Here is a 63,317-nt window from a genome sequence, read left to right on the forward strand (position 1 = left end):
GCCCCTCCAGCCCCGGCCGCTTCCAGACCCTGGAGGAGCGGCCGCCGGCTCCGCACTCCGGGGGCCGCGTTCATCCCCGAGCGCCGCTCGCCCTGGGGTGGTGGCCGGCCGGCCGGGCTGGGGTTCATAAATCCAACCGACGGCAGAGTCTGGGGCCGCCGGGCCGCCGGCAGAACGTGCCGCAGCCGCTGAGGGTAAGGGCTCCGCAGGCCGTGACTCGTGCGTTTCGGGCCTGAATAACCAACTTCCCACAAATCTGCCGGGGCTTTGAGTCGGGCTTACCTGTAAGAATGACCAAATCTCATCCATATTCCAAGGCCTCTTATTGGGGATGCTCAGCTCCCGTGAGCCGCGTGGGGTTGACAGGCAGCCGGGGCCCGGGGGCTCACGGGAGCCGGGGGAGGAAGGCTGTCACGGGTCGCGATCCCTTGTAGGGGGGCACCGTGCGGCCCCCAGGCAGCTCAAACACTAGCCCTTCCTGGCATGCCTCTGTGTCTCGGGGGGCCTGGGTCCCATCACCACTAGCAGGAGAGAAGTGGGTCCCCAGGGGTCAGTGTGCTGTGCTTGGGGGAGGGACTGGGGCAGAGGATGGCTTCTGCCACGCAGGTGGGCAGGGGGCTTGGGCTCCCGCCGGCACCTGTGTTTTGGGGAAGAGGGTCTAGGACCAAGGGGGCTGCTGCTTGTGGGTGTCTCCCTACCTCCTGCCATGCCCTCCCTGTCCCCAACACCCTCCACTCTGCTTATCGAAATTGACTGGTTTTTCAATGTCAGGCTCAAGGTCACCTCTGGGATGCTCTCCGGGCTGAATGGCCGCCTCTTGGTCTCCGGAAGCCCGTTCTGCTGCCGCTGCTTTGGCTGGCGGCTCAGCCTGGCTCTCGGGGGCTGGGAGTCTGCACATCGCCTTCCCCACACACAGCTGGGAGTCGGGCTCTGCTGGTGGAAAGGTGACCTCGGACTTAGCCTGTGCTTGTGGTCAGCTCCCTGCATCCTCGCTGTGGCTCCAGCTGGGTGGGGCTGGCGTCCCCAAGCCGCAGACGGAGCTGGAGGCCCGGAGAGGTGGGGCCGTGTGGGAGATGGAGCTGGGGTTCGAACCCGCCTCTGGGTCCAGCACAGGGGGCCCACAATGTCAGGAGCCTGAGGCAGGGGCCCTGGTCTGCTGAGCTTGGAGAAAGCATCTGGGGGACGGAGCGGGCAGAGGGGCGTGGTTTCTGCAGAGACAACGGCTGGGTATTGTGGGCCCTGTCCTCAGCATCCCACGCCCCTCACTCTATCCCAGCACACACGGTGGGACAGGCTCCCCCTGACATCCCCATATCACAGACGGAGAGAGAGACCAAGGGGACGTGATCCCCCGTGCAGGGTGGGACTCATGGGGTTTGAGTCGGGCCCCTCCATCAGCACCTGGCCTTAAAGGGATCTGCCTCCGGGGGGCCGGCTGCACGGGGTGGGGTGCTGCGCGGGTCTGATGGTTGACATCTACCATCCGTGCTGGGAACAGGGGCCCTGGTGCTAATGGGTGGGCTGTAGGGAGCTCTGATGCCCACCTGAGTCCAGGGCATCAGAGCTGGTGGGGCCCCAAGTGCGCCAGCCTGGGGGCCCGTCCGAGGGAGGTTTTGCCACTTATGACCCAATGCCTGGGCTGGCTGGTTGGGTGTGGACACGGCTGGAACTCGGACCCTGGACAGCACCTGCCCCTCCCTATGGCACGGGGTTGGGGACCCCATCTGGGACTCACCCATTACCCCGTCTGCACCCGCGGTCTTCCTCCTAGAGCCTGCGCTCCTGCTTTTGCAGCTTGAGGCCCTGGGGAGGCCAGCAGGCCCCTCCTCCTGACCTTTGTCCCCCTCTTAGCTGCTCTGTTCAAGGAACTCTGACTCCCTGGCCAGAAGGGAGCTTTCCCTGAAGAGCTTTCTGCTCCCTGAGGACAGCCAGATGAGTGTGCTTCTATGAAACAGCAGCAGTCCGGGCAGCAGCTGAGCTCGGAGACTCCCTGGGAGCAGCGGCGGGTAGGCTGGGGGTGACGAGGGCCCGGGATGGCAGACCCTGAAGCGGGACTCTCCCTCTGGGCACGCTGCGGTCCCGACCCCTGCACTAGACCCTCAGGGGCTGTTCCACGTCTGCCCAGAGTCCCCTCACCTGGCCTTCCTGGCAGCCTGAGGCCCAAGGAAGGAGGGAGTCCTTCCCCGCACCCCAGGGACGCTGCCCATCCCGGGACAAGCCCTGTCCTGAGGGCCTCAAGCTGGGAACTCCTGGCCCTCTCGGCACACAGACCCTCTCCTTGCAGAAGGGACCGGGACTGTCCTGGCAGGGGCCTGAGGGTGCACCAGGACCCTTCTCTCGGCAGACCTGGTGCCGACGGTTTACAGGGACCCAGAAACACTGGTCGTGGGGATTCTGCAGTAAACCAGCAGGAACGACAAGTGCAGAGAAGTCCTAAACCGAGTCTGGGAGCGCCAAGGCTGACGGGCCTGCGGCGCAGGGGACCCGGACCCCAACTCCCACTCGGTCAGGGCCTTTGCACCCACGTGCACACACGGGGAGTCAGAGGGCAATGGACCCCACGTGTGCAAGTGTTGCAGTGTGACACGCACACTCACAAGGCACGCGCACACTCACACGGGCACACGCACCCCACACATGTGTGCACGCACACTCACACACATGCACACGCCCCAGAGCAATCCTGCGACAGCCCTTTCCACGCCCCTGGGAAATACTCTGTGAGGAAACGAGCGAGGCCGTCGGCAGCCCGGCCACCGGCGTCTCGCAGGACGTCTTCATCCCTTGCTTCGGGGACGGTGGCGATCGGGGGTCAGCACAGTGGCTGGCTGGAGCCCGGGTTTACAAACACCACGTCTGATCTCGTGGGCCAGTGCGTGTGGCCCTCGCTCTCCAAAGCCAGCCTGCAAGCAGGGAGCCGGGAGGGGCGGCCTCGGGTAGGGAGAGGCGGCCTGGCGGCGGGGCCGGGCCGTGGGGCTGTCGGAGGCGGCCCGGACTGTGGTTCCATTAACAGAACGGCTGGAGCCAGAGATGAGTCAGAGCCTTGGAGGGTCGGGATGCGGTCCAGGAGCCGCTCCCCCTGCCCGTCCTGCCAGGGCCTGCCCCGCGCCGGCTGAATAATTCAGCAGCCTGACCCAGACAGGAAGCAGGCAGGGTGGGCTCCGACGGGAGGGGCGCACCTGCTCCGTGCACCCCGGCAAGCTGTGATTGCTTTAGAGCCGGGGAAACTGAGGCCGAGAGAGCCCCTGCAGAGCTCCCAGGCTAAGCCTCTTGGGATTTGGCTTCCTTCCTCTGAGGCCACAGCCAGGAGCCTGGCCCCACGGGGAGCCCCGCCCCTCGGGAGCTGCCACACCCCCAGGCACGGGGGTCACCAGGCCAGTAGCTCTATCTGCGGGCTCGCCACCCCTGCCTGGGAGGGGGTTCTGGGGCCGGGCTTGGGTGCAGCTGGGCCAGCCCGGGACCTCTGCTCCAGCCCCTTTCCTGGGGGGCCCTGCCCTGCCCTGCAGGAGCCTTGTCAGCCCCAGCAGCTGCCCGGAGCCTTCACAGGCCAGGCGTGGACCCCGCAGCCGCAGCCCGGTCTGTGTTGTGCAGGGAGCGTGGCGGGAGCCGGGAGCCAGCCCCCCTTGTGCCCGAGATAGGTAGGGCCACGAACTCCCCCGGGCCAGGTTCTGATCCCGCTCCCTCCATCCGCGGTGTGTGCCAGCAGGTCTCTCTGTAGCATGGTGTGCAGCAGGGCTCAGTGAACAAGCCCGAGGAGCTTGCTGCCTCCACGGGTCACCACCTAGAGGAGGGGTCAGGGGGCCGTCGTGTCAATGAGCAGCTGAGGGACGGTCAGGTGTCTCGGGAGCAGACGGGATGGGCTGGACGGTCAAGGAAGACTGCTCCAAGGAAGAACTATCTGAACTGGTGCCTGCGCCAAGGGAAGGAGCAGCTACACAGCCTTGTGGGGGAAAACATTGCAGAGACAGGAGCAGCAGGTGCAAAGGCCCTGGGGTGGGTGTTGGGACGGGATGGATGGTCCATGCCCTGAAGGGAGGCCCTCCTGGCCAGGGCCCAGGCTGACGGAGCCAGCGGTCACTCTCAGGGGCCTCTTGGGTCCCACTATGGAGCCAGGGCTTATTCTGAGTGCAGGGGGAGGCCGGGAGGCTGGACCTGAACCCCGTGCTCGTGAGACCCCTTTGGTTTGCTCTGGGAAGGGGCGTGGGTGTGTGGCGCCTGAGGGCAGGGGGTAGGCTGGGTTTCAAGTTGATCCCTTGGGTCATGCGGTGGCACAAGAAGGCGAATTTCAGATTTATTTTGAAGGTGAGGCCAGGGGCTGCTGAGTGGGTGGTCGCGGGGGAGGAGTCTCTATGGGGGACACCCAGACTCTGAGGCGCCAGTGGCAGAGCCTGGGGCGACCTGAGCCTGGGGGCAGCTGTGGACAGTGCTGCCTCGCCTCACAGAGCCTGGGCAGCCTGCTGGGCCTTCATGGAGCTGAGCAGGTGACCGAGTGCTCCAACAAGCTCAGGGAAAGTTCTGGAACCTTGGTGTGAATTTGGGGTCATCAATGGGTGATCTTTGAGGTGTGGGTGGGGAGGAGGGGCTGAGCCCTGTGTCCTCGGACAACTATGACCCGCGAGAAGAAGGGGGGCCGGGGTAGGGGTGGGAGGAGAGCCTTGAGGGGATAAAGGTGAGGTCAGCAAGACGTCACGGCTTGGCACTGGGGTCGGGGACAGCGGTGCTCAGCCGCCTGGTTGGAGCTGGCGGCCAGCTTGTGCGTCACTCACGGTGGCCCCGCCGCTCATTCCTGCACCATCTCCCTGGCCGCGTCCTGCTGTCGGCAAGGGAAACTGAGGCTCGGGTCTCCAACTGCAGCATCCGACGGGACCTCCGCCCGTGGCCAGTGCTCTCCCCCAGGCGCCCCGGGCGTGACCCAGTGTGCCAACCTGGTGGTGGGCGGGGGGTCCAGAGTCCCGTCTCTCGTCCACGGCGAGAAGCTCGGACTCCTGCGGCTTCCAAACTCCCCTTCCCACCAGGGGACCCCAAACCTACAGAGCCCCTTGTCGCGAGAAGGTGAGGAGTGCGTCGCTGGTCTGTGTGCAGCGGTGGGCGAGCGGCGGTCTGAAACCTCCAGCATGCCCCGCCCCCCCGCACCCCTGCATGCACCCCCGCACCCTCGCACCCCCGCACCCCTGCCTGCACCCCAGCACCCCTGCACCCCCGCACCCTCACACCCCTGCCCCCTGCACCCCTGCATGCACCCCCGCACCCTCGCACTCCCGCACCCCCGCCTGCACCCCCACACCCTCGCACCCCTGCCCCCCGCACCCCTGCCTGCACCCCCCCCCCCCCGCACCCCCGCACCCCCCTCCTCCCAGCCAGTCTGCTAACATGGCTGTCTTCCGAGGCAGCGCCTTCAGCACGGCCCCAGCCCTGATGGGCGCAAGGGAACGAGAGCAACAGGACCACCGGGCGCCTCCCGCCTGCAGAATGTGGGCTGTACGGATGAGTGCAGCCTGGGACCCCCAGGACCCTGAGTCTGCCGAGGCCCGGCTGGCCCCTGCAGCCCCGCTGGCCCGGAGAGGGAAGGGGTGGACCGGGCAGCGGTTCTCACTCCCGGCGGGTGCGTCCAGAGGGCTGGTCAAAGCCAGAGCTCGGCGGGTCCGGGGCACTGAGAATACGCATTTCTGTGACGTGGCCGGTCTGGGACCCTGGTTTGAGAACCACTGACTCGAAGGTTCCTCCCTGGCCTGCGTATTAAATCACCGGCTGTCCCCTCGCCGACCCACTGCGTCAGTCTGGGGAAGGCGGGGGAGGGCACCAGGGGTAGCGAGACAACCTTCCTGAGTTCTGTTCTCTGGTGGGTCCAGCCTGGTGAGGACCGCAGAGGGGGAGCCGGTCAGTGCTTCTAGGTCATCTAAGAGGAGGACCCAGCAAGGGGCCGTGGTGCGAGCGGATGCCAGGGCTGCCGTCCAGAGCCCCCCGGGAAGGCCTGGGGTGGGGGCTGTGGACAGGATCGTCGGGGATCCGTGGGACAAACTGTGAGAACCGGCGAGAAGCAGGTGGCCAGACGGCACCGCACACTCAGACGGATGCACAGAACCGCCTCCAGCCTGCTGCTCGGCCGGAGAGTCCCCTGCCTGCCTGTGTGCAGGGGGAGGCCTGAGAGGGCGCTGGCCAGAGCGGGAGGCCCCACGCCTTCCCTCAGAGTCACCTCTCTGCCTTCTGTTTGGGCTTATTAGTGTCCAGACCCTCCGAAGTCCGCTCTGCCCGCACGGGGATGACCATGCCCCCTCCCCAGCCTGATACTCACCATCAGTCAAAAACCCAGCAGGAGGAGAGGCTGGGGACGTCCGTGTCCGAGGCAGCACCTGGGGCCTCCCTGGGTGGGAGGCTCAGGTCCCGACTCGCTCATCCTGGGACAATGACAACCCATCCCTCACCCTGACGTCCAGCAGACAGCGAGGGCTTGAAACCAGCCGGCACGTGGGCCTCGGCCACAAAGGCGTCTGCTGGTGCCTGTGAAGCAAAGGTTGGCAAAGGGCCGAAGCGCCGGTGACAGGCACAGTATGGTCCGCACTGAACCGGCCTTTCCTACACCAGCTCTTAGCGGTGCCCGGGAGCCAGTCCCAGCCTCCGAGAGAGCCCCAGGTGGGGCCAGGCCTTCCCAGGCTGGGCGGGGGCCGGCGCGAGGGAGGCGGGGCTCCGTCTCTCCTCTTCACCTCGTGGAGGCCCTGAGACAGATGGCACAGGTGCGGGGCAGCTGGCGGACTGCGGAGAAACAAGAGCGTGAACAGTGTCGCCCGGCTTCTCCACGCCTCCCTGACACCTGCCCGCGGCCATCGGCACCGGCTCACCTACAGAGGGGCTCTGTGGGGACGGCATGGGCCGGGGCCTTGCCAATGCCAGCGGTGGGGCCGAGGAGGGCCTCCCTGGGCACCTACCCTGGGCCATCCTCACGGCGGCCACAGGGCAGGCTCCTTGCTCAGGCGAGGACACAGAGGTCCCTACAGGCTGGGGGGGCCCAGGCAGGGGGAGGCATGAGGACAACACACGGTGGGCCTGGCGCCCGGCCCGTGCTGGCTCCCGGCACTCAGATCTGGCAGAGATGAGCTCCCTGAAGTCATCTCGGGAAGGCAATGACCTTACGCCTTCGAGAGCCAGGAGGGGAGACAGGGCCGGTGGCCACCTGGGCCAGCTACATCATCGAGCTCTGAGCCTCCCTCCCCGCCCGCCCCCCGTCGGGCTGATCTGGGGGGGGGTTCTGAAGCACATGACCCATGCCCAGACAGCCACTGGGGGCTCTGGCTGTGTCCGCCCCGCTCTGACCAGCTTGGGCGCTGGAGAGACAGTGCAGGGTGTCCCCGGGCAGGCGGAAGGGAAGGCCGGGCCACGTGAGCATCAGGCCAGCTCAGGCGGCCCTAACCGTCCGGTAGACCGGCTGCTTCGGCAACAGAAACCCGGAAGCTGGAACTCAGATCAGGGTGCCAGGGCCATCTGGCTCTGGGCGAGGGCCTTCTCCGGCTTTGCAGACCACATCCTGTCACTCTCCTCTGATGGCCCCTCCATGACGTGCCCGTGGACAGGTTGACTCATCCTATAGGGCCTGGAATCCCCCCAGGACGGCCCCATCCTCATGGCTCCATCCACCCCCAATCACTTCTGCCTCCGCACACCGTCACGCTGGAGTTAGGGTTTCAGCGTCTGAATTCCGAGATGCTTCGGGGTGGGGGGACATAAACATTCAGTCCATTACAGATACAAAATCATTCAACAAATACCGGGAAACCGAATCCGGCAAGAAGAAAAATAAACGCTCTCCTGACCCAGCGGAGTTAACCCGACGACGTGCGGCTCGTGCGGTATCGAGTCCTGCCGTCACCACATGGACAGTTCAGAGAGCAGGAGCCGTGAGAACATCTCCCACGTTGTAAGAGGATTGGAAAATACTTGACGTCTGCTCATGAAGAAAGCCCTCAACACACTCAGAATAGAAGGGGACTCCTCCACAGGGTGCCGGGCGTCTGCAAAATAAAAATGACAAACAAGAAACCCACACCCAACCTCATCGGATGGTGAAAGGCCTGGACAGCGTAATAAGACAACGAACAAGCTGGTGTATGACCTACCGGCAGGAGAGACCCGCAGAGCCGTCTCTACCCCACGATGACGCCGGTCTGCGGAGACAGCCCCAGAGAACTGACAAAACGCTGCAGGAAGAAATAAGTGAGTTTTGCAAGTTCCTCAGATACAGAATCACTACACGAAAATCAGTTCTATGTTTGTTACCAGCGGCGAACCCCTGCAAACTGAGATTAAAAACAGTTCCATCTCTGATGGCACCGAATACCTACGAAATCCTTAGAAATCTAGTGAAATGAGCGTACGTGTGGTCAGCTGAAGCCCACAAAACCCTGACTGCAGAACTCAGCTATGACGCACACAAACGGAGAGGCGAACCGTGTTCATGGATTGCTTGTGTGTGCCTTCCCCCAAACTGGCCCACAGAGCCAGCGCAAATCCAAACAGAAGAAAAAACAGCAGAATGTTCTGTAGCAGTTGGAAAACCTATTTTTTTTTTTTTAAAGACTTACGGGGAGGGTGCCTGGGTGGCTCAGTGGGTTAAGCCGCTGCCTTCGGCTCAGGTCATGATCTCAGGGTCCTGGGATCGAGTCCCACATCGGGCTCTCTGCTCGGCAGAGAAGCAGGCCTGCTTCCTCCTCTCTCTCTGCCTACTTGTGATCTCTCTCTGTCAAATAAATAAGTAAAATCTTAAAAAAAAAAAAAAAAAAGACTTACGGGGAGAGGAGAAGGAGCTAGGCTCACCAAAAGAAGAGCCAAGTGGCAGATTCACACCGATTACGGCCTGATAGACGCATAGAACAAAATAGAGACGCCAGAATTAGGCCACACATAGAGTCGACTTACTTCGGTGAAGGTTCAAAGATAATACGATGGGGGAAAGGCAGTCTTTTAAACAAACGGTGCTGGAACCGTTGGTTATTATGTGCCAAAAAAGACAGAAAGAATGGGCCACGCATTGCAGCATATTCAAAAGTTAATTCAAAATGGCTCAGAGACCTAAATCGAAAATCGGCAACCATAAAACTTCCAGATGATAGGAAAGGGAATTCTTGACACATAAAAGCATTGACCCATTAAAAAAAAAAAAAACAGTTTGTAAATTGAATTTCATGGACGTTAGGAACGTCGGCTCTTTCTGGGGCAGGTCAGAGATCGAACGAAGACAGGAGCTGCAGACTGGGAGGAACACCTGCGCGTCCTCTTACCCGACAAAGAACTTGAATTCGGAGCGTATGAAGTTCTCGAAACTCAGTAAAAAGCAGCCTACATTTTTAAAAGATTTTATTTATTTGAGAGTGAACGTGAGAGGGGGAGAATGGTTGAACTGAATACCGTGTCCCTTCGGATGACTTGATCTGCCGGTGTTGGTATGTAACGTGTGTCTCTCGTGGCTGGAGCGTCCCGGGATTGGCTTCCTTACGTCTACTGCATCAGTCTCTGCTTTTTGGGTTTTTTCTCAAGTGGGCGCCACACCCAGTGCAGAGCCCGAGGTGGGGCTCAAACTCACGACCCTGAGATCAAGGCCTGAGCGGAGACCGAGTCGGATGCGTAACCGACCCAGCCAGCCGGGGCATAGAATCATGTTTCTCAGTGTGGTTTTCTAAGTTCATCCTCTCTGGGATTCTCTGGGCTTCCTGAATGTTTGCACTTATTTTCTCTCACCAAATGGAGGGCGTTTCCGTGGTTTTTCCTTCAAACACTTGCCCGCCGTTCTCCTCTCCTCCCGGGACGCCGCGTGTGCCCGGGCTCTGCCGCCGTCCCCACCCCCGAGCCTCCGTCGCATTCCCTTCACCTTCAAGTTCACGGACTTGCTCCTGCATCTCTGGTCTGCTCGGAGTCCAACAGTGAGTTTTTTTTAAATCTCAGATACTGTATTTGGGGATTCGGAAATATTTGTTCATTTCTTCTATTTCCTACGTCTCGGCTGAGAATTCTTACATTCATTTCAAATCCTGTTCTGTCCTTTCTGTAAGAGAGACGGGGCACGGTCTCACAAACATCGTTAGGACGCCCTCTGCGAGCCGCGGGTCCGCTGCTGCTTGGCCCTCGTCCTCCTCCAGAGGGTGGGTCCTTTCCCCTGGTTTCTGGGGACTGATTCTGTTTACGTCCTGGGACGCGGTGCGGTACAGACTCCGGGTCCTGCCTCCATCCTCGGAGATGCTGTGCCGCACACGGGCCCGACTCGCCTTCCGTGGACCGGGCTTCACGTGTGCCCTGTAGGGCCGTTCTGAGGTGTGCGCAGGGCCGTGCTCACAACGAGGAGACCCTCTTGTCGGGCTCCCTCCCTTCCCGGTGTCTCTACGCGTCTAGTCTTCTGTGCGGAAGGGCCGGTTTGAGGCGGGGGCTTGCCGCCTGGGCAGAACTGCAGGAAAGACCCCGAAACGCCTTTCAGGTTGTTCCTCTGTGTCGGTGTGTCCTCAGCAGCATGCGCTGTTTGCATCTTGTCCAGATTTTAGTCATGATTAGTGGAGGGATGGGCCAGAGCCCAGTCCGCACCAGGGCCTCAAGGGTTTCCTGAGGGCGAGGCTTGGTGGTGAGATCGCCGTGAGCCCCGAGGGGGCGTGTGGCCCCTGCTGGGTGCCGGGTCCCGGGCCCGGCTGAACCCGTAGCCCAGGCAGGTGGTGAGGACTCTGTGGGGGGCTCTTTTCTGGGGTGCCGGTCGGAGCTGTCCTGCATCTGGCAGGGGCGGCTGTGGCCGGGTCAGGTGGAAGAGAATGTCATCGTTGTGGGGACACAGCAGCTTCCTTTTCTGCGTCCGAGCTCCTCAGACACAGGCAGTAGCTGGAGCTGCCGCCAGTCGACCGGCAGCCGTGGGGACAGGAGGGGCAGAGCCGGGGCCTCAGGACCATGTTCCCCACCACGCAGAGGCCCCGCCTGGCATTCTCGGAGCCGCTCCCACCGCTTGGTGCAGCAGAGCCCGTGTGGGCCCAGGTTTCCTTGGCGCCGAACCCCAGCTCTGGGGACAGATGGCTGACGGCAGAGCTGGTGAGCACTGAGCCTGGGGGAGAGGGTCAGTCTGGCTGACTCAGTGGATAGGAGGAGACGGGAGCAGAGGCTTCTCATATGCGCCCGGCCCTTCAGCACGGGGCAGGAACGGAGACACAAGACCCAAGTCTCACGACAGCTCCTTTGGCTAAAACATGTCCCGGACGCCAGCACCAGGCGAAGCTTGGGCTGAGACGCACGAGGGCCGTCCCCTGGCCAGCCAGGCTGGGAGGGGGTGTAGCACACGTTCCGGGGCCCCTGTCGCCCCCCGCCCCCCGCCCTGCTCAGTGGCACAGAGCAGGAGGATACGTGCTGGCGTGTGGACCATCTGGCCACACCCAGGTGGCCACGAACCCGGGGTCCTCCCTGCCTGCTCCGTGGGACGCCCACTAACCTGGGGGGAGCCTCTCAGGACCCACCCACAGGAGCTGAGAGGTGGGGGGCTGCAGGGGGCTGAGGGCCCCAGACCCAACCCTCGCCACCTGCGGCTGTAGTCCGGCCCACACGCTTGGGTCCCTCCAGATCTGGTGTCCCTTGTTTGGGAAGAACGATGAGGTCAGAAGGCACCTGGGCATATCCCCCAAAGAGCCTAGAGTAAGAGCAGATCAGCAGGAGAGAGAGCTCCCCTTGGGGACAGGGCGGGCCCTCTCTGCCGCTGCAACCCTGTCACTCCGCATCCGCAGGGGCCACCATCTGTCCCCGGTTCTCCCAGTCGCTCCCGCCTCTGACTCAACACCCGAGCATCCAGCTCCTACTGACCTGTCCACTAGCGACGCTAGCGGTCGCAGGGGCAGCCCTCATCCCCCGCCCCAGCCTGCCCCCTCCCGGCTCACGGAGCAGCCCCCCAGCCAGACCGGGGCTCCAGGGCTCCCTCTCGCGGCTCCCCCTCCTGTCTCTGGGATACCTGCCCACCTGGATCTCCGCAGGCAAAGGCATCCCAGTCAGCCCTGCACCCCCCTCAGGGCAGCACGGTGCCTCTCCCACGGGTAAGAGCCCCTCTCTGCCAGCCCCTAGGTGAGGGAGGGTGAGGAGGGGCCTGGGGGCAGGGTCTCAGCGCAGGCTGGGCTCCGAGGGCGGGGCCCTCACACCCTCCCCACCGCGCTGTAGGGAGCAGAGGCAGCGGCTGGTCAGGGAGGAGGAAAGCCTGTGGGTCTGTGTCCTTCGTGATACCGGCTGGAAGGGTTCCGGACAGGCAGGGTGCGGGACGTCCGGGGCGCTCCTGCACCACCTGGTCACGCCCCCTGTGCCCCTCCAGCCGGCAGGAGCCCCTCCCCCTTGCTCCCCACTCCTCCCCCTCAGCAGGCTTCTGCACACCTGACCTTGTCTCAGAGCCAAACCCGCTGCAGGACAGCGCCTCCTGCGGGACACAGACCAGGGCAGCCAGCTCCAGGCTCCGGGCACAGCCCTGTCTGCAGAAGGTAAGTGTTTGGGGAGGGGCCCGGGGTGCTGAGCTGGGGGTCAAGCGGCAGGGGAGTGGTGAGGCTGGACGGGCAGAGGCTGAGGGGGCGGGCCCGGAGAGGGAAGTTGTCACAAGGCTGCCAGGACCCTCCGCTGAGCTGCTAGTACCCTCCGCTCCAGACACCCACTGCCCGCCTCAGGCCCCACCTGGGACCCCTTTGGGGTTCCACCCCCCAGGTTCCTCTGAGTTTCAGCCTCTCTGGGGGCAGCCGGGTGTTCGCTGCTGCGGTGGGCTCGGGCCGTCGGGGCAGGGCAGGAAGGCTGTTCCGCAGGCCAGTCCCGGTCCCCGTCCTCATGGGGCGTGGGGCGGCTCCGGCCCTCATGGCCAGCGGGCCTGCGGGTCTGAGTGTCAGTGAGTGGAGTGAGCGCCGGCCGGGCCCCAGCGGCCCTCGCGGATCGAGCACACGTGCCTCTCTGAGGCCGCGCTATGGCCTGGTCAGTAATGGGGTCCAGCGTCCCAGGGAAATTTCAGTGCTGCCCCTTTGGGGAGTGGCAGGCAGGCGCCCACCTCGCCTCTCGGAGGCTCCTGCTCGCACCCCTGCAAGCAGCCCTGCGTCCTGGTTTCCTCAGTGAGGCTCACGGCGCTGCCAGGTGACGCCCCTTCTTCGACCGGACAACGGCCCCACCAGGGGAGGACGTGACCTGACGGCCACGGGGAGGGGAACACACAGCTCAGTCAGAGAGAGCTGGAGCGTGAGACTGAGCTGGGGACAGCCAGCAAGCGACAGACGGCCAGCCCTCCCGCCACAGCAAGGGGGTGGCCGTCGAGGCCTGGCTCTCCCTGCTCCCTGGGATCCTCCTGTGGACCCTGAGCCGGGAAGTGCTGGGCCGAGGCTTTGTATCCGCTGCGGTTCCCTCGCAGCCCCACACCGCTGCTTCCTCTCAGTGCTCAGGGCTCCGTCCTGGGGTGCTGCTCCCCAGGCCCGCCCACGGAAGGGCACTGTGCCCAAGTGGGCCACCAGCTCCAGCTCTCTGAGAATTTGGAGCCCCCAGGAGGGGTGGGGCCCGAGGGCGGATACCTGGGTTGGCGACAGCTGCGGGGGTCAAAGGTCCCCAGCATCCCTTGCATGTCCCCTATCACAGGGGACCATCACCCCAGCAAAGGCGCTGCGGGCTTTGGCCCCGGGACCCTCCTGTCTGCATCACCACGGGAGCAGACCCTCCGCGCGGCGTGCCCGCCCGAGGCCCAGCCCCCCTCCCGCTGAAGACGGTGAGGGCCACTGTGTCCGTCGCAGACCATGGTCATTCAGGTCTTCATAAAAATGAAGTTCCACCATAAATCCCGTTCGAGGGAACGAGCAAACTGTCGCCTCCCGAGACAAGCTCCTGATGGACGACACGGGCCTCGTCTACACTGTGCTCCAAACGAGTTTTCTCATACTGCAGACGCCTCTTCATGGCTCCGTGGCACTCGGCCCCACGTGCGGGGGCTGCTCCCAACCCAGGCAACGGTGGCCTCATTGCTCCATGGTCACTCACCCGCATATCATCGTGGGGCATCGACACCGCATCTCACACTGAGTAACGATCGGAGCCGGGGCTGAGGGCACGCTGCCGAGCCCTGATACCCCTCCACGGGGCTCCAGGGCCTGTGTCTGCTCAGGGTCTCTTCTCTGTCTCAGAAGACATTCATGGGGGACCCAGGCCCCTCTTCCTGCGGCGGTGGGCTGTTCTTGCCTGGGGCGTCTACTGCTGCTCTCTTCTAGCCCATGCATTCTCGGCACGGCCTGTCGGCTGCCGTCCACACTGGAGCGTGCGGCCCTGGGAAGATCAGTATGAGTCGGTTCCAAGAGGTGGGATTTGGGGGCCGTGTCTGTGTCGGTGAGGCGGACTCATGAGGACAGAGCCAGTGCAGGTGAGGCACAGAGAAGAGAAATCTCATCTTAGCAATACCTTTTAAAGCCTTGATCAAGCCATACCTGAAACAAACATGCTCTGAACTTCCAGGTTGTGTCTTCTGTCACCTGCCACTGAAGGAGGCCGGCCCGTGTTCAGGCTGAAGCAGTGGGCTGGGGTGGTGCGGCACTGGTCTCATGTGACCTGCATCGGGAAGCAGAGAAGACGGGAAGAGCCCACCGTGAGAAAAGCCTCAGACACATCCGAATTGAGGGGCATTCTACAAAACACTGGACCAGTTGTCCTCCCAACTGTCCGGTCACCACAAAAAGGACAGTCTGAGAGAGAGAGCATCCCAGCGGAGAGGAGCCCAGGGGGACGTGCTGACCCAGTGTCCTGCGGGTTCTGGAGTGGAAAGAGGCCATGAGGACAGTAGTGAAGCCGGTTCCCATCCTGTGTTCCTTCGGGAGCCGCCGGCTGGTGTGGGGCATGTGGTGACCCCCCACACTCTCTTTGCAATGTTTCTGTAGATCCAAAACTCTTCTGAAATTTCAATGCATCGTCAGAAAAGGAAGGAGAGAAATAAATCAGTATCTGAACGTTCCCCACAGAAGAGACGGTTTTGCAGACACAAGGCAGCCCATGCGTGTGCTCTGGATGGGAGGGGCTTGAGGGCTGTGTAGCCGCACGTGGGTCTGACGCCTTGTTGTGGGTGCGAGTGGCCCAGACAACCACAGAACCCCACAGCAGGAAGCATACAGGTGCCTGGCCCGAGGGATGGGTGGCCGCACGCCGGGTTTTAAGCAGACGTACTAGGCAGGGGCTGAGAGCCATTGGCCACAACAGAGATGGGTTTAAATTCATGGCTGCTGTGCAGAGAAGAGTAGGGGAGGAGGTGAGGTGTGAGGGTAGGTAGGAGGCAGGGGAGGTCCCAGCGTCTCCTGAGGGTTGTTCTGGAGCCCCGGGGGCAGGGGGGAGAAGCCAGCTGGGAAGGGCACCCCTCCTTGCCTGCAGCCTGGTGGTGCCTGGCAGCCTCTCCAGGCAAGCAGGAGCTCGGCCCACATGCCCTTCCCAGCTCGCTGCTCCGCTGAGCGGCCGTGGGGCCGGACCGGGCAGGCAGTACCAGGAGCTGCTGGCCTGTGTGGACCAGAGCCTGGGCCCCTGCCCCTCGTGGCTCAGGACACCGGGGAAGATCACAGGGTTGGCAGAAACTCCGGGTGAGGGGCTGTGAGGACCGTGGCCTCTCCCGCCCCATTGGAAGGAAGAGCTCGGGCAGAGCCAGCAGCCCCCTGGCTGTAGCCATGGACGCGGCTCCTGCCCCAGGGCAGGCCGGCAGGCTCACCGGTGGCCGGGGGCTGCGCGGCTCTTCCAGGAACACCATGGCTGGGAACGGACGGGGTGGGGGTGGGGGTGGGGGGCGGACAGACAGAGGCAGGAGGGGCGAGCTCCCCACGGGAGGCAGTGCGGCCCGGCCCGAGGGATGTGGACTTGGCCGCCGCGGGGGTCAGCTTCTGAGAGCGAGGGAGGGCAGTCAGTGCGCTTTGCCCTGGAGGGGGAGAGAGGAGGAAGGTGACACCTGAGTCCGTGAGACCTCCCGGCTGTCAGGCTCCGTGTCCGTCAGTCTCTGCTGCGTGACAAGCAGCCCCAGCGCAGGAGGCAAGGAGCGTTTCCTCCTCACTCCTGAGTCTGAGGTTGGTGGGGCAGGGCCGGCCCAGCCGGGTCCGGGCTGTGGGCTGGGCTCTACCCCCACGTGGCTTCCTCTCCCGGGACCGGCGGGGGCTCCGGCCAGGGGGACCGGCGGGGGCTCCGGCCAGGCCACGTCGGGGTGACGGCACACGCACGAGAACGCAAACCCGGCCCCTACACACAATTCAGGCCTTCGCTTGGGTCACTTCCGCCAATACCTCACTGGCTGGTGGACGAGGACAGAAGCGCCCCCGACACGGTGCGGGGAGCAGAGCTGCTGTCCTTCCTCGGCGGCCAAAAGGAGGACCCGCCCTGTGGCGGAGATGTCCATTAGGAAGGGCCGCTACGAGGCTCCCCGCCCCTCGGTAGGTGCAAACTGGGGCACAGTGAGCTGCTGGTGGTGAGTCCCAGCCGCCGGGGGCTGTTCCCGTGGACCATGGGGCTTCGTGGTCGTGAGGGTCCAGCCAAGACACCTCAGCGTCGGCCCAAGGATCATAAAGCGCCAAGATTCCCCATCGGCCAAAATTTTTAGGATCGGAGCACACCAGGAGTGGGACTGACACCGGTCCCAGGGGCCCCGCGCCGTCCCCTGCCTGCTGGGCCCTCTGCCGCCGCCCACAGCCCAGGCATCGGCTCCAACGCTGAACATAAAGGCTGCTTTCCAGAAAGCTGCTGATGCTCGAGACTCCGGCAAAGAGCGAGACCGGCCTCCCACAGGACACGTGACAGCTCCGGCGTTCATCAATTTTCAACTCTTGAAACAAAAATAGTCTTGACGTATGAAATCCCACAAGTCCGGTCTTCTCCACGCCGCCCAGCACTGTGAGCAGGGGCGTCCTTGCCTGGTGCGAGGCAGCCTTCGGTCTGGCCCCACCCTCCGGGGCACCCGCCCCTCCCCGGCCCACTGGGCGGACCTCCAGCCGCAGCCCCGGAGCCGCAGCCACAGGCCACATGGAAAAGAGGATGCTGCCCTGGTCTCTTCTTACCTTCGTCAGAGACCTTGTGTGCACACGTGGTGGTCGGCAGAGGCCCTGTGAGGGACCCCAGCCCCCGGGGTCACTGCCCAGGACGCGAGAAATCAGAAGTTGGGGGAAAATCATTCTCTCCAACCCCACGGACTGAGGCCAAACAAGTTTGCTCTGGACGGTTGATGAAGATCTGTAGAAAAATTAGCCTCTACCCATTTTTAACCACGTAATTACGTTCCATCTGCCGACTCCGGTCACTACGCTGATTACTGACATAAGCATTTGAACCAAAGCTTAGCAGCTTCACATCACTGTGTACCCAGACCCACCCGTCGGAGGAAATAGCAGGAACGTGGCTGAGCCGCGCTATTGCTCTGGATGGTGAGCCCTTCCCAAGCGCCACAGAAGACGGACATATCGACCACGTAAGAATTTAAAACAGCTGATGGTTAAAGATACCATGGACCCAAATTAAAAGCAAACGGCAAACCAGGAGAAAGTGTTTCAGGGTGTGCTACAAAGGGTTGATGGTGATCTCGTAAAGCAATACGTTCTGAAGGACGAGCACAGCCACCGGAAATGCGCAAAAGACCCGCACAGGTGTCACGCAAGTCGCACCGCTGCCAGGGAGCCGGCGACCAGCGCTTCCCTTCACTGGAAACGGAGACGCCATGAAAGCATCGACGGCTCTTGGCTAATCCTCTGTCAAACTGGCAGGTAATGTTTTAAAATCATAAAACCAGTTCTGGCCAAAGAACAGGAAAGGAGCCTCCATGCCCGCCGGAAGGAGTGTGGTTGGCGCTTCCGGAGCGCGGGCAGACGGGCAATGGGGTGCGCTTGGAGGCAAGGAGCCAAGAGCCCAGCCAAATTCACGGAAATACGTCCCAACCGCATACGTCCCTGTGTGAAGATTTGCACGCGGTAGTCACGACACCGCTAGCGCTGGAAACCGTCTATGCATGTGGTCCGTTCAAGGGAGAAGCGTGTGCGGCCCCGAAAATGCTGCAGAAGCAAGGAGTGTGAGCTGCAGCCCACACGCCCGTGAGCGGCTGCGCGAGGAGAGGCTGTGTGTCTGTCCGAGGGCACACGGCACGGCGAGGCCAATAAACAGGCTTCAGCTGGGTGTGAGGACCACACGCGTCTTCAGAACAGAGCGTTACCTGCAAGAAGCCGGCCGCGCCGGCCAGCACCGGACATGCCCTCCCGGAGGACAGCACGAGACAGGTGGCGCCGGGAAACGGGTGGCCGTCCCTCGCAGAGTCAGAGTCAGGTGCAGAGTCCCTGTCTGACCTGGCCGCTGGACTGATGGGCATAACCCCCAGAAGAACGGACAGGGTCTGGAGGGGCGGTCCGCGCGCCCCGGCTGTGTGCGCAACAGCTGTTCCCGGAGCCGAGAGGCAGACGCGGTCCAGGGGGACATCAGTGCAGGAAGGGACCTGTGTGGTCTGTCCGCACGAGGGAATATAATTCAGCTTAAAAAGGCTGGGTGTGCCTGGGTGGCTCAGTGGGTTAAGCCTCTGCCATTGGCTCAGGTCATGATCTCAGGGTCCCGGGATCGAGCCCCGCATCGAGCCCCACATCGGGCTCTGCTCGGCGGCGAGCCTGCTTCCTCCTCTCTCCCTCTCTGCCTGCCTCTCTGCCTACTTGTGATCTCTGTCTATCAAATAAATAAATAAAATCTTAAAAAAAAAAAAGAAAAAGACTGAAACACACCACGTGGCTGGAGCTTGTAGACAGTCTTGTGAGTGGAGTTAGCCAAACACAGACACGTGTGAGCCCTGCGCTCCCAAGGTTACAGAGCAAGGTCACCTTCCGTCTACAGCACTCGGGGGAAGCCACGGCTGCTGAGCTCAGCAGGGTGCGGCCCCCGGCCAGCCGGACGCCTCCGGGCTTCCGCTCAGGGCCCGCGCTGTGGGCCCCTCTCTTTGCTGACCTGCTCCCTGCGGGACACCTGCAGACACCAGCGAAGATACCCCAGGGTCCTGGGGCCGCTGGAGCCAGAGGGGCCCAGAGCAGGACGCCGGCCCGGGCAGCCTTTCTCAACATGCCCTGAGGCTGGGCCACCAGTGTGCCCCTGAGCCAGGAGCACAGAGAAGCTGGGCGCTGCCCCCGTGGACACAAGCCCCTTCCTTCGAGGGCAGCTCCCTTCTCAGCCACATGTCCCTACAACGCTCTCTGGAACAGGAAAGAAGGGAGAAGATGGGGTGACAGGGAGACGGGGAGCTCCAGCCCTGGGCGCTGTCCAGCCTGCCCCGTGTCCTTAGCTGCTTTGGGCGGCCCCAGCACAGCTGGCTGGCTGCTTTCCCTCCCTTCTGAGTGTCGTCTGCCTTCCCAGAGCCCAGCCATGTCGTCCACAGGTACCTGCTCCTTTTCAGTGGCACAGAGAGGCCGTGTGTCCAGGGTCCCCGCTGACTCGTGCCGAGAGAGAAGAAGAGCACGGCAGGTCCCTGTGCCTGGCGTCCCTCAGTCTCTGGTCCCATGTCTCTACTAGGGGGTGTAGCCAGGGCCGTGGGGGCCACAACAAATCCGAGACCTACTGCCCCCTACAACCAGAGAGATGCAGGCTGCCGGGGCGGAGGGTCCCAAGAAGGCCCCCAACTGGTGCTCAGTGTGGCTCTGTTGGGTTCTCTGTGCCACTGGGCCCCTGTGTCGCTACGACAGGACAGCAAGCGTTAAAAGACAATTGTGTGTCAGCATCCACCTGCCTCATTTGCAAGGTGGGGAAACCAAGACTGGGAGGAGCAGGCACCTCTGCAGGGTTGGGGAAAGTTCTGGTGCTGGTTCAGGACAGGCGGAACCGGGACAGAACGTGAGGTGTTGGCATAGGGCCCAAGCGCGCTGTGGACACAGGTCAGTGGCCAAGAGTCAGGACGGCACTGGGCGTCACTGCTTGGGACGTGACTGGCCACAGCCCCGGGGCCTCCAGCACGGATGTGCACGCACCGCCAGCTTCCCTGGCCCAGAGACCGTGTGGCCGCTGCAAGTGGCGGGACACACGTGGGTCTGCCGTGGTCGCCCCGGACACCAGCCCCGGAGCCTCCGCTCGCGCCCAACCCGCTGAGCGGCCGCACGCCAGCCCCACCGTGACCGTCAGACTCACATCATCACTAGTGCAGCTGGGACCGGACCTCCGCTCGCCCAGGACGTCCACCAGCTCTGGATCAAATGGGGCAGTGCAGTCGTCCGTGTGAACAGTACCCGAGCGCCGGTGGGGCCGGGGCGGCCCGACTCGCTGGGTAGAGCGCCCGCTAGAATCGGCGTCTCCCGCTCTGAGACACTGTGCGACCTGCCAGGCAACGGGCGCCCTGGCTCGGCAGCCGGGAAAGCGCTCCAGGAGCACTGCTCTGTCTCGGTGGAGCCCGGTAAGACCCAGTTACTGGGAGACACCGGCCCCAGGGCTGGGCCTGCCTGGGACCTTCCCTCCACAGTGGCAAAGAGGCTGCGGTGCTCCTGAGATGTTCCCAGCCAACTCTGTGGCCAGCCGTCCAGGGCCACCTGCCCCTCATGCTTGGACCTCAGCGGTGGCCCACGTGGGGCAGTGGGCCCTCCCAGTTCCTCCCCCGGCAGCCTGGATGCGTGTCACATGAGCGGGCCTGGAAAGGGCCCGTGACAGCAGCCGGACCTGGCTGTCGGCCCTCCCTGCAACTCTCCCTCAGCCCGTGGGGAAGACAGTGCTCATGCGGGAACTGGAGGGCTCGCCCGGCCCGCGGGGGTTGCAGGCGTCCCCTGTGGTAAGCCCCAGCAGAGAGGGGTCTGAGCTGGGGGGTGGGGGTGGGGAGGGGGCGGGGGGGCACCAGGGCCAGACCTCCATGCCGTGCCCTCTGAGCCAGGAGCACCGTCACCCGAGAGGCCGGGCAGCTTGGCTGGCCTGGGTCAGGAGCCCACAGGTGGGCAGGAAGAGGGGGCGCGGGGCGGTCTGCGCAGCGGGGAGGGTGCCGGCCCCCAGCGCCAAGCCTGGTCTGCGGCCTGGAGACTCACACGGCCCTGCGTGCCTGACAGTGACAACAAACTAAAACAAGGGACCAACCCATGGTCCGATTTTAGAAGGGGCGCCTGGGCGGCTCAGTCTGCCTGAGCGTCTGACTCTTGGTTCCGGCTCAGGTCCTGATCTCAGGGTCGTGAGATCGAGCCCCGTGTCGGGCTCCGTGTTCCTGGGGAGTCTGCTGGAGGTTCTCTCTCCCTCTGCCCCTCCCCCTCTAAAAAATTAAAGTAATAATAATAAATGTTTCTTTCTTTTTTTTAAAGGCAAGGCCTCGAGGCTGTGTTTCCTGCGTGGACTCGGGCCGGGAGGGCCTGCGCGGGTGCTGCGGGGTCAGCACTAGCAGCGGCTGAAGCCCGTCTCTGGCTCTCCAGGGGCCTTGGGCTCTCCCCTGCGTACTTGTGCGGGTTCATGGTTTCCCGAGCCCGACGGGGGTGGGAGCTCGGCCTGCGGGAGGCGGGCAGGACTCCGGACGCGCTCGCCGCGGCCCTGCTCACAGCTCTGGGTGCTGGTCTCGCGTCTCAGCCCGCGGTCGGGGCCAGTGCGGGACACGGGAAGGGAAACATGACGGTGACAGAAACTGCACCAGCGCACAGCCGGGTGGCGAGCTTGGGGACGAGATGGGCCTCTGCCTGTTGGGGTATGTGACGCGCATTCCAGGAGATGCTCTAGGAACGTGAGTGGAAAGCCGCCTTCTTTCTCATTTACCCAGAGTCAGGGCTGCGGGGAGCGCTGCCGGCACCTTCCTGGCACTTCCACGGGCCGGCTGGCCTCCAGGGGGACACGGGAGGGCTGGGCACCTCACCCTCAGGGGACCTGGGACACGGGCACCATGTCCCATGCCACTGCGTCCCGCTGCTCTCCGGACGGGCACAGCCCTCACCCCTGTGTCCTCTTGCCGCCCACTCGCTCGAAGCCTGTCCCAGCGTGGGACAGTAGGTCCTGTGCCTCAGTCTCCCCATCCGCCCTGCCTGGCCACCAGCAAATGGAGCCAGAGGCCAGAGGTCTGATGGCACAGCAGCCCCACAAAGACCGGGGACTTTCCCGGGGAAAGATTTATGGCTTATCGAATGTTTCCACTCCAGGTCCTGGTGACGGTCACGGAGAAACCACGGTGACCCCACATGACCTGCTGTTTCCTGAGCCTGGAGGCCTGGGCTCTGAGTCATGCTGGTGTCACGGTGCCCCTGGAAGTGGCCTTGATGGGAGAGACATGAGGCCAAGCCCAGCCCCTTCCCCAAGGGCCCACGGGGCACGGATGAGGATGATCCCCTCCCCCGAAGTACCCCACAAGGGGGAATGGAGCGGGGTGGCCCCCCCACCTCCCTGCCCTCGGCCAGCTGGGGGCCAGCAGGGGACACAAAGGAGGGGTTGGCAGGGCCCCTCCATGCTGGCTGGTCCCCGGCACAGCAGCCTTGTTCCTTACTGGGCATTCTTTTTGGGGTTTCGGGGTTTCGAGGAGAGGCCTCCAGCCCCCACGGAACTCCCAACCTGCGGCCGCATCCCAAGCCAAAGCGCGGCCCGACCCGCACCGGCAACACGCTTCCAGCAGGTGGCGCGGGGACGTCCCCGGGACTGGGCTGGGCTCCCGCGGACCCCGCGCCTGAGGAGCCCAGGCCTTAAAAGCAGGAGACATACATGTCGTTTTGCAGGAACCAGGCCAAACTGATCTCAACGGTACGTCCTGTGTCATCCAGTGTAGCCAGAATGTGCCACTGCCGCGCGTCATGGACCTGAGGAGCCGCAGGGTGAGCCCCCTCCAGCCGTCGAGCTCTTCCGTCCCATGGCAGCGGCCGGTCTCCGCTCACCGCTGAGTTCTTGCTGGAAATCGCCGATCCTGCTGGGATGTCCCGGAACGCCGGAAAGGACATTCCTTTGCCGAAGTTATTCCAAACATCCTTCGACCTCCTCGTAACCGAGCCGCCATTAAAATTCAGATCTAACTTAGGGGGCCGCGCGGGGGGCTCCATCGCTGGGCGCCTGCCTTCGGCTCAGGTCGTGATCCCGGGGCCCTGGGATCGAGCCCTGCACGGGCCCCCTGCTTGGGGGGGAGCCTGCTTCCCCCTCGCCAGCTCCCCCTGCTTGTGCCCCACCTCTCGCTGTCTCTGTCATTGATAATTAAAAAATCTTTTAAAAAGTCGAACTGAATTAAGGTTGAATTAAAGCAGCTGCGGCTGCCAGGCGGCCCCGGGTGTGAAAGGCCCTGTCGCCGACCCCTGCAGGCAGCCCGCCTGGGTTAGTGGCCATGAGGTGACACTATTGCCATTCTGAGGGACAAGCAAGGGCCCCAAGACCACACGAGCTGGGGTACCCAGTGCGGCCGGCCACCCTAGGAGACCCACTCAGTGGGGTTCCAGAGGACCTGACAAGTCCTGCAGAGAGAGGTGAGGCAGGAGCCCCAGGAGCCCCGATTCTGCCCTTCTTCCTTCATCTCCTCTGCTTCTGCGGCAAGTCCATGCCCCCCACCCCAGGCCTCTGCACCCAGACAAGGAAAGCAACACTCCCAGGAGCCAGAACAGACAAGGGCTTGGATTCTTCCCGGAGCCTCCAGAAGGAGCCCCAACCTGTGCACACCTCAGCCGGGAGGCCTGGGCTGAACTTGGGCCTGGGGCTGTAAGACCATGGGTGTGGGTCATTCTCAGCCCTGGAGTCACGGTGATCTGTCACAGCAGCGGTGGAAAGTTCTCACAGCCTCTGCGGGAAGGACAGTGAGGTCACGGGGCCCGTGGAGGGCTTGAAGCCGGGAAGCGATCCCAGTCTGATTGGTGCTCCGTGACTGTGAGCTCCCACTGGGATGGTGGCCCCAGGGCGGCCCGGGGCACACACGGCGCCAGCACACGGTGGCACCGCTCTGGCCACGGTGCAGCCGGCGCCCATTTTACAGCCGGGCAGACCTGCTGGCCCTCGCGGCGGGTGCGGGGTCACAGAGCCGCAAAGGTGCACCCTGGGGGCAGTTCTGGGCCCGCCCCTCCCTAAGCCTCCAGGCTGAGCCGACCGCTCGGGGATGCTGACTTCCGTTCGCATGACTGACCACGTGCTTTACCTGTCACTGGTGTGTACCTGACACCAGGTGCTTTCACAGGGTGGTTTACCTAGGGAAGGGCTGGGGCTGGGGTGCGGCTGCTGTTTTAGTCAATTCAGCTGGTCACTGGGGTTTCCCGAGACTTCCAGAAAGGGCCCACGTATGTCCGAATGCGCAGCTCCTCCTCACGGAGGACAGAGTTTCTCCAGCACAAGCCGGTTGGTGTCTGTGGGGACAGCCTGGGACACAGCTTTCCCAGCTGCACAAACTCCGGAAATCGGTTGGTTGGGTTTGTTTGTTTGTTTGTTAGGAGATTGTTGCTAATAAAGGTTACCAGGAGTCAATGCTTCTCGCAGGCTGAGACCAGCCCGGGAAACGTCTCCCTCGGACCGGCCAGGGCAGAAACTTCCCTTGCTTCCCGGCCTGGTAATTTTCCAGAGTCGAAACTTTCCTGTCGAGAGACAGGAAGGACATTCAGCCGCTGACAGCTCAACCAGAAACGTTTGTGCCCGACCAGAAGTCCCAGCCGCCCAGAGCGGGATCCAGGACGTGACTCGGCAGCGGAGGGGATGCCAGCGGAGTGGGGGTGCTCTGTGAGGCGAAGCAGGGGGCAGCCGCCGCTGGGGGAGCCGCCGGCCGAGACGCATCTGGAGCCATGGTGGGCGGGGTGCCAGGCCGTCAGGATGTCCCCCACCTTCAGACCATGCACACCCCTGGCCACATGTGAGCGTCCCTGACTGGGGACAGAACATTCCAGGGAGGAGGTCCAAGTGGCCAAGGACTTAGGACCCTAGTTGAAGGTGCTAGAGAGGACGGCTAGACGTAACTCGCTCCCAGGTCCCATTGGGTGGAAGATCCAGGGGAAACAAGTGTTAGAGGTGCTGTGTCCTTCCAGCCCGAAGGCCTCGGGACCCCGGCTCGCGGTGCGGCTGGCGGGGGCTGTGGGGCTGAGCTCCGCCCCCCTTCCCCGAACCAGACCAAAGCAGAGGTGCTTGCTGAGCGAGGGGGTCCTTCTGTACCTTCAGGCACATGGCGGGCGGTCTCCTCCTGCCCAGGGTGGGAGGGACCGCAGAGAGAGGGACAGGAAGTGACGGTCTCTGGTGCAGGTGGCAGACCTGAGCCCACGGCCGGTAGCTCACTGGCTCCTCTTCCGCTGGCCTGGCTGCGACAAGTTCAGCCTCCCCAAGGGCACCGCCAGGGGCTGCCAGGGACGGAGCCTGGGCCCTGGTCCCCGGGCGTTCGTGCCTGGGCCCACGCCCCACTCAGAAGTGGGCTCAGCCCCAGAATCTCCCGGAAGCAAACTTCCTCTTCAAAGAAACCTCCAGGCAATTCTGGTTTTGGATATTTCTTTTTTTGCATTTGGATATTTTTAAGGGAAGTTCTTCATTATCGTTCCAATATGTCACTATCAAAAAAAGGAAATGCCCGCCACACCACTCTGTCCGGTTTCACCAGGAAGAGCAGGTGGTGCAGGACTGGGGCGGGGAGGGCACAGGCAGCTCTCGCTGCAGACCCGGGAAGACGGCCCTCTCGCCTCCCAGACACGGGCACGAGGGCTCCGTGGCTGCGACACGTGGGAGCGGGGAGGGCGGTACCCGCCAGCAGCGGAAAGCCACCGGCGGGTCGGCAGCAAGTCCCGCGGGGTCCACGCGGGTCGGCGGCGCCCAGGCACAGGCTTCGGAATCACACACGCAGGGGCCTTTACTTCCTCCCCAGAAATGAGGCCAGAGAATGTTTAATGCAAGTCCCATGGTAGGAGCTCAGTTTGCCCACTTCCAGGTAACTGACGGCCTGTGATACAGAGCGGAAATACAGAAAGCACATTCCTGCTGTGTGCCCCCGGGCCGCAGGGGGCAGAGCCTGGCCATTGTCCGGGGCCAGTGAGGGCGAGCGGGCCAGGCACCCAGGGGCGACGGCTGGAGCCTGTGAGCGCTCTCCGCTCCACCATGCGCAATGGAGTCCCACTGCTTTCATCCTTTGGTTTAGAGCTGCCACCCAACACCAAGACAGAACAAAACGCAACTGTGAAAACCCGCCCTGGGCGGGCCACCTTCCTGCCCACCCAGCCTCAGCGCCTGGGACAGAAGCTGCCGGAATGCATTTCTGGGTGGGGTCTGGTCCTGCCGAGGGTGTGGTTGGCACAGGTAAACAGTGCCAAGAAGGGAAGGAGGAGGCCAGCCGCCCACTGTGACCAGGCAGGCATGCGGCTAAGGGCAATCGGGCTTGAGACACAGGATCATAAAGCGGGACGTTACAAGAGACTAGAAAGACCATGTGCCCAACACCCCCTCCTTCCCAGTCTTCTCCCTGCCAAGCCGACACAGAGGGCCCCCAGCTCTGGTCTCAGATAAATGCCACCTCATTATTACAGATAACATTCCATTTTTCACCTCCAGGCCTATCCTCAAACCCAGAGCTGTTTGTCCGGCTTCTGACCTACCGTCATCTCCACCATCACCACCACCATCACCATCATCACCACCATCATCACCACCATCACCATCACCACCATCACCACCACCATCATCACCACCATCACCACCATCACCACCATCATCTTCATCACCGTCATCACCATCACCACCATCATCACCACCACCACTATCATCATCACGGCTTGTCTATAAAGCGAGGGAGCATCGCCCTACAAGTGGGATCCAGGAAGCAGAGACACGCCCAGAGAGTGTTTTTGTCACTGTGAGTGAGACCTGGACGGAAGGAAATTAACATCTCCCAGGCCATGGAGAGACACAATTAATGAAGTATATAAGGAAAATATTTATTAACCCTCTTGGGGTTTTTCCATTTCCCTGATCGGAGGCAACCAGCTATGAGTCACTCATCACTAGAAGTTGAGTGAAGCAGGCAGGGCGGCCCCAATCTCACTCAGCCAAGTATGCTGCGTGCCGTCCGGAACCCCACCCAGCGCCACCGCCCTGTACCAGCCCCTAAGCCTGAATATCCCTCTGCATAGACATACATACCTCGTTCATCCGTCTGTCTGTGGATGGACCATTGGGCTGCTTCCCTCCCCCCCGCTGGCTGGTGTGAGTGGGGCTGCTCTGAACGTGGGTGTGCTCCTGTGACTTGAGCCTGCCTGCCCATCTGGGTCAGCCCCTCCCCAGGGAGTTACACCTCGACCCATGCAGAAGCTGCCAGAACCTCCCATAGGGGAAGGGGTGAGGTGGGCACCTTCTCTGGGGGTCCTTAGGGAGGAGCGAATATCGTCCTGTGGATGCAAAGCGTCCCAGTGCAGCCTGTGTTGGAGTTGAGATGGCAGGAACGTGTCGGAGGCTGTGGTCCCAGCAGATCAGGAGCCTGGAGCTGGGAGAAAAAGATGGGGGTGGGGCACCAGCCCACCTGGGGCAGAGCTCTAGTGAGGAGCAGGGTAGAGAGGGGGAGGGGGGAGGAGGTAGAGAAGAGGAGAGAGAGAAGAGGCGGAGCAGCCTGTTTGAGGAGGGGGCTAGAAGCAGGAAGCCAGTCCCGCCCCCGTGGGTGGTGTGTTGACCGAGGATGGTGGCCGGCCTGGCTCAGGACAGAGGCGAGCAGGAGGGACTGAGGGGGTCACTGCTGGGCGCCAGGGGCCACCCAGGGAGTTGGCGCCAGAGGCACAGTATCACGGCGGGGCGTCCTCCTGAGCTGCGCAGTTCACCAAGTTCCCATCTCTGGCTGCTCCCAGGGTACCAGATGGGGGGCGGTTGGCTTCTGGCGTGCCTGGGCCCCAGCGCATTTCTCAAGACAGAGGACTAGGTGCTTCACGGCCCAAGGCAGGGTGTCCAGGAAGAGCCAGCACTCGCCCCTCCCCTCCTCCTGCAGCCCCCGTGCCGCAGCAGGCGCCCTCCCTCCTCTCACTAAAGCAGGGGCCACATCGGAGGGACACAGCTGCCGTGCACGGTGCTCGCACGGACACTCGTGTGACAAAGGCCCGGCTCCCGTGTGATGGCCGCGGCAGCTCCCCCGTGACGTCCCTCTGCTCGCCTGGGCCTCCTCGGTCCGGGCCTCAGGAAGCACGCGCCCAAGGCTGTTCCCCCCACGGCTATGGCAGGGAGCCCACGGCCAGGGCCGAGGTCCCCTGTGCCGGCTCCCTCGGGACAGGAAAGCGGGGGACAATCTGTGGTCTCTGCGTGGAGCAGCCTGGGACGATGGCCCCGCCCCCGTCTGCACCGGTTGTGGCCGTCAGCGGGAGGACGGTGACAGCACTGGGGATGAGGAGGGTCCGCGTGGGAGATGTGTTCACAGTGTTACCCGAGGACGGCGGCCTCTGGAGCCGCGCAGAGCCCAGGCCGTTGCTGCCCAAGGCCAGGACAAAACAAGAAAAACAGGGAAAGCAGCCACCGGGCTCAGGTTGTTGGGCCGGGAGCAAACGCTTCTCCTTTAAACACTTCCTGTGATGCTGTCGTAATGTTGCTTTTGCAATAAAATAAAATTCCTGAAACGGGAGAAGGCAGAGAGCGAGAGAGACGAACAGCGAGAGACAGAGTCAGAGACAGAGACGGAGAGACAGAGAGACGGAGGCGGACAGCGGGTCACAGAGGAAGGGGACAAAAGGCCTGGCAGGGAGGAAGGGCAGTGGGACCCCTAAGGAGGCTGCGGGACATTCTGGCTGAGGGGACTGGGGGGTCCGGGCAGCCGTGGGGGTGGGACCCTGGGGAGGGACCCAGACGTGGGCAACAGGCGATGAGACAAGACGGAGGGAGCGGCGCCGGTCACTCTCCCGACACGCTGAGATGCGCAGGGGCTGTCGCACGGGGGCCCAGCCCGGCCCCTACCGACATCCAGGGGGTCCACCAGGGGACCAGCGGGGCCGGCCGCAGGCAGGGGTGAGGGGAGACGGGGGAACGGGAACACTTGGGCCCACAGGTCCCCATGTAAGACGGGGACACCCGGGAGAGAGCACACCGGGGTCCAAGGAGGCGGCCCTGGGCCAAGACTGAGGTGGGATTCAGCCGGAAAGACCCACACGGACGTCCTCCTGGGCAGCACGGGGAGGTCCGTGGCGGGTCTTGGGAGGCGGAGCCAGGAGGACTCCTGGGTCTGGAGCTGGAGCCCCCGGCGAGCCTGCCTCCCGGGCTGGGCGGGCGGAGGGAGTGGAGCACGGCGTCGGGCCTGTCGGGCCTCAGAGGGCAGGGGCCCGTGCTCCCCGCGGGGAGCACGGCGGGGGCAGCACCAGAGGATGTGGGGCCCAGGTTTGGAGGTGACCTCGGCGGGCCCAGCGGGGAGCCTGCGGCGGGGTTTGTGGGAAGCATCTCTGGGGGAGGTGGCTTGTGTGACTGCAGACAGGGGCCCTGCAGGCTCGCCCTTGGGGAGACCGGGAGGGAGGAGGAGCCCCCAGGGGAGCGGCGAGGGAGCCGGCGCCCTGCAGGGCCTGCAGAGCCTCAAGCCGCCCCTTTCCTGTGACGGACAGGCCATCTGGGATCCGGAAATGAAGCCAGATCTTCAAATCCCCTCGGGGTCTCTGTGTTCCTGGGGTTTAAGAGAACATCCAGTCCTCTCCGCGAGCCAGAGAGGACCCTGGGTGTGTGTACCCTGGGCTGGGGAAAGGGCTCGGCGGCCACCGACTCTCAGCTCTCGGGGACTCTCGGAAGATCTCCTCACCACTACGGGGTCTCGGGGGTTGTCGCTCACCTTCCCCAAGGACCCACCCGAACCCACCCAGCCCCCTGGTTCAGCCTGCCCCGGCGTGGGGCAAGAAGACACCGGCTGATGGGTCCAGGGGCACCTGGGACGCTGGGGCAGGACTCTCTCCCCCATCCCCCCAGGGGTCCTTCTGGGGGCATCCGCCAGCTGCTCTCTGATCACAACCGCCCTGCTGGGAGAGTCACCCAACCCTCTGCCCCCCTGCATGGCTCTCCAGGGACACATGGCCTCTCGGGCCAAGTCCCAAGTCAGCCCGTCCCACGAGGGTGGAGGATTGCTCTGGGCTAGAGGGGTCTTCTCTCTGCCGGTGCCCCTTGCTCCCCCAGACTCACGCCTGGCCAGCTCCCGACGCCACGGTCCTGTCTCCCTGCAGAGCACGGCCCCTCCTCCGTGGGACTGCAGCCCTCTGCCCTTCCTCCACAGGGGCCACTGGTTCCCAGGGACAGCGGCGTGCGGTCAGCTGCCTGAGGTCAGCCTGCCTCTGCCGCCCGCACCTGCCGACTTGCCCTCCCCAGCTACCCCAGAGCGGGGTTCACGGTGGGAGAGCAGGGCTCCCGCCCACAGCAGCTCCCCTGTGGGAGGGAGCCGTGTAGTCCAGGACAAAGGTTGGGGTCATGGATGGGGAGGAAGGTGACCCAAGGGCCACTCACTGCTCTGGTTCAGCCAGACCCGTGTCCGGGTGACCCAGTGAACAGAACCACCTGGCCAGAAGCAGTTCTGGGAGCAAACAGAAGGGACCCGGGGCTGGCGCCAGGCTGTGGACGTCCAGGAAGTCTCCCAGGGCTGGGAGAAACTGAGGCAGCCCCTTGCGATCATGTCTCAGGAAGGTGTGTCCCCTCTTTCTCACCCCGGGTGCCTCGCTCGCAGCCTGGGGGGTCAGACGCTGCGTGGCCCGATTGCTGGAAGGTCTGCCGCCTGGGAAACACCAGGGCGAGGCCTAGGCCCACAGACAAAGACCTACAGGGCTCCGAGAGCCGGCTTCCAGGGCGGGGAGAGACTTCCTGGAGGAGGTGGGCTGGAGACGTCCACAATGGGCAAAGAAGGAATTTTCAGGAAGGACACAGTGGTGTGTAAGCACGGGCGTGGGACGACCCGCGGCATGTCTGCGGGGCCGGCGGGGCCGACTGGCGTGGGGAGGGCGACCAGAGCGGGCAGGAGGGCAGGGCAAGGGGCCGGATACCAGGCAAGCAGTGCGAGCACCAGCCCCAGCCCCAGGCCAGTGGGAGACACAGGTCGGGGACATTGGACGAGCGGGGCCAGGGCCAGTAGGGCACGGGGGTCTCCACAGGCATGGGGACAGGCCCCCAGCTTCGCGGTGGGCATGCAGGTCCCTGTGCCCTTCCCTTCCTGGGGTCTTTCGCTCCTGTTCGGTCAACGTCCTGGGGAGCAGCTGCGGCTCGAGGGGACGAAGACGCGGAGGGCAGAGAGTGTCGGGAAGAGCTCCCGCCCGCGCCGTCGGCGGTGGTTCCCGGCAGCAAACCGTGAAGGAAGGCCGGAGCAGGCCTACGCGTAATTGTTGGCTCTGTGCACGTTTGCCTTAAACGTCGCCACAGAAGCACCTTCGATGCAAACGACCTTGCCAGTCAAGGCAAGGACAGGATTCACCAGTGACGGGGTTTCCGTGGGTCCCCGGGAGAGCAAGCTGGAAGGCCCGGCCCTCTCGGGGCTCGTCGGGGGGGGGGGCCTGCGCACACTTGTGAAGCTGCCAACAATTCCCCTAGCTCGAGGTCGTTCCGGAAGGAAGGGCCCTGCCAGTGCACCCTCTGACCCCACCCCTCCCAGCCGGGGGCCAGGCCCGGGCAGTGCGGATGCCCTCTGGCTGGCAAACACAGCTGTCTCTTTACAGAAGCGAGTGCCTAAAGGGGATTCTTACGAAGGTCAAATGATCCTTCTAGGGAAGTGCTGGCAGCCGCCCCGGGTCTGGACAAGGGCAGGGCTCTGCGGGCAGCGGGGGCCTGGCCGCTGTCTCCCCACCGCTCTGGCACGCCGGGCTATGGGGCTGCCGGCACAGAGGGGTTCCCCCCACTCTGTGGGGCCTGCCTCTCCTGGAACTGAGAGTGTCCCCTGTGTCCTCCGATGCGGCCCTCAGAGCTCGGGGCTGTGTGGTCCTCCACCCACACCCTCGTCTCTGTGACTGGTCTCTGAGCAGTGACCGGTCTGCTGGTGGCCTCTGCGAAGAATGCGGTGTCTCTGTCCGCTGGGGAAGGACCAGGACACCTGCAGTTTGGCCATGAACCTGTCCCAAGACCCGGAGAGAGTTTCTTTCTGTCTTCGCTTCCGAGCTTGGGAGGAGACGTCTGGCCCAGACGTGAGTTGAGCGGAGAGCCGGCGAACGTCCAGGGGGAGGGCAGTGACAGCAGAAGCCTGCACGTTTCAGTGCTTTGGGGTTTGGGGTGCCTCCAGAGATGGTAGCCAAGGAGAATGATTGACCATGAACATGAACCTAGCTTGTTCAGAGTCCCTGGAAGCATCCTGATGCAGGGCCAGGCATCCCCCTGGAGGACCACAGGGGAGCCGGTGGAACTTGGGTTCTTTCTTTCTTTTCCTTTTAATTACTTCCGCTCCAGACAAAACCCCGCCGGGATAGACGTTATTGAGTTCAGAATGTTCCAGGGCATTTTATCAGGCTGCTCTGGTTCTCAAAGCCTGCTGGGCTCCGCGGGTGACCTCTCGCCAACCTCCTCCCTCCCTCTCTAAGGTAGGGTGGCTGGTGGACAGCAGGCCGCAGCCCGCTCCCACGGCTCCAGGGGCCTGGAGTCTGGGCCGGCACCCAACCTGAGGCACCACCCCGTCCCTAGGGGCAGGCTGCACGGGGTGGGTCTCAGGCACACCGGTGCTCCCCGGGCCTCTCGAGGTGCCTACGCACTCGTTAGCTTCGGAGAACCGACGGCTGCAGTTTGCATTAATATGTCTGAAATGTTTGCTCCTGATTTACCTTTCAAATCGTGCCCGTGGGTGAGTGCCTCGGGAGGATTCCCGGGGCAGAGCCTGTCCGGTGAGAGGCTCAGCCTGGCAGTGCTGACGGGGAAGGGCCCTGAGCCCAGGCTCGCTGGGGGCTGGCGTTTCTGGGCGGTGGACGCGGGCCGCGTCGCCAGGACGATGGATGGAGACAGGACCCAAAGAGCCCGGACCAGCAGTGAGTCGCAGGGGAGCGGTCCCTCTCCTCCTTCCTCATCCCGATTGCTGGTGGACAGTCTCCTGTCCCTCGGCGACAGCCCGTCACTGATGCGGTCTGACACCAGGCCTTTGGCAAACAAGGAAGGAGCAGGTCCCAGGCTCAGAGCTCCCAGGTGGTAGTGCTTGGCTAGAAGTGAACTCTTGTCCTTTATCTGGTCGACGCTAGCCTCTCTAGCATAAAGACGCGCATTTACTTCTTTAGAAAGAAACGTTCTGTTTTAGTAAAATGTGTGAATTGTTCATGTAGATACGTCTCAAGGAATAAAATCCAAAGTGAAGTCTGGGAACAGTGAGTCCAGTGCTGCTCCTGACGTGTGACATGCTTTCCCACCATCAGCTCCGGAAGGTCAACCCGCTCCGTTCACACACTTCCCGTGACGGGGACCTCACTACCTACCAAAGTGATCTCTAGTCAGCTCCACTGGGAAATGCTGCTCCCAGCGGGCTCCTCCCCGAGGCCAGGTCTGCAGAGCAGCTCGCCGGCCTCTTCCAAGCAGACAGGGAGGTCCTCCCGCCAGTCCCTCATCCTCAGACAGAACTCCTGGGAACGCTGTTGGTGGTTTTTCCTCTCACACGGTGGGGCCAGGAACGGAGGCCGATACTCCAGGAGTGGCCAGACCTCGCCCCAGCGTCCAGGTGTGGATGTGTGCATGGAGGCAAGGACAAAGCCGGGGGAGGGGGGCTGGCACGAGTGGGCAGCAGCCAACCCTCTGAAGGCAGAGCATTTCACAAATAACCGAGCAAATATGGATGCGTCCATGAGCCCCAGCACCGGCCCTCCCCAGCCCCCACAGGAAGAGGTCAGCCCACGTCTCCTCGGTGGCTGCGCAGGCCTCAGGCTCCCTGCCGCCCCGAAGCGGCCCCTGATCATGCTTTGGTCGCTTCTTCCTTACCCAAACCCAACTGCCGTCAGGATTTGAACACACACGCGCTGACTTCTGTAGACTTCTTTCCTTTCCTTCTCTTTTCCCCTGTATTTTGAGAGAGAGCGAGCACACGCACGTACAAGCGCGGTGCAGGGGCAGAGAGAGGAAGAGTCCCACGCAGGCTCCACGCTCGGCGACGAGCCCAGCTCGGGCTCCATCTCATGACCCCGAGATCAGAGCCTTGAGCTGAAATCACAGGGTGGTCTCTTAACAGACAGACCCCCACCCCGACGCAGGAGCCCCTAGATAGACTTTTTCTAAAATGGATTCATTTTGTGGACACTAAAAGGGAACCCTTGTGGGGCATCAGTGTGATCCGCTGTTGCTGTACTAACTGGGCAACCCTGAGAGGCCCTCTCTGTGGCTCCGCCGGGCCCCTGCCTCAGTCCACCTACGGCCATCAGGGACCTCGGAGGAAGTGTTGTCATCGGCCCCGTTGTACGGATGATGTAACTAGACCCAGAGAAATTAAGCAACGTGTTGGAAGTCACACAGGGGAGGACAGCGTGAGGTTCGGAGGGGACCTCCTTCTGGGGGCCCTGCGGCCTATGCGACCCACCCTGCTGCCCCCGGCACAGGCACGGTCATTCCAGCCAGGACGCTGCGGGCAGGAAGGGCTGGGTTCCCCGGGCGAGGGTGCTGGCCTCACCGCGAGCCAGGGTGGGCCCCCCACGGGCATCCCCCCCAATTCCCGGACCCCAGGAGGCGTGGCGGAGGCGCACCCCGGCCGGCACCCCCGCGCCGCTGCCCTGCCCCCACCGGCCCCGGGTGGCTTTTCCGAAGGGTTGGCGGGAAACTACACTTCCTCTCACCCTCGCCTCAGGTCTGACTCAGAGACCGAGTCGCCGCAGGCCTGGGGACGCCACCGCTCGGCTCTCGGCTTCCGGCCTGCAGCTTGGGGCCGCGGTGTCTTGGAGCGTCTCGGGGCTGCGGAGGGATCCGTCAGGGGCAGGCGCGGGAGCCCCGGCCCGCGGAGACCTGGGGACCCGCCCGGCCCCGCCGCCCCCGCCGCCCCCGCCGCGCGCGCCCGGGGCTGTCACTTCGGGGGCGGGCCCGGGGCGCAGGGGGGCCGGCCCAGCCCCCGCGCGGCGCAGCCATTGGCCGGGGTGGGCGGGGCCAGCGGTCGCTGCGGGGCCGGGCGGCCCCCGCGGGGATGAATGGAGCCCGAGCCCCGCGCCCGCAGCCGCCAGAGCGCGGGGCGCAGCGCGGCGGCCGGGAGTCGGGAAGGTGAGTGCTCCGGAGGGCGCGGGCGCGGGGCTCGGGGCGCCATCGCGGGGCGCCTCCCGGGCGCGCCGGCCCCGGCCTGCTGACGTCAGGAGGGCGGCAGGTGCCCGCTGACGCCGGGCTGGGGCCAGCGGGCTCCAGGTGGCGCCGCGCCGGCGGGGCGGGACGCAGGGCACGGGCGGTGCGCCCCGCGGCCCGGCTGCCTCGGGGAAATCGGGGGCAAGCGCGCCTCCGTCGCCGCCAGCGGCTCGGGAGGGGCGGCGGGGCTGGTGGCCAGGGCAGGTGGCTGGGCGCGCACGCAGGCGCAGGCCCCGCGGGTCAGGGCAGGGGCGGACGCGGCTCCCCGGGGTGCAGAGGGGCGCGGCCTCCACCTGCGGCGGATCGGCTGCGGCTGAGTCCAGGAGGAAATCGTCAGGCGCAGAAGTTTCTCGCGGGCGGCCGGGCTTTGTTCGAGCCGGGGGCGCGGCACACACGTCGCGGCGGGGGCGCGGGCGGAGCCTTCCCCGCGCGGGGCCACGCCGGCCGGCGCCTATTCCGGCCCCACCGCGGGCAGCCGGCGCCGAGCGGGGCTAGGGGATCCGGGTGCCCGGTTGCGGGCCGAGGGCTGGGGAGGACGGAAGCGAAGAAGCCGACCCGCTTTAGGCGCCCTGTGGGCGCCCTTGGCCCCGGGCCGGGAAGCCCGAGGCGGACGCCGGCCTCCCACCTTTGCGGCGGGCGCGGGCAGGGCGCACGGAGTGGAGCCTGCGGGGCCCGGCGGGGTCAGCGCCACGAGGACGGAGACAGGCAGCGAGCACGCGCTCCCTCGTGCGCGGGGGAACCTGGTGGCGGGGCCTGTTCTGGAGGCGCGGGGGCGCCTCAGTACTTTTCCGCCCAAAGGAACCGCTTCCCATCGCTGCGCCACCCCGTGCTTTTGGGGGCCTGGGTTCCCCCCGCCTAATCCGAAACTGGCTTTACTCAGTGAACCCAGACGGGGCCGAGCTGGGAAATTTCTGTCGTTGCCGGCGCGGAGTGGCGGGGTTCCCAGGAGCCTCTGGTCGTAGCAGGTTCGTAGTAGGAGCCTGGGCAGAGCTGATCAGGGAGCCGGTGGCCCGGACCCGGGCAGCCAAGTGCTGTGAGCTCTCAGCTAAGCCCCACACGGCATCTGAGGCGCTGCTCTTGCTCCGGTCTCACAGGGAGGAAACTAAGGCAAGAAGAGATCGGGGCACGTGCCCGCGGGCACACCGCTAGTATGTGTTGGGGAGGCTTCAGTCCAGCTTTGGGTGACTCCTGACACTTTGCAACTCTGTACCTGGTGGGGAGCAGACAATCCCGCTGAGGCTGGCCTGACGGACAGCAGTGTGGCAACAGGTGGGGGAGGCTGGGGAGGCTGGGGCCGTTGGCCCGGAGGGCCGATGCCTGTGGGATCCGGGGAGGGGCCTCTGGGGAGTGAGCCCATGCAGCCAGCTTTCGCAGGAGCTGCGAGGGGAGGGGACAGCAGGTCTTTGGGGTCAGACCCCCATGGCGGCCCTGCCTCAGTGCTGTTTCCTGCTGGGCAGAGCTGTTGGGCACTGCCTGGACATGGTTTATGGGGCTGCTTCCCTCGAGGGTGGCCATGGCCTCATCTGCCCGGGGTGTGGCCCCTTGAGCGGGTCCCTGAGCAGGTCCCAACCAAGTCCCTCCCAGTCTGTGGTGAGGTGGCTGGGTGTCCGGAGGTTGGGCTCGACAATGGCCAAGTGAAGGGGGGTTTGGGGGCTGATGTTCCATCCTTGTCAGAGGACCCAGTTCTGAGGGACTCCACTTGACCCCTCTGGCTGTCCCTGGTCTCCGGCGGACCCTGCCTCAACAAGCGGCCGCAGCATCCTGAGCTCTTGGTCTCTGTCTGGCTTCCAAGCTACCTAGAAGGGTCGGAGCACATTCATCCGGCTCCCAGTTCAACAGGGCTGAGCCCGTGTCAGTCTCTGGCTTTGTGGACTCATGCTGACTGTGGCAGTTTGGGTCCCCAAGGCCTCGGCGTGGGTCAGAAGAGAGCGGTGCAACTGGTACCGTGACCAGAACCCTCAGACTCGCCCGGCCACGCTTCTTTCTCCGTTGGGGACAGAGGCCACAGAAACATTCCCCACTGAGCCACGTGGCCTCCTGTTTTCAGGTGTGGCAAAGAGCCCATTGTCTGCTTTTGGAAGGGGACACACAAGAATCCTGAGACAATCCCAGCTGCTTTTGTTCTGGGACACTGAGCTGCCTGTCTGACTCAGCGTGAGGGTGATGTGTGGAGGCCCACTCTGGGGCAGGACCCGGTTTCCCCCACGACAGATGGTCCCCAGGCCCCTCAGGACCCCACCCCAATGAGCGGGCAGGAGGCACCAGCTTGGTCTCTGGCAACCAGGGCTTTTGTGTGAGGGGGTGGGCCCTGGGTCCTGTTAGCAGGGGAAGAAACTGGCCTGCTGGGCCCCGAGTCACCTCCCCTCCTTGGCGGGTCATGGGGACTCTTCCTGCCGCAGGCCCTCGGCCTGCTGTCCTCAGACACCCCTCATTTCCCCTTGGTGGCCATGGTGCAGGCCCCTCCCACCAGCCTAACACGGAATTAGCCTCTCGAACCACAATTCTGGGGGCTGGTGGACACGCTTTGCAAACCACCTGCCCTTTGGCAAAGGTGGTCCCTTTGCGGCAGGCGAGGCCCCCTGAGGACCAAGCACCGGGTCGGGAGGGTCCCAGGCTCCTGAGGACCAAGCACCGGGTCGGGAGGGTCCCAGGGGAATTACCCACACGTCCTCTTCACCTAGGGGTGGCTTTTTCTCCATGGAGACTTGGGGGTCCTCAAGGTACTGCTCCCTGGCCCAACGCCTTTTAGGACTTGGGATCTGCTGGTCTGAGAGTCACCCATTCCGGCCCCACGTTTATGTGCGTCCTGGTGGTCGGCCTCTCACAGATGCCCTTGGGCTGGTCCTTGGACCCACGGGCCTAAGATGTCACCCGGACCTGGCTGACCCTGCCTGTGCCCAGACAGGCCCATTATGGGGCCAAGCCAGTGCCCCCGCCGCTCTAAACCCTGTGAGGCCCTTCTGTAGGTCTCAAGTCCCATGAGCTCCACGTGGTGCCCAGACCCACTAGCTGGAGAGAGGCTATCTCCCTCCTCCCCATGATGCCACATTCTTGTTAGGATCGGAGAAACGCAGACACAGAGAGGCCTACCACCTGCCCAAGATGGGAACAGCGGCCTGGCCGCAGCGCAGCCTCTCTCTGTCCCCTCCTCGGAGCAGTCGTTATGGGTGGGGAAGACAAGTAAACCTGTGTGTGCCTCTCTCTGGCTCGTCCTGCCTTCCCCATGTGTCTGCTTGCTGGTGGGGACTGGGTGGGGAGCAGGAAGTCTGGGCGAGACACCCGTCGAGGGGCAGGTCCTCCGTCTCTCTCTCGGACAGTCCTTCATTGTTGGCCTCCATGCAAAGTGGCCAGCTTCCCGCCCACTCAGCTCTGCATGGTCACTAGGCATGCAAATATGGGAGGCCAGGCACTGCTGTAGTCACCCCAGATCCTGCCACCCGCTATCTGCTCTCTCAGTAGCTTCGAGCCCCTTCTTCAACAAGCAAAAGCCCCCCCCCCCCCCCAGTCAGAGGGAGAGACACCAGGATGGGCCTCGGTGGCAGGAGAAGAGAGCTCCCTGAACAACCTCCATGGGTCACGAGAGAAGGACCCAGGGTCGTGGCGTGGGGTGGGGGGTTGGGGGTGGAGACCCAAGGTCACAGTAAGGAGGAAAGTACCCAAGGTCACAGGGAGGGGTTGGGGAAGGACCCAGGGTCACACGTGGGGGGGGGGTGGCAAGGAACCAGGGTCATAGGCAGGTCTGGGGAAGGACCAGGGTGAGAAGGGGCGAGGGCAGGAGCAGGACGGAGGAGAGGGTGGAGCCCTGTGGTGTGGGAGCTCAGGCTGGGGCCTCCATGTGGCGTGTGGCACATGTCATGGTGACATGGGCTGTGGCTGTCAACCTCGGAGCATCCAGGGGAGGTCGGAAGGGGTCCTGCTGGCTGGAGTGTAGGGAGGAAGCAGAAATGAAACCGGTCCGTGCCCCAGCTGCCACAACCCCAGCCAGTGGTTCCGGAGGGAGCCTGGGGGCGCCCTGGCCCCGACATGGAGAGCCCCTGCTTCCCCTACCCTGGCCCCCGCCTCCCCGGGGGCGTTTGCTGGGCCAGAGCCAGACTGTTCCTGGGAGCCCGGCAGAGGAGGACCCGCTGTTGTGGCGTCAAGGGACCCTGGGAGCCTGGCAGAGGAGGACCCCGCGCCCCTCCCACCTGCTAGGACTGCAGACAGCCCTGTGCAGGCATCTGTGGCGAGCAGAGGTGGGCCCCCCTGGACTGAGACCAGGGTCCCGCTCTCGGAGACAGGGCTGTGGCGACCCACCCAGGGGCCCACTGGCTTCTCACCCAGCAGCTGCCAGGGGGGCCTATGGGTGGGGGTGGGGGAGGAGGAAGTGAGACCCAGATTTCTAGGAGCCTAGTGGCTCAGACTCTGGGAGGTGTGGCTGACGGCCAGGCCAGTGTAGACCCGTGGTCTCCTCCCGAGTGAGCCTGCGAGCACACGCGCACACACGCACATGCACACGCACACACGCGCGTGCACACGCGCCCTTGTCCCTCCCACTGCAGCCCCAGGTGCAGAGCCTGTTCCCCAGGCTCCCGGGAACACACTATCCTCGCGGCTAGTCCCCAGGGGCTCCTCTCCCCACCGGAACAGACGGGGGGCTCCTCGCTGCGGTGGGACCAGGGACAGGCCTGGAGGGTGGGATAAGGTCCCAGGACCCCGGGCTCCCTGGGAAGGAGCTGGAGGAGGGGGAGGCCGTCCAGGGTGTGTGTCTCGGGTCTGGAAAGCCGTCCGGGCTTCTGCAGGGAAGCTCACAGCCTCGCTGTTCCCCCACGACGGGGACGGCCGCAGCGAAGGGCCGGCCCGACCTGTGAGCTGCACCCCAGACAGAGCCCCCAGCCCGCTCAAATCATGGGGAGGTGGGGGGCTCCTTCCTGCTGCTGGCATTCCCGTGGAAGCCTTGTCCCTCATCCTGGGGCCGCACCCCTGGCTCCGTGGGGAGGACCCGCCCCCCGAAACAGGCACGTGGCTGAGGACTGGGCCACAGAATGCTTGTGAACGGCGACGGTGGCAGGGCAGGCCCCCCGCCCTGGAGCCCTCCTGGGGCCCCTGCAGGCCAGCTCAGCCTCTCGCCTCTGCTGGCTCTGCTGTCCTCCCTGCTCGAGGACCGCTGGCCGCTGGCACCCACGTGACTTCCCTGGGCGCAGGGGGCTGCGAGCACCTCACGCATAGGACCGGGTCCTGGAGGTCCCCAAACGCCACTTCCCGGCACAGGCCTTGGGGACAGCAGGTGGTGGTGCGAAACTACCCGCTGCGTCCCTCGGGATTCTCCGCAGAAATGGTCAGGAGGAGAGACAGACACACAGAGAGATACATATGTATCTGTGCGCACTTAGATCTTTCTATGCATCTCTTTATCTCTCTGTGACTATTTATATGAATCTATATATGTTATTTACATTATTCTATCAATAAGTTATAATATAATAATATAAATATATATTGTGTAATTATATTATATATAAATCAATATATTATAAAATACAAATGATGTGTTATGAATATTATGTATTAATATAAATTTATATTTTATATATAAATACGCATGTTTTATATATTTATAGACTATATATCAGATAACAATTAATTATTAGAAACCTGGCCATGCAGTTACGAGTTGGGTGGGTCCCCCGTCTGCAGCCGGCAGCCGGCGAGAGAAGAGGTAGGTGCGCGCTGGTCGTCTGGACTGCGCAACGGCTCAAGACCAGGCAGGAGGAATTCAGGGAAGGGTTAGCCCTTTTGCGCTATCTCGGCGTTCAACTGATCGGACGAGGCCCACCTGCCCTGGGTACGCCAATTCAAGTACTAATCTTTCTAGAAACCCCCTTGCAGACACACCAGACTGACAGGGGGGCCCACCGTCCGGCTGCATCAGCAGTAGCTCCGGGAGGAGGACGGAGAGGGGTCGCCGGGTGGGGGAGGCCCTGGGGCTCTCAGGGGAGGATACCTGTGGACGGTACCTGGAGCCCCCGAGGGGTAGGGGCAGCCTCTCGGCCTGTCCTTCCTGCTAAGCACTGTCTGTGGCCCTTGGCTCCCGTGGGTCTGTCTCCTGCCTCTGCCTCCTGCTGCATTGCCCGGCCCGCTACTCCAGCTCGGCTCAGCACCCACTGACCGGGACGTTGGCCCCCACAGAAGGTGCCCGCCGGGCTTCATCAGCAGGTGGAAAGCAGGCACACATTTTGTCCAGACCGGTTTGTGATGGACATGCTCTTAGGGCTCCAGGAGAAAGCACAGTGGTGCCCAGTCCTCCCCGGAGGGGCCGCTCCCTCCGCGTGTGGGCCGCTGGGTCCTCCAGCCCCTGGCACCTTCTGCCCGTCCTCCCCATGGGGGCCTAAGATACAAACCATAGACAGTGTCCACAGAGCCACCGGCCTGGCCTTCATGTGGGTCAGCTGACACTGCCCGGGTGGCCAGCAGGAAGGGCAGCCGGAAGTCACCTTCTCCCGGGTGACCACACTGACCACCTGGGTGTCCCTCTGCCCATCTTGGGAGCAGACCCTGGAAAGAAAGTGCCCGTGATCAACCTAGGTCACGTGCCCACATCCCAAAGGACTGCCCACAAGGGATCTGAGGGCCAGGATATGGAGACAGAGCAGCTCTGTGCCCATTGGACCTGCACATCCCGGTGCGTGCCGCTGGGCTCAGCCACTACAGCTGTGAGGCTCTCAGGCAGGGCTGCTGGCCCCCTGTGGGCCAGGCCCGCCGACAGGCCTCTACGGGAGATGGTGTCCTTGGGCACACAGCACATCCTTTGACCTCAGACCTTGGCATGACTGTCGGCGCACCCTCGTCCAGAGCTGTCTCTGGCACCCCGTGCACCTGTTGGCACCAGATCCGCCCGAGATCCTGGTGCAAACTCGGAAATGTCTTCTGGAGGTGCCACGACTCTCAAGACCATTCTGGTGGCTGGGAGACTCCGAGGGTCACAGGTCTCCAGACTCGTTCGGGCTCTGCCACTGGCCTACAGATGGAGCGGACGATTCCGGCACCACCTCCCTCCTCACGTGGTGTCCCTGGGGGGCCCACCTCCCCGTGTCTGACCAAGAGCCTTGGTGAGAGCGAGAGCCTTCCAGACCATGCAGGGCAGCGGCGGCAGGACTCCAGGCATCAGGACAGTCTGCAGAGGCCCCATCCCGGCTGCCGAGCTGCCAGGGGACCGCACAGTGGGGAGGGGGCGCACGCCAGTCAGGCTGCTGACCAGAGCTGCTGGAGGAGGCTGCCCGGGAGGAGGCTCGCGGCCCACAGCTCCGAGGGCTGCTGTTCAATTCTGAGGCACAGGTGGCGGCCACCAGTGGGTCCTCCAGCTGAGGGTACCCCGGACTGGATTTCTGCCTTAAATAATGCGGCGTGCCGGCATAAGCGTCATATGTTCACTTCCAAGACCCTCAACAGTCGCTGTAGGGGAAACTTCACCACGGACTCGGAGCCGCACAGTGCTGTGCTCCTGTGGCTCCTGGTTTCTAAAGGGAGAACTCTTCGCTGTGGCCGTCCGTATCACAAAGGCCAGCTGCCCGGCCACCTCCTGAGCCCTCACTCCCACAGAGGCAGGACCAACGGTTAGAGCCCAGCGTGCCAGGCAAGCCGGGGCTGAGTGAGCGGGTGTCTGATAGCGGCTGGTGTCGCAACCACCTCCTCGGGGTACCGACCCATGAGTCCTTCCCGAGGCCCGATACTGACCTTTCACCCGCCGCAGGCTGCTGGGGGCTTCCCGGAGCTCCCCGTGGCTCCCATGGCCCCGGCCCGGTGGAGGTTCCGGGGCTCCAGGGCCCTGCATCACGTGTGTGGTTCATGTGTGAGCAGGTGTGTGTGTGTGTGTGTGTGTGTGTGTGTGTGCGGAGTTGCAGGTGGCTGTGCGTGGGCGTGTGGATCTGCAGATGCGTGTGTGCACACGTGCACGCATCTAGAGGAAAACGCTGTGGTGCCATCAGCACAGGCGGCCTCTGGGCCTTGGAATTTGGGGTAACATCGAACCTTTGCGGTGCTTCTCCGTGTGCTGTTTTGGTGGCCTGCCTGAGCCGTGGGCTGGGAGGTGCCGGGGCTCGTGCTGGGGGCTGTGGTCTGCGGGCTCTGCCGTGGTTGGGGTGCGGACGTGGTGCGTGTGGAGGTGGCCTCTGTGACCGCAGCTCCAGCAGCTGGGTCTGGGCGTGCGGAGCTGCCAGCCGGCCAGAGCTTCTTCCAGGAGCGGCCCCCCAGCTCTGCCGTGTTCGAGCCTGCTGGCCTCGCGGCTCTGTGATAAGGCCCGAGCACACTCGTGGCCAACGGGGACGGCAGCCGTGGAATTCTGCAGACACGCACGGCCTCGGCACTTGGCCGCAGGTAGCCTGTGGGTACCCGTGACCGTGGTACGCGGCCGGCTCTGGACACGGACACCGCGGGCTTGGTCCCGGTTCCTTCACTGTGGTGTCAGGGGGACGGCCGGTCGCACGCCCACAGGCTCTGAGCGGTCTGTTAAGCTCAGTGGCCACCTCCCCTCAGGCCTGTGGCCTCCTGGAAACCGGGCCACACGGGACAGCTCATGGCGTCCCCAGGGGCGGGCTGGTGAGTTTCCCACAGCTCCGAGCAGAGCTCTGTGAACCGGGCGCTTCTCCCAGCGCTAGGGGTCAGAGCCTGAGATCGGGGTGTCGGCTGGGCTGCGCTCCCTCTAGATGCTCCAGCTGGGGTCCTTCCCGCGTGTCCAGCTCCTGTCCCCCGCCTTCCTCGTGGCTGCGTCCGCCCGGTCTCAGCCTCTGTTGTCACGCGACGTCTCTGTGTCTTGTCTACTATGGACACTTGTCCCTGGATTAGGACCCACCCAAACCCAGATGACCTCATTTCAACCCATTAATCACATCAGCAAAGACATTTCTTCCAAATAAGGTCACACTGAGTGTCTGGAAGCACCTGTCTCTTGGGGAGACCACCATTTGACCCCCTCCAGGCCCCTCCAGGGCACAACCAAGCTGCGCTTTACTAGGCTGCAGGAAGGAGCCTCTGCTGACAGAACGGACGGCAGGAGCCCCTGCCAACGTCCACCCGACCCCCTGGACTATGCGCGGTGGGGGCAGGGCGGGCCTGGTGAACCTGGGTCTGAGGACACTTCGTGGTCCTGGGTCACCACCAACGGGGCCCCTGCCCTGGGCGAGGCCAGCAGGCTGCTCCCCAAACCTCAGAGCTCAAGCCTGTGCTGTTTCCACGGCTCCCGGAGAAAGGCTCCAAAGTCAGGCTTCACACCTGCTGGGAGCCTCTGAGCACGAAGTGGCCCAACGCAAAGTGGGAGGGTGTGTCAGAGTCCTGGGGCTGCCAGACGAAGGACCGCAGACCCGGGGCTGAAACTCCAGGCCTTGACTACTCTAGCTCTGGAACGGGATGCCTGAGGGGGAGGGGTGGCCACGCAGGAGCCCCTGCTCCAGGCTCTGTCCTTGCTGGTGGACGGTTCTCACGTGCTGTCCGCCTGTGCGAGCGCCTGTGCCCTGGCCTCCCCTTTCTCTATGACCCCAGTCCCAGTGAAGCGGGGCCCATCCTGATGGCTTTTCACCTCTCCAAAGACGCCGTGTCCCCATACTCTCATGGCTGACAGAGTGTCTCCTCCGGGGGGACACAGCTCAGCCCAGAACCAGAGGTCACTTGGGGGAAAGTAAAGACCCCGGCGGAAAGGGCCCACAGCCGCCGCCTACAGCGCAGGTGGGATGTCTTCTCCCACTGCGTGTGCGAGCGCGCTGCTGCTTGGTTTCGGGTGGGAGAACCAGCCGCCTGGGGTGTGCAGAGGCAGCCGTGTACCCACGTCGGTGCCGCGCTTTCCGGCAGGGCCCCAGGAGCCTCGGGAGGCAGGATTACCCACCCCCAGCCCAGGAAGGGCCCCCGGAACGGGGCTGGGTGGGGAGTGGCAGACAGAGGGGGGCGCGGGCGCCTTGTCTTCCTAACCTGTCCGTGTCGCCGCACACGTGTCTCGAAGTGACGTCTTGAGAACCTGCCGCGGCAGCGAGTGCAGGGCGCGACCCTGCTGCCACCCCTTCCCTCATTACCCTCCAGACTCTGGACCAAAGCGAGAGCCGGAAGCGTGTGAGTTTAATGAGGAACCGAGGCTGGACGGCATGGGGGCCCTGTCCACCGGGGCGGTCCCTCCAGAACAGCGAGCACAGCTCACGCCCACCGAGCAGAGGCCACAGGGGACTGGCTGGGTCAGGGTGGTCCTGGGGCCCGCACAGGCATCGACTGTGGCCTTGTCCAGGTGTGTGGGTTTTGGTGGTGTGGCCCTGGATGCAGGAGGGGCAGGAGGTCAGCCCCATGAGACTGGGGAGTGGGCAGCAGAGCCACCGGCTGCCCCGAGGGACCAGGCACAGGACGGGGCGTGTTCTCTCCGAGATGTCGGTGTGGTCAAGCGTCCACGTACGTTTTCTAACCAGAAGCTCTTCTCACAGAACAAACCAGGCACTGGACTACCCTCGGGCGGCTTCTGTAGCTGCCTCCTGCGCCCCCCGGGCGGAGATGCCTCAGCACTCGATGGGGGACAAGACCCTGGTCTCCAAGCCGCAGCTGGTCTTCCCAAGCCAACCCTCAGCCGCAGACGGCGGGTGCGGCCACGGACCGCCCAGCAGGCGGGCTTCCCTCGGCTCACCCCGGAGCCACGGCGCCCTGGGTCCTGCCGTGCACAGCCCCCTGGACGCCTGCAGCCAGCCACTGTGCCCGCTGCAGGCTGAGAAGCACGGCCCCCGGACGCCCCCTGAGATGCGCTACGTGGCGGCCAGGCCACAGAGCGCGGCGTGCGGCTGGGGGGCCTTCGCTCCCAGGTGCCTGCAGGCCTTCAACACGCCCCGCGGCTTCCTGCTCTTCCTGTGCGCGGCGGCCTTCCTGCAGGGCATGACCGTCAACGGCTTCGTCAGCACCGTGGTCACCTCCATCGAGCGCCGCTTCGACCTGCACAGCCACCAGAGCGGCCTCATCACCAGCTGCTACGACGTGGCCGCCTGCCTGTGCCTCACCTTCGTCAGCTACTTCGGGGGCGGCGCGCACAAGCCCCGCTGGCTGGGCCGGGGCGTGCTGGTCCTGGGCGCCGGCTCGCTGCTGTTTGCGCTGCCGCACTTCACTGCGGGCGCCTATGAGGCCGAGGTGGCCGAGGGCGTGGGGACGTGCCGGGCCAACCGCAGCGTGGCGTGCCGGGACCGCGCCTCGGGCCTGTCCGGGTACCGGGTCGTCTTCATGCTGGGCCAGTTCCTGCACGGCATGGGCGCCACGCCGCTCTACACGCTGGGCGTCACCTACTTGGACGAGAACGTCAAGTCCAGCTACTCCCCGGTCTACATCGGTGAGTGCGGCTGCGGGGGCACGGGGCAGGCACGTCCTCCGTCCTCGCTGGCCACGCGTGGTCACGGGTGAGGCCGCAGGTGCGCGCGGGCCTTCCCCCGGGGCCGGGGTCAGCCGGCCCCTTGCTGCCCGCAGCAGCCCGAGACTCCGCTCCTCCCAAGATCCCCACGTTTGCACGGACTGAGGTTTCTGGGTTTCAGCCTCGTGCCCACCACGGCCCCGCGTCCCTCCTGCCAGGCCAGGCTTTTCGAGGGAGACCGGCCGGCACCCGGGGCCTGGCCACACCTCGTGTGCCGACTCTGGCTTCCTGCCTTTCACTTTGGGCTCTGTCCCTCCAAGCGGCTCAGCGGTGCCCACCCAGGGACACGGGGTCCGGTCACTGCGACGGGGCACTGGCGGCGCTGAGCAGAGCACCAGCCCACACAACGAGGCCCTGGGGACGTCTGTCCCCTCGAGGGACGCAGAGTCCGGTGCTGCCTGCCGCTGCCTCTGACAGGAAATCTGTAGAGGTACTTTTTAAACATCGGCTGCAGGGGCGCCTGGGTGGCTCCGTCCGTGGACGCCGCTCGCGTCTTGGTCTCAGGGTTGTGAGTTCAAGCCCTGCGTCAGGCTCCTTGCTGCTGCGGAGTCTGCTTAAAAAACTAAAATTAAATAAACAAAAAATAAAAACGGAACGTTGACAGCAGCCAGATCTCCAACACGGTGGAGGCTGTGTAGACACGAGCCCTGGGCTGAAGGGCCCGAGCCGTGGGGCAGAGGGCGCCCTGTTGCGGGGGGGGGGGGGGCTCCTGTCCGGTGGCCCCGGGGCCCCTCCGCAGCTTCCCTCTCTCCACAGCCGTCTTCTACACCGCCGCCATCCTCGGCCCAGCCGCCGGCTACCTGATCGGAGGCGCCCTGCTGAACGTTTACACCGAAATCGGTCGCCGGTGAGTGTCCTGATTCTGCCTGCTCCCTGGGACAGCACAGCGTTATGGGGGCCGAGGGGCCTCCCTGGTGTTTGGCGGACCGGGGGCCGGGGGGCGGGGACGGCGTGGCGGGTCCGCAGCTCCTGGAGCCAGGCGACACCGGGACCCGTCTCTCTGAGGCCCGGGGCGGGGTGGCTGTGGACTTCCGAGCTGCCAGGGTGACTCCTCCCCGTGGGGTCTCCCTGACGCCGGCCGGGCACCCCAAATTCAACCCAGTTCTGACAGACTTCCCAGACTCAGTGCAGAGCCTGCAGGAGACCCCCCCCCCCAGCGGCCGACACCAGCCTCGGGTGCCGGGTGCCCGCAGCCTCCGTCCAGCCTGGCTCCACGATCCCGCTCTTGGGCGAGATGAGCCACTCGAACAGCTCACGGGACTCGGGAAGGCGCCTGGCTCACTAGATGACCCGTTTATTAGACAGATTACAGGCCCGGAGCGGCCAGCTGGAGGAGGCAGGAGGGCAGGTGGGGGAGGGGGCGCAGGTCCGCGTGCAGGTTCCGGTCACTCCACACCCCACGGCCACCCACCAGGAGGCTTAGGTTTTCATGGACCCGTGCGCAGAAGGATGGCCAGCGCGGGTGCCCTGAGTGCCCGTGGACGGGACGCTGACCCCACGTGCCTCTCCCCACAGGACGGAGCTGACCACCGAGAGCCCACTGTGGGTCGGCGCCTGGTGGGTGGGCTTCCTGGGGGCGGGGGCCGCCGCCTTCCTCACCGCCATCCCCATCCTCGGCTACCCCCGGCAGCTGCCAGGTGGGTGTGTCCCTCTTCTCCTCTGGGCTGGCGGGGAACCCGGACCGTCTGGGCCCCGTCCTGCAGGGCTGGCCTGCCCCGTGCCTCTGGCCACGGGCTCCATCCCCCCCGTGGCCCCTCCAGTCTGAAGCTCCTTCTGTCCCCCCTGGCCCCGGGGTGGGTCCTGCTGCTGTTCTCCCCCACCTGTCTCCTCTCGGCCAGCAGGTCCGCGGTCACCGTGCTGCAGCCCCGTACCACATCTGTCCCGGGGACCTTCCCAGACCTGGGAGCGGGGAGGGGCTTCAAGCCACGCCCTCGGTCTCCCCACCCCCCCACCCCCCCGCTGACATCTCTGTGCTGCCAGGCTCCCAACGCTACGTGGTCATGAGAGTGTCTGAAACACACCAGTCGAAGGACAGCAGTCACAAGGCTGCCAGCAGCCCCGACTTCGGGAAAACCATCAGAGATCTGCCTCTGTAAGTCCCTTCCGGGGGGTGGTGTGTGCCTCTCACCTGTGTCCCGTGTCCTGAGGACCCTTGGGGAGGTCTGCACCTGCCAGATCTGACCCCAAGCTAGGAGAGTCCATGTGAGCCTTCCAGGGCCACGTGGTCAGCGCACAGATCCTAAAACTCCCACGTGACCCGGGGCACTTCAGGTCTCTGCCCCAAAACGGGGAGACGAGGGAGCAGCAGCCAGAGCCTCGTCCCAGGGCTGGTCCTGTGGGAGGGCCAGCTCCTCCTCTGCCTTCTCTGACCATTCAGGAAGTGTCACCTGCTGGGCTCTGGGCTCGTGCCCCCCCCCCCCCCCCCCGCCCCCGTGGACCCTGGGAGGAGGGATTGTCCCCGGCTCTGCCCTCACGGCTCTGCACCAGCCCCTGCCCTCCTGTGCTCTCCCTTGTGTGTGGCCTGACCCAGCTTCACCGTCCGCACACACAGTCGGGCTGGAAGATCCCTGGCCTGCCCTGGTCTCAGAGAGACGCGGGTTGGCGGCTCCTGGCTGCTCAGCACCCCTCTTCACGGGCCCAGGCGTCCTGCAGCAGGCCTCTCCTGCGGGTGGGAAAGGAGCCCCCCGGACAGTGGCCAGCCTGGGTCCTCGGGGTTACTGCGTGCCGCTTGCCCCTCCAGGACTCCGGGCCTGAGCCCAGTAACGGTCGTGTCTAACCGGCCTCAGGGGGCTGGGGGCTCGTAGTGGCGGGAATGAGACCCCTCTGCCTGTTTGCCGTGGCGATGTGAAGAGGTATCAGGATCAGAGGTGGCCTCCGGGGAGGGCCCCGCGCTGTCCGCTGTCTGCTGCTTTGCTTCCCTCATGCAGAGGAAACAGGGCTGTCCTGCTACGGGTTGGGGGGTGGCCCCTGACCCATTCAGGGCTTGGTTCTCCAGCTTCCCACTTCCTGTGAGACCAGCCTAGCGTTGCCCACTCCTGAGGGCACCCCCAGAGCAGGCTGAGCTGGCCCAGGGCCGCAGGGGCCAGGGCTACGAGACCGTCTGTGTGGGGCCAGCCCAGCCAGTCTGCCTGCACCGGAGCAGAACCTCCATTCCCTGCACCCGGCCTGGGGCCCCAGCAGGTCAGCAGCCCTGGGGATGGCGGCCGAGAGGTTTGTGCCCAGGCGTAGCTCCCCGAACCAGCTATTGGTAAGAAATCCTGTTAGCTTCATGGGGAGGGGACCAGCCCAACCCAGGGCCGGTGCAGCAGACGAGGGCCGGGGCCGGGGCCGGCGCAGACCCCAGCCAAGCCCTGCCCCCCCCGCACCCACTCTGGGGGCATCTCCTTCCCTTCCTGGACATGGGACCCAACTGCCAAACCGAAGAGAATTGTTATCAGTTTTCAAGCCTGAAAGTCAATTTTGCTGAGAACCAGGGTGGGGAATGGCCCCGGGGTGTGAGCACTGCCCGTGGGAGATGCCGGGGCCCAGGGGAGTGTCTGTCCTTAGGTCCCTCCTGGACGCTGCTCCAGGCCCCCGTGCCAAGGCATGGCTGCAGGTTCCGACGTCTGTTCACTGTCGGCCTGCGTCCTAAAAAGAGAGTTTGAGCGCGAAGGTGTTCGCAGCTGCTGTGACAGGTGCACGAGATGAGAGCGGCCATCTCCCGGCTGGTGCAGGGGTGACCAGAGGCACCCCTGGAAGCTGGGTCTCTGGGGCTGGGGCTCCCAAGGACAGCACTGGCACCTGCTCTCTTCAGAGAACAGCTCTGAGCTGCGGGTTTGAGAATTTCAGCCCAGGGGGCCGCTCAGAGCTGCTCCCAGCCGCAGTCGGATGGTGTCCTTCATGGCCACCACCTGCTTTTCCCTCAGTGCAGGAGCGAGATGACCCGGCCTGCCAGGACCGGGGGCTCCAGAGAGACCTCTGCCCCCAGCCCACCTCGCTCACCAGCCCCGGGGTCAGGGACAACCATACCTGCAAACACCTTGGGGCCTAGTCCAGGCACCTGCTGCCCAGCGGCCAGATGGCTGGGGACGGCTCGGGGAGTCGGGACGGGCAGGAGGGAGAGCCCCCCCCCATTGAGCTGAGCGTCTTTACTTCCGGACCCCACAGCTGTGATTTTCATGTTTTCTGCTCAGAGGAAAGACTCGTTAAGGAGTCTCTCTTGTTCTGTGCCCTTTTTTTTTCTTTTTTAAGATTTTATTTATTTATTTGACACACGGAGATCACAAGTAGGCAGAGAGGTAGGTGGCGGGGGAGGGGGGCCAGGCTTCCTGCTGAGCAGAGACCCCCCCCTGATGTGGGGCTCAATCCCAGGACCCTGGAATCATGACCTGAGCCGAAGGCAGAGGCTTTAACCCACTGAGCCCCCGGGCGCCCCGTTCTGTGCCATTCTCGACATTTACTCGGCAGTGACCAGCACTCAGGCCCTGCTAGGCCTGAACCCCAACAAGATGCAGAGCCCCAGTTTAGCCAGAGCAAGTGGACCTCAAAGAAACTTGGTGCCCATCCCAAGGCCAGGCAGTGTGGGGCAGGCTTCGGTGCCCAGCCCGTCCCTCGGCGGGGACATGGGGGTACAGCCGCCAGAGCTCATGCCTGACGCTCTCAGAGTTGGCCACAGTGAGACCTGAAACCAAGTACCCCCCAGGGCCATGCAGGGGTCCCATTCCCTGTCCAGAGCGAGGGAGCAAGGCCAGCTTCCCTGCGGAATCAGTGGGCCAGGTCCGGGGGACCGATGCCAAGATCCTCCCTCGGGATCCGGCAATACCGCCCCCACCAAGTATGCACCAAGAGGAACAGGGGGGCGGCCCTATCCACTCGGAGCTTCCTTGGAGGGGCCCCTCTGTCCCCCCTTCTCCAGTGCTGGTAGTTGGGAAGGGGCCCCACCCCCCCACCCCCCGGTGCCCATTCCCTTTCCGTGGGGCCTGGTGAGTCCTGGACATGGGACAGCACCTCCCCCAGCCCCCGGTTCCTGGTTCAGGCCATCTGCCAGGGTCGTCACAGCTGCCCCGCAGGTCACTGAACCATGCACTCAGGGTCTCCCCGCACTGGAGGGGGGAGCACTGATAAGGCTCTTCCCCAGTTTAGCAGCTCTGTTTCCTGGAGCCCGTTCCCCACCAGCTGAAGCCCAGCCTCATGCCCTCTCTCAGTTTCTCTGGGATGAATGCAGAGTGGCCACAGCTCACAGCCCACTCCGCTCCCCTCTCAGGCCCAGGTGGATGGGACCACGGCCCCCGGGAACAGTACTTCCACACACCCTGCTCTGGCCCACTCTGACCCTCTGTCTCTTCTCTCTTCCCCATCCAGCTCCATCTGGCTCCTCCTGAAAAACCCTGCATTCGTCCTGCTGTGTCTGGCTGGGGCCACCGAGACCACGCTCGTTGCCGGCATGTCCACCTTTGGTCCCAAGTTCCTGGAGTCCCAGTTTAGCCTGAGCGCCTCAGAAGCCGCCACCTTGTTTGGTGAGAACACTTGTGGCATCTTGGAGGGTCCTCTGCCTTTTCGTGAGTTCTCAGATGGGTGAGGGGTCTTTGGAGTATCTTTGGGAAGTCCAGCTCTGCGTGAGGGCTCGTGGGCCTGTGGTCCTGCAGGGAACGCCCCGGGAGTGGGAGTCGGTCAGCGGTGTCGTCACGTGGACCTGATGGTCCTTCCCGAGAGGCGGGAGTGCCGACTGCAGCGTGCTGACCAGTTCTCTCGGCAGACCCTCCTGGAGGGGATCTGCTCTGGGGGGCGGCACGGGGGAACCCAGTTTGTCTGCGCTCCCCCAGGGCCTGGGCCTTCGTCGTCTCTGGCTCACTGCAGAAGGGGTTTAGGCAGTGGTGCCCCCTTGAACAGCTGGACGCTCGGGCTTGGCCATGCCCGTGAGCCTGGGTGGGCCAGGGGACACGCTGTGCTGGGGGCCGCCCCATCAGGCGGGCAGGGGCCACTGGGCTCTCCCCCTCCCAGACCTGCCCTGCCCCTGCGTCCTTCCACCTCCAGGTGGCCGGGTGTCCTTCCTGGGGGTCCCAGGACCAAAACTCCCCCAGCGGCCCCCAACCAGCGGCTGCTGCATGGACAGATGGACGGCTCTGGGCCTCTGTCTCCTCCCCACCCTGCCCCCCCGTAGCCTGGGGATGAGAAGAGCCAGTGGGCTGCCGGCCCTGTCCTGCACCCCCCAAGACCACACTGAGCACCCCCTCTCTGGCAGGGTACCTGGTAGTGCCAGCAGGCGGCGGTGGAACGTTTCTGGGCGGCTTCCTTGTGAACAAATGCAGGCTCCGCGGTGCGGGTGTCGTCAAGCTGTGTGCACTCTGCACCCTGACCAGCCTGCTGGCCACCTTCGTGTTCTTCGTCCAGTGCCCCAACGTGCCCATGGTGGGGGTGACAGCCGACTACAACGGCAGGTCAGGGCCGGGCGGCACTGGGGTTTGGGGGGACACCCAGCACACCGATCGGGAGCACCAGTGGCCGCGAGGGATGGGGAAGGTGGGGTTGGCAGTTGGTCACTTTTTGGAGAGGGTCACAGCCGCAAGACATCGGCTCACGGTCACTCAGAAACAGCCCAGCGTCAGCCCTTAAGAAGCCATGAGCCCAGTGTTCTGGTCTGGGAAGCGAGACCGTGATTGCCCAGCTCCCCTCCACGTGTGCACACGGAAAGTGGCCCAGGGTCGGCTCTCACGTGTCCCCCATCATAGGGATGTGAGAGCAGCAGCCCTCTGTTGGCACTTGGGGAAGAGCAAAAGCAGGTGTGGACGGCCTGCCGTGGGCTGGGCCGGCCCCTCCTGGGATTCCCTGCGGAGTGGACAGGTCGCACAGAGCGCAAGCATGCCGTGGTGGGACGGTCCTCTCGTGGGGCTGGTGGAGAGGGACCAGCTCCACTGCCGTGGCCCCACGAGGGCTCTGCCACCACGGGAGGGAGGCGGGAGCTGGGCTTGAGGCCGCTGCAGAACACAGTGCCCGAGGGCAGCAGGAAGGACCAGATGGCCGGATGGAGTTTCCTATTTGCGTGGAAACGAGGAAATCGTGTGTGTCCGTGATTGCCGCTGTGTGTGCGCACACGATCTGTGCAGACGTGCGGCTGCGGCCTGGGGGGCGGGCGCCACGGCGGAGGGCTTTGGCCTGGGTCCTCTCCTGGTGCTGGTGTTCCAGGCCCCGGGCACACGCTGCCTCTGCGACGGCGCCAGGACGCGCCGGGGCCGGGGAGTCGCAGCAGAACGGGGCACGGCGCGTGTGGCGTGAGCGTTTCCAGCGATTCTGTGCGTGGGAAGCGCCTTCCTCGGCTGGAGCCCTTGTGGCCGCCTGGCCGAGTCCTGAGGCCGGACACCGCCCCCCCCCCGCCGCCTCCCGTGCTGGCCCCTTCCCACCGCCGCCTTGTCTTCCGCCCGCAGGCCCCTGCCCGAAGGCCGCCTGGAGCTGACAGCCGCCTGCAACGCCCCGTGTGCCTGTCGCCCCGAGCACTACAGCCCCGTGTGTGGCTCCAACGGCCTCACCTACTACTCCCCCTGCCACGCGGGCTGCCCCGGGGAGGCGGCGCCTGGCGCGGACGGCCGGAAGGTGAGTCTGGCTGCTGCCCGCGAGCCGAGGGCGCCGCGCTCCGGGAGGGCCCCTGCCCCTCCCTCCGGTAATCGGCGCTGTTGTTGCGCTCCTCAGGTATACCGAGACTGTAGCTGTATCCCTCAGAATTTTTCCTCTGGTTTTGGCCATGCTACTGCAGGGAAATGCACTTCAACTTGTCAAAGAAAGTCCCTCCTTCTGGTTTTCGTATTCGTTGTAATTATCTTTACATTCCTCAGCAGCATTCCTGCACTGACGGCAACCTTACGGTAAGCCCCGGGCCTGGGTTTCACTCTGGTCCAGAACTTTCCCTTGCAGCACGCTGCGGTGGAGCTCTGCAGATCCCGCAGGGTACGTGCGGGGGTCCCCAGGAGCACGAGCTGCCTCTGCGCCGGGCTTCCCACCCTGGGAGGCAGTGACATGGCTGGGGGCTGGGCCAGGACCTGGCTGCAGGCCTGGGGGTGTGACGTGGTACACTGCCACCCTCCGCTGAGTGTTGATGCTATCTTCCGTTTCAGGTGTGTCTGTGACCGGCAGAGATCCTTTGCATTGGGAATCCAGTGGATTGTGGTTAGAACTCTAGGTACTGTGCACTGCGTTGTGGAGTGGTACAGTTGCACAGTGTGTTCACTGCACAAGGGCACCCACCATTTGTCTCCTCACCTGCCTGGTGTGCGTCCCAGGTGGCCTTTGCCCAGGGAGCGAAGGACGCCATTCCCTAACAGTCCACTAGAGGGACCCATGGTCATTGATTTGCCCAGAGGGTGGCTTCTCCTTAGCACAAAGGGCATCAGAGGTCCCCCCAGAAGGGAGCTTTGAAGCCCACCTTGCACCCCTGAGATCACTGAAGACCGAGGCCCCCTTTCTGAGAACCCACACAGTCGGGTTCTCACCCTGCCCGGCGCGTGGCCAGGACTGACGGGCCTCTCTTCACAGGGGGCATCCCAGGGCCCATCGCCTTCGGCTGGGTGATTGACAAGGCGTGCCTGCTCTGGCAGGACCAGTGTGGGCAGCAAGGCTCCTGCTTCGTGCACCAGAACTCGGCCATGAGCCGGTACATGCTCATCACTGGGCTGGTGTACAAGGTGAGAGAGGCGGCAGCTGGAGTGCTTGCGTGCCCTGCGCGTGGGAGCCCTGCGGGGCCCTGAGCTCCGAGCGCCTCGGCAACGCTGAGCAAGGGCCACAAACCTGGGGCTGAAAACCGTAAATATTTATGGTTTCCTCGGCTCTAGAGGCCAGACGTCCCACACCCACATGGCGCAGGGTCCGGTCCCTCGAGGAGCTCTGCCGGGGCGGCGGGGGGTGATCCGGGCTGGGTCTTCTCTGCCCCCCCGGGTCACGTGGCCTTCTCCCTGTGTGTCTCCTTGTTCCTATAAGGGCACCTGGCATGCCAGGTGGACACACCCCAAAGCCAGGGTGATTTCATCTCAAGATCCTTAACTGAAGGGACATCTGCGAAGACTCTTTCCAGCGGCAGGTTCTGAGGGTCGGGGCTGGGGCGTCTCTGCTGGGGTGCCGTTTAGCCCGTGAAGCCCTCCACCTCCTCTGGGTCCTGTTTTGAGTCAAATGGTGTTTTCGTTACCTCACGAAGAGCATTGTGGGCCTCACAAGGGTTCTGCAGGAAGAAGGGTGCTCTCATCAGAGCGGGGCTGGAGCGGGGCAGGCCGCTCTGGTGTGGTCCAGCGAGCTCCCCCTCTCCCCGCAGGTGCTGGGTTTCCTGTTCTTCACCACCGCCTGCCTCTTGTACAAGTCCCCCTCAGAGTCTCCCGATGGCCTGGCAGCTTCTCTGCCCAGCCAGTCCTCGGCCTCCAACAGCCCCGTGGACCTCCGGGGCTCCCGCTCGGCCCCATGGCTGCAGAGCGCCGTCTGACGGCGCACCCCTCCATCCACGGGCACTTCCCGAGAATGCTGTCGGATTTCTCCCTGGAAGGACTGACCCCTCACCGGTTGGTCCCCCTCCGTGCTGAGGACCCCCCCAGAAACCTCCCATTGGATTCCAAGGGTCCTGAGCTGGTGGCGGACGCGTGTGAGTCACAGACACCAGGGAGAGCAAGCAGGGCACGTGCAGACTGGCACACCTCTAGCCCAGACCCTGGGGACCAGGGTGATGGTCCCTCCAGCTCGGGAAGGATGAGGCCCAGCAGCCATTCCATTCCCACTTCCCGCTCCGTGAAGGACACAGCCACGTGTCACTGAATTTCCTCTGGACACATCAGAACCATCTATGCAATCTTACCTGAGCTGTTTGTTCTAGAAGATCAAAGAGGCCTGCAGGCCTGGGCGTGGCTCCCGGAGGTCACCCTCCTGTCCCGGAGCCTGGGGAGCACACCCCGCCCCCGCCTTCCCCGCGCACACAGGCCTTATGTGTGGCTCCATCGAAAGCACTGGATGAAAGGATGCTCTGGCCCCCAGCGCAGGGCTGACCACCGGCCATGCTTCCCAGCGGCTTCTGTCCACAACACCCTGCTGGCCTGCCGGGCCTGACGTCCCGGTTCCTCCTGAGCATAGGGCACAGGCGTGAGGCCATCCGCATGGGCACGGGCCCGCGGGAGCCGCCTTCTCGGGGTGTCCAGCTTGCCCCCCTCCCGTCAGAGCGGCAGCACTCCGCAGGCTCATGGGAACGCAGCCGCCGGTCACAGCGGGACTTTGCAGAGTGTCTGTTGTCGGGTGTCCTCCGTTAAAATGATGTGTGTATAAATATATTTTAATACCTAAAACCTATCTCTCGGTCCAATGTGTTTTGTTTCCATGAATTTGCAGAGTTTGGTGGTTTTATACGTGTTTCCTGTGGGTTTCTGTGAGTCGGGCTCTCCAAGTCCGAGGGACGCTGGCCCCAGATGAGTGCTTTCCGGGCCCCGAGCTCGCCTGGGTGGGCCTCTCCCCTCCCTCACTGTGACCCCAGAGTCCCTTCCCTCCAGAGCTCAGCCCCCGGTGAGTGGGCCTGAGTCCTCAAACCAGGGCCCCGCTTTCTGCCACTCTCCGGAGCAGCGCAGAGCGTCAGGACTCAGACCAGGACGGCCGGACACAACAGTTCGTGCAGGAGAAACGTGTGCATTTCTGTGTGAGAGGCGCCCCCCCCGGGGCATTTTCTCCCCGAGTGTCCAAATCTGAGGGAGCTGTGACCACGTGGGGTGATGGCCTGTCCATGTCATCTCCTAGAGAGCCGGCACGTGGCCACCACAGTGCTCAGCAGACACACCCTGGAAGAAGCCATGGCGGATGCCGGCAAGCAGTCTGGGCCCCCGTGTCCTGGCTAGAGGTTCAGAGCAGCCCCTGGCCCAGAGTACCCGCGGTGCCATGGCAGGAGCCCCGTCACCACGAGGCATTAGGGTGCCCAGGGCAGGTGCCCCTCGAAGCTCACCCAACAGGCATGGCGGGGCACCTCTGTCCCCTTGTCTTCTGGGGATGGTCTGTGGCCGGAGGACCAAGGCCTCAGGGCTCCCGGGACGTGCCCTGCCTTCCCCTGGTTGAGTTCAGGCACCTCTGGCTATGACCCCTGGCCCAACGCCAGCCCCTCCCAGCAGGGTGCCAGGAACCCAGAGAGTCCACAGTGATGGCTGGTGGGTCCCAGGGCAGGATGAGCTTGGAGGTGTCCTGGGCTCTGAGCCTGCAGATGGGCCCTCTCTTCCTTCCACACCCCACATTTCTGCGAATGTGAGCCGGATGCCAGTCCTCCTTTGGGTCCTGCCCCGGCCACTTCCATCAGCCAGGAGCAAGGGGGCCTGAGTTGAAGGACGCAGAGGCTCCCTGGCGTTGGGGACCACACTTGAGAGCTGAGCACCTGCTACATGCCAGGCCCTGTGCTGAGCGGCAGGGAACAGGAGGCGCTGCCCAGAGAGATCCCGGCAGCAAACCCAGGCTGGCGGGAGGGCCACAGGGGGTAGGGACGGACAGCTCAGCCAGGGTGTCACGATTTCCCACTGGGAGTGCCCCCACAACCCCTCCTGGCGGGGCAGGCCCTCAGACCCCCTTCATGGGGAGGGACGCCCCGCACCAGATAGGAAGCGATGCTTCTGGAGCCCCTCCGTCCTGTCCCTGCCTGTGGACTGGGCACTTCCTTCAACTCATACAAACAGCTTTATTGGAATACGAATCACACCCCATATAACTGATCCATTTAAAAGGAAACTCAGTGGGTTTTCGTCTCTTCACAGAGTCGTATGACCGACCACCCCGCAGGCAGCTGGAACGTTTTCATCATGGCAACAAGAACGCTCCCCTTAGCCGCCACCCCCAGCTCCCCGCCCCGCTCTCCGTGGCAACCGTGAATCCGCGTTCCTCTCTAGCTGTCTGTTCGGGCGTTCACTACGGGGGCCCACACGTGACGTGGTCCCTCCGTGTCTGCCGCGGCCATGGGGCGCCACCACACAGGAGTCTGTGTCCTGTCCAAGGTGGAAAGCTGGTCCGCTACCCATGTTGGTCATATTATTTAAAGGAGAAACAGAGGTCCCTGGCCCCCCCCAGCCGTTCCCAGGCTGAAACACAATGTTTTGATCCCTTCGATGTTGGAATTAGGATGCTGTCCTCCTGCAGGACTGACCACGGCCGTGCTGTAGCATTCTGAGGGACCCGTCGCCGGGACGGGCTTGGCCACTGCATCCATGCCAGTCTACATCTGCTGCACCCCCGGCCATGAGGTCCCCAGGATGGGGTCTACCAAGCTCACCTAAGTGACCACTGGGCCAGGCTGGCCAGGGAAGGGCGTCCAGGGGCACAGAGCATCCAGGAGTCAAAGTGCAAGGGCAAGTTTGGGGGGCGGGCAGGAGCTTCCTGGGAGGTGATGTCTGCACGCATTTCGCAGGGGAAGGAGGGAGCAGGGTGCCCGGGACCAAACAGGAGCCAGGGCTGGCAGCGAGGCTGGCCACGTGGTGCCAGAGACGCCGGCATTGCTCAGGCAGGAGGCAAGATGACGAGGAGAGGCCAGAGGGACAGGAGTCCCAGGTCACCACCAGGATGGGGTCCCACTGCCAGCAAGGCACAGCAGCTTCAGTCGGGGACAAGCACATATCAGACGGGGGAGCCCCCGAGGGCCCAGCGCTGCCAGGGCCAGACCCCAAGGCCCGCCCCTCCCCACCCCATGTTCCCGCCGTCCAGCTGAGGTCTGGGGCAGAGGGTCAGCTGACTCCACAGGCTCCATCCCACTGTGGGAGCCACGTCCCCTCGCCCCATTGCAGAGGGCAGGGAATGCCGGCCACATCCCCGCTGGGGGTTACACCAGCCCCTGCAGAGCCGTGTAGTGTCAAAGCTCCCCGTGGACCGTCCCAGGCAGGAGGGATGAGCCCGGGACCCAGGCCTGGAGTGCCGCTGGGAGAAGCCGCTCACGTGCGGCTAGGGGAGTGAGGGAGAGAGTCAGAGGACGCGGGACCCTGGGGGACACGGCACCTGGCTCTCCGGGCCGGGCACATGCACACGGGGCTCACAGTCACATGTCTGCATCTGCAGGTGGTTGGGATTCCTTTTAACGGAGGTCTGAGAAGGTCTGAGAAGCCTTGTGATGTTCCCGGAGGCCCCACAGCGATACAGTGGCCCAGGCAGGTGTCGTGGACGGCTGTGTCCCCCACATTCTGATGCCGGAGGCCCGGCCCCAGTGGAACGGTATCAGAGCTGAGCCCCACAAGGGGCATGGCCCTCTCTCCCCACGACCGGAGGACCCGGCGGGAGGGTGGCCTTCTGCCAATCAGGAGGAGAATCCGCACAGGCCCCGGCCGCAAGGTCCCACCCAGCCCTGCAGGGAGGCCAGAGGCACGGACACTGGATATCCGGATGTCCGGTCCTGCAATGCCGCAAAGGAAGTGGCTGAAAGAAGCAAAGGAAAGGCGGAAACCCGCCCATGTCCTGCCACGGGGGACCGCGGAAACCCGCCCATGTCCTGCCACGGGGGCCCGTTGAAGACGTCACGACGGACATCCCTACAGCAAAAACTTACAAGGTAACTCTGTGAATGGACAGGGATGCCAGCCGTGGACACATGATGGGTGAGGACGGCAGGTCAGGGCATACAGAGTAGAGGCCTGATGGGAACCGGGCAGGGGGGCAGAGTCCTGGGCCGCCAGGGCTGGGGCAGCACCCATCTCCCGGGAGGGTCCCCATGCGTCCACAGTCATCTGACGGTGGCCTGGGAGACCCGGCACCTCGCAGCATGGTGGGGGACGCCCCAACACCAGCCATGTTGGCCAGAGCCCCGGGGCAGGGGGAGGCTGCCCTCAGCCCCCAGAGTGGGCCTTGGGCAGGGGGGAAGCTGCCCTCAGCCCGGGAGGGAAGTGGGCAGGGCTCCTGGGTCCCAAGCGCCACGCCCACCCAGCTTTCCCCTGATTCCTGGCGTCCAGTCTGGGGTTGGCGGGAAGCTACAGGAGTTGGTGGGCCTCTGGGGCCTCTGCTGAGATCTGGGGCATCACCCCCCTGAGTGGCCTGCACGTTTATGTGCATATGTGCGCTCGCAGGTCCATGTGCACGGATGAGCGTGCACACGTGTGCTCGTACACACACTCACTTCTAAAGTGCTCTCCCCGTGGAGGGTGGTTCCAAACCTGATCTTGGTTCTGGCACTTAACAGGTGTGTGACCTTGAACACGTGATACTGAGCCCTGCCTCAGTGTTCCTCTTAGCAAACAGGGCCCATACGGGGACCGGCCTCCCCAGAATGGGCCCTCCCCAGAATGGGTCCTCTCCAGAATGGGTCCGTCTGGGCAGAGCTCTGAGGACGCTCCACCACCGATTCCTGGCTGCTGCAGGGCCCTAGGCAGCTCCTTCTGGTCGGGTCAGAGGCTAGTGCCCCCATGCCCCAGCTGTGCTAGTGCACGGTACCCGGGCTTCACGCACCCTGTGCCGCCGTTGGGTGGTCCCTGGGCACAGACGCGAGGCGTGGACAGCGACTACTCTGGGCCTCGCTTACACTCGGGTCTATTTAATTGGCAGCACATCAGAAACGTGCGCGTGCTGGCCGTGGACGCCAGTCGCGGGCAGAATCCGTGGCACCCACAGCAGGCTCCCCGGGGAATCGCGTTCTGCTGTGTTTACTTCCTGGCTGGCTGCTTCACTGCTCGCTGTGCGGGGCCCACAGGGGCCACGGAGGAACCGCCCTCCCGACCGGAGAGAAGCGGCTCGGGAGGCTTCGGGGGTGGCGGGAACGGCCATGACGACAGTGAGGACGAGGACGGAAAGCGAAGGCTAGGACGCGGGCTCCGTAGTGACTACACCTGGGCCTCTCAGCCTGGGACGGTGCCCTCTGAGCCCCAGCGCACCCACGAGCCTGGGCTGGCCGCATGGCCTGGGTCTCACAGGGACAGGCCTGGGGCAGACCCAGTGCATCCAGAGACGTGCGGTTCTGGGGTGTCACTTACCCTTTCCGTGGCCTCGGTCTCCCCACCTGTGAAATGGGCGTGATGCCACTGTAAGGGCTTATCGGGGTTTACGAAGACAAGGGTCCCCAGGTCGGTGCTAAATGCCATGGGCTTGCTCATCGGATGCCTGAAGCAGCCCTGGCCCTTGCTCCGCGGGTGGGAATGGGAGGCCCTGACAGCCGGAGAGCCAGCCCGCACCAGCCGGGGTCCCAGAGACAGACACAAGGGGAATGTGTGCGTCTGTGCAGACGTCCTGTTCCTGAGGCCGGGAGCCCTGCCGTCTGCCGGCTGCAAGCGTGGGCCCGGGGAAGTCGGTGAAGGACTTCCCACGGAGGGCCACAGCCGGAGCCCCCAACCGAGGGCAGAACAGACGCCCTCCTCCACTTCTATTCTACTCACGCCTGCAGGGGATTGGACGAGGCCCCACACGGAGGGGCCAACTTCTTCCACAGTCCCTGGGAACACCCAGAAAAATGTGTCATCTGGGCTCCGGGGGACCGCCAGGTTGACAGGTGATGTGAAAAGTCGCACAAGCCTGCTGGGCTGTGCCGTTTCTTCCTTGAGCCCCACGTCCCCCAGAGGATGGGGCTAACCTGGCTTGCAGCCTCACATGTGCACAGGAACTGGGGGGGGGGACCCGCACTGAAAGGCGTAGCCCGCGGCCCTCACGCTTCAGAGTCTCTGGGGAGGGCCCAGGCCGCTGGGCTGTCCTCCCAGGTCTGACCGGTGTGAGCGCTGCCCTCGCTGAAGCTGCCTCAGACCTCCTGAGCCCCTCCCAGGAGTCACTGCCCCTGGAAGGAGTGAGTCAGGAGCCCGGTGGTCCCCAGCCTGTCCTCCGCGCAGCCCGCCACGGATTTGTGCTTCAGCTAACCCCGACTGCACAGCAGACACAACCCTGAGGACCGCCTCCGCGCTGACTTCCCGCCTCCCCAGGGAGACAGCGGGGCAGGGCTCGAGCCCCTGGGGGCCCAGCAGCCCCTCCAAGGCTAGCGGGTGGTCTGGCCGGGGCACCCAGGTTGGGGCAGAGGGGTCCCCTCTCCCATCCTAGCAGCATGGATGGGTTGGGTGGCAGAGTCGCCACAGGGGCCGTGGGGCAGAAAGGGTCCGATGAGGTCAGGCCGACGGCTGCCCCCAGTCTGCTCCCCAGACACGGCCGCGCAGGGTCAGCTTCCCGCACAGTCGCTTTCTGCCCTCTGCGGTGGCCTCACGCTGGTGGCATCTTCTTGTTGGGTCGCAAGGAGGCAGAGAAGGAAGTCAGGAGGCCACGAGGCCCAGTGTGTGCCTACGGAATACCCCGACCCTCGAGGCGCCCAGGCGTGAAGTGCCCGGCCCCTCACGCCAGGCTCGGACGGGACAGGAGGGACAGGACGGTGCAGGACGGTGCGTGTGCTTTGTCTCCGCTTCCTTCCTTCGTGGCGCTTTCTCCTGGGCGGCTTCGTTCTGCGCAAGAAGACGGTGTCTCAGGCGTGCAACACGCACCGTGCGTGTCCGCGTGTCCCTGTGCGGCTGGGGTCCGCGGGCGGCTGTGGGCGGGTGGGCTCGGGGGAGGCAGCAGCCACGGGATTTTCAGCGGGGCGGCGGCTCCTTCCAGGGCCAACGGGATCTCCCTCCCCGCGGACTGGCACCTGGGCGCCCGGGGTCAGTGGCCTGCCTGCCCCTCAGGACAAAAACGCACTTCGCCCCAACCCCCCACGCCCCCACCCTGCGCCCAGGCTGCGCACACAGAGGGGAGCGCGGGAAGCGCAGGACCAGACTGCGGCGAGGGGCTGGAATGCGCTCCAGCCCAGGGAGCCGCGGGCCCTGCGCCCTGCGGAAGGGGGCGTCCTCCTCGGGGAGGGGCTTTCTGGCAGGCTTCCCCTCCCCCTCCTCCCCCTGCCCCTCCTCCTCCCCACCCTTCATCCCTCCTCCCTCCAGCCCCCCTCCCCTCCTCCCCCTCCCCACCTGCTTCCCCTTCCCCCACTCCCTCCCCCTCCTCCCCC

At 64.2% G+C, this 63,317-nt stretch overlaps 1 protein-coding gene and 1 long non-coding RNA gene across 4 annotated transcripts; both read left to right on the top strand.

Annotated features, from left to right (window-relative positions):
- The first annotated feature begins 20,119 nt into the window (after positions 1 to 20,119).
- Positions 20,120 to 23,418, top strand: LOC132022837 (uncharacterized). The gene is made up of 3 exons (XR_009405755.1): positions 20,120 to 20,728; positions 21,243 to 21,652; positions 22,629 to 23,418. It is a non-coding gene; the product is annotated as an uncharacterized LOC132022837 (long non-coding RNA).
- Positions 23,419 to 34,859: 11,441 nt separating this feature from the next.
- Positions 34,860 to 56,710, top strand: SLCO4A1 (solute carrier organic anion transporter family member 4A1). Of its 3 annotated transcripts, XM_059407363.1 has the most exons (13): positions 34,860 to 34,965; positions 45,082 to 45,280; positions 45,471 to 46,354; positions 47,189 to 47,279; positions 47,948 to 48,069; positions 48,413 to 48,524; positions 51,773 to 51,927; positions 52,653 to 52,848; positions 53,833 to 53,998; positions 54,095 to 54,267; positions 54,517 to 54,581; positions 54,935 to 55,083; positions 55,704 to 56,710. In XM_059407363.1, exons 1-13 carry the CDS (start codon positions 34,896 to 34,898, stop codon positions 55,866 to 55,868), a joined length of 2,547 nt encoding a protein of 848 aa, XP_059263346.1. In that variant the 5' UTR covers positions 34,860 to 34,895; the 3' UTR covers positions 55,869 to 56,710. The 3 variants fall into 3 exon arrangements, with proteins under 3 accessions (XP_059263346.1, XP_059263347.1, XP_059263348.1); XM_059407364.1 differs by lacking the exon at positions 45,082 to 45,280; XM_059407365.1 differs by lacking the exons at positions 54,095 to 54,267; positions 54,517 to 54,581; positions 54,935 to 55,083.
- Positions 56,711 to 63,317: the final 6,607 nt, after the last annotated feature.

The sequence above is a fragment of the Mustela nigripes genome, chromosome 7 (genome assembly GCF_022355385.1).
Source record: "Mustela nigripes isolate SB6536 chromosome 7, MUSNIG.SB6536, whole genome shotgun sequence".
Taxonomy (NCBI): domain Eukaryota; kingdom Metazoa; phylum Chordata; class Mammalia; order Carnivora; family Mustelidae; genus Mustela; species Mustela nigripes.

Coding starts and splice junctions, on each gene's coding strand:
- SLCO4A1 (XM_059407363.1), top strand. CDS start 34,896: ATGGAGCCCGAGCCCCGCGCCCGCAGCCGCCAGAGCGCGGGGCGCAGC. Junction 51,928..52,652: donor AGAAGCCGCCACCTTGTTTG/GTGAGAACACTT, acceptor CCTCTCTGGCAG/GGTACCTGGTAGTGCCAGCA. Junction 53,999..54,094: donor CTGGCGCGGACGGCCGGAAG/GTGAGTCTGGCT, acceptor TGCGCTCCTCAG/GTATACCGAGACTGTAGCTG.